The sequence below is a fragment of the Ascaphus truei genome, chromosome 3, assembly GCF_040206685.1.
Source record: "Ascaphus truei isolate aAscTru1 chromosome 3, aAscTru1.hap1, whole genome shotgun sequence".
Taxonomy (NCBI): Eukaryota; Metazoa; Chordata; class Amphibia; order Anura; family Ascaphidae; genus Ascaphus; species Ascaphus truei.
This window is the reverse complement of record NC_134485.1, coordinates 118829566-118901654: the sequence shown is the minus strand read 5'-3', so window position 1 is coordinate 118901654 and position 72089 is coordinate 118829566.

Here is a 72089-nt window from a genome sequence, read left to right as displayed (position 1 = left end):
CTATCTAAAGCCCCAGTCCCAGTCACGTTTTCCTGGGGGTCCTCGTCAAGTTTGGGAATGTCCGGAGGGTCCCAGGGTACCTCCAAAGAACAGACTGGGGAGAGACTGGGGAGTTTCACATCTGATGACGGGTCGGTGGGTGGAGGTTATTCGCGGGAAGTGTCAGTCTCCAGCGATTGCGCTAGTGTGGTAAGTGTAACTCTAGCGAATAGGCCCAAGCGGGTGGGGCGGCCTAATTCCCGATCTACCGGGACATCTGGGGTGTCCTCCTGGGGGGAGCAAGAGGAGGGGGATTCGATAGAATCGGCCCCAGAAGAGGTTAGGGAGACCCGGTGGTGGGCCCCCTTATTCGAGGGTTACATGGGGTGGTTGGACCGTACTCGGTTCCTGCTAGAGTAGGAGGATGTGGTCGACTACTGGTGGGCTCGTGGGGAGTTTACTGCAGAAGAGCGGAAAAGGGAAATGCAGGAGCGGTGATACCAGATCTGTCATAATAACATAGAGCCCATGGGTCCCAGTAGATTGACGGATCCTGTGGAACCAGATGAACCCCTATCATGGGTGCTGCCCGGAAAGCGGGCAACGCAAAGCTGACCCATGTCAGTAGGGCGGAGAGGGCCATTATCACCAAATATAAACATTCCCACGGCCTGGAATATCCTTATGTTCCTGAACCTCTCATGCAGGAGATTGAGGACAATAGGGACAGGTGGCTGAGGGAGACAATCGAACACTATATGGTGAACAAGGGTGGCGCCATTACTGGGCAAAAGGCAGAGGAGAGAATTGCGCAGCTCATGCGGGTATAGAGTATAGGGCGGGTATGGAGTATAGGACGTTATGCACAACGTCGTTTATAGACCAGAAAATGGGCTACCGCGTGAGTACAGCATCATGGTCCTGGATATGGGGGGTCGGGAAGTTAAGAAGCCTGACCCACTTCACTATTATTAGGAGGAAAGGACAGCTGTTGCGCGAGTTAGTGCCTGCTGGTCAGGGCGTGCTTGGTGCGATACTCTTTACTAAGAATGCAATTGTTGTAACCAATTATGTGTGTCATTTTACAGTGTTTCCCGAAGAAGGTACATAAATTTAGGTCCCAGACGGGCCGTTGGGAGTCACCAGGGGGAGAATGTAGCCAAGCTGTAAAATGGACTGCAGTTTCCTCTCCTGCTGGCAGTAAGGCCTGGTAAATTACAGGGATGCCAGCAGTAATCATGGAGATTTGCCCTCACACCCTGGTGAGGTGCCCTATGTGTGGATGGGAGTGGCCACATACTCTGAGTCCACCATTAGTGACATAAGAGATGTGCCTGCCTCCTGAGAGATATAAGGCACAGCACTGCTCAAAGTTAGTGTGTTGGAGTAAGGAGCAGGTCTGCGTTGAGACCTGGGGAAAGTGGGCGCTAGTGCTGTAACTAGTGGCCCTATTCTAAATCAATCAGCATCAAGCTATCAATGCCATACTGTGTCCAGGGACCTGGCACAGGGGTGATCTCTCTGAGGGGAGAGGGGATCCCACTCCATTGGGAGGGTGTACCTTTGAAGGGAGCACGCAACGAGATGTGCGGCTGAGTTCATCACTGCGAGGGGCAGCTAGCCCATACCGCAACTACAATAAAGATGCTCAAGTTCAACAAATCCTTGCTGTGTGGGTGTGAAGTTCTTGCACAAGAGGAGGCACCACAGAGGAGTTCCTCATCAGTCACATCTTCCTGCGGACGCAGAGATCCTGATGAGGTGGCACTGGATACAGGTAGGACTCATGCACACTACCTCAGCTGCCTGTCTGGGTTGGCAATCCCCACACAACATCATGCGGGAGACTCAGGAGTCCTGTTGCCAACAGGTGCACCACCAGACACAACCATGTAACGGGGACTGGTTAGACCACAGGGGCCAATTTGAGATTGGGTGGGTCAGGCCAAGCCAGAAAACCCGTTACATTTTTATATGTATATATATGTAGCCTCCTCCTCCTCCTTACCTCCAGCGAGGGGAAATGGCTCAGGGGGTTAGCCGGCTGTCGAGCTCCACATGATTGAGGTGAAGTGGCAGTGGCAATTTTGGATATGGCGTGCATGCGTAGTTGCGACAGGAGCTGCGGTCATCTTGGAAGGGCTCAAAAAGCAACTAAACACTACAAGTCCCAGAAGGACTTGCAGGAAAGGGCGTGAGCAGCCATTTTGGATGGGAAGATCTCCTCCGCAGGACTGGAGATAGTGAGGCAGTTTGACGGAGGCACAGAGGAGACAGGAAGTGTCCAGGGAGCAGTAGCTCCCTGGATTAGGCCGAGACCTTGCCCTCCAGGGCCCCAGCTTGGCCCTGAGCCATATCAAGACAGTATTGTAGGGGAGGCCCCAGATAGGGTCCCTCCCCACATTAGAGTGATTGCCGCCTTGCTGCGTCGGTGGACGGACGTCCACATGGCAGACTGTGGCCTTGAAACAGAGCTGGACGTGGCAACACAGAGGTGAAACCCTCCGGCTGGAGATTCACCGCACACGCTTCCTGGCTAAGGCGTGAGGGGAGTTGTGTTGGAGGCCCTGCGGTGTGGGGCCTGATCCAGCATCATCTCCATATTCCCTGGTCTGGGCTGAGACCAGGAAGGTACCATAATGCACCATCACATCACAAGGGGGTAGCGCTACCTCACATTTGGGTGTGGGATTGTTCTGTGGACACCAGGTGTTTTTGTTCCCAGGGCACCCTCAGTACTTTGGGGGAACCACACAGGGGTGTTGGGTATTGTACTACTGTATTGGACTATTGCTGATTTGTATTTTAGTGTGGTGTATGTGCTACACTGGCGACACGTTTTATTGAAGCACGGCTAGCACCGCAAGCCGGGGGATGCCCCGGCGTGCTAGCCGCACTCCCTCAGCGTGCCGCGCATCACCGATGCGCGGTCACGCGTCATCGGGTGCCTGCGCCCCCTGCACGCGCGTCCAGGGCTCCCCGAGGGAGCCCTGGTGTCCCGCGATGTGGGGGACGGCGGCAGGGGGTTCCGGGGGACCCGGCGGACCCGGCAGCGGGAGGAAGAAAGCCCCGATCGGAGGGCGCTCCTCCGCTGCTTCGGCGCGTGCCCGGCACCCTCCGGTGCGCGCCAGGTTACTGCTGCGGCCGAGAACGGGCAAATGCTCGAATAAACTCGGCCGCAGCAGTATGCCATTTTAGTAAAGTCCAGTTATAATTATAGTGTGGTATTGTTATTACTGAGAGTATTGAGTCCTATGAGGAATCATCCAGCCTACGCAGGGATCCCTCATAGGGGGAAGCACTGCACTGCAAGGAGAAGGAGCTCACCCCAGGCTCCCAGCGGTGGAGGCTTAGGCTTCCTGTGAGCAACAAGCATAGCAGCACGCATAGTTGCTGCGTAGTTCCCCTAGGCATAGGAAGTGGGCTACTTATGCCCCAAATCCAATTGGTTCCAGTACCATTTGATGGCCGCCATTCTGTTTTGGTGACATCATCTTAAAGGGAAAGGAAGCTGAGCCGTTCTATTTGGCTGGTTTCACTCCCTTTTGATGACGTTACAACCTAAGGAAAAAAAACAGCTGTCACATGGTTATCAGATGGCTGGAACAATTTGTTAGTCAAATGTGACGTCACAGGCCTTATATAAGGCATGTGCAGTCTCATTTCGGGCAAAGAAGATGAAGAAGCAACATCTCCTCCGAATTGGATGTACAGTACAAGTACAGATGAAGATAAAGAAGAACTAAAAATGGATTACAAATTACAGATGAAGAAAAGAAAGAATAGAAAGAAGAAAATAATTAAAGATTTTACCTATGGACCATGGCTGTTGAGGAGCATTGCGTCATGGACCAGGAGTTGCTGCTGCTGTTGCTGTTGTTGCTGTTGGAGTCGGATTCGGTGGGTAAAGACATCAAAAACTATGTTGTATTATTTTAGGTTGGCATTTGCATTGGCAACATTGTAACTTTTGTATTCCAATGTAAATGTCTTTTATTTGATGCTTGTGTTTTTATTTGCAGGCTTTTTTTTAGGTTGGTACTGTATTGGCATTTTTATTAATTCAAATATAGAGTAATGTCTTTTTTATTTGATGCATGAATTAATTGTTTTTGCAGGTTGTCCATTGACTGACAGTTCGTGCCCACGGGACATGGATGTGCCACTGTGCCAATCAATTGGCTTATTGGAATTTTTTGGTTTAAATTAAATGTGTTTTTAATTTTAGACTTGTTGTGGAGATTTGCAGGCAGGCTGCATACAGTATTGACTGGCATATTGGCAGCTTATGCCCATAGGGCATGGGTGTGATACTGTGCCAATAAATGGGTGGGGTAAGTGCCCTGGGGAGGGTGGTTAGGTCTTCAGGGTGGGTAGCGGGAGGGGGTTAACCTATTAATAACCTTGTGGTTGCTAACCGCTAAGCTGATTAAGGTTAAGTGGGCAGTAGTAATTTTTTTTTTGCGGTGCCCACTGAAGAAGAGGAAAATGAGGAGGATGGCCTTCATCCTGGAAGGGGAAGTAGAACTTTAATTTACTACTGTATATGCTGGCTGGTTAATGTTTTGGTTATGTTTTATGTTTTTAATGGGTAAATGAGTTATTATCCAGATATGGATAATAGGGATTTTGCCCATTACTGTACAGTATGGGGGGGGTTAATGAAGGGGTTAATATATATATAAATATATATATATATAGTTAATCTGTTTGGGTTAATTATATTTTTCTAGGCAGCCTCACTTATAAGTTTAAGTTTTAGGTCTCACTATTAGTGTGTAAGATCACACCATATATTTATTTTGTTCATTAGCGCTAGTCACACATTTGTTCTCTTTTTTTCGTTATCCTGCAATAACGTGACATTAAGGCAAAATCAATGGGGTCAAGTGCGGGAAGTAGTTTGTCTTAGGGGCCTATTATTGTAGCCTCAATGAGTTTGCGTCTATCTCGCAAGGTTTGGCATGTTCTAGTCGAATGGTTTGTCAGTTGAGTTATCATGGTATTCAGAAAGAATCTGAACCCCTCTCAAAACATGTGGCGGGAAAATGCCAAAACCTCTCAGGAAAGCAACGGTGAGATCTCAGCCTCACTCAGAGTTCTCCACCGTACGATCTTGCTGCAGAGGTGCACAGAGAGAGCTGCCTCTCCCTGCACATATCTCGCAAGGGATTGCAGTGTTTTTATAAAAAATGTAATACTTGTGTACGTGAGCAAGGGGTCTCCGGAGCAGAACCACGTTGATTTCAGGTCCGGGGACCCCCTGCCTCCCAAGATACAGGCCCATATATGGGATGCCAGTATCTCCTATGCATTTAAATTTCCCGGTCACGTGACGTGGGACATTTGAACATTGCATTGGGATACCGGCACCCCATGATAGGGCCTGTATCTCGGGAAGCAGGGGGTCCCTGGACCTGAAATCAACGCAGTTCTGCTCCGGAGACCCCCTGCTTACGCACACTATTATAAAAATTAAAATAAAAACAGCTTAATTAGCTTAGCGACCAAGGCCACAGACAGAAATCATGGGGCCCTGGACAATTGAAAGGAGCATGGCCCCTCCCCCCCAACCCATAGCGCATCTACCACAATTTATTTTTTTTAGCAACTTTTGCTTAACTGTTTTCTTCTTATTGTAATACGGAAAAAACCTTACAATGGAATCTGTTTATTACACCCCCACCCCCCCATACATATAAAAATATACCCCAACCCCCCCATACATATAAAAATATACCCCAACCCCCCATACATATAGAAATATACCCCAACCCCCCAATACAAATAGAAATATACCCCCACCCCCCAATACATATAAAAATATACCTCAACCCCCCCAATACAGGGATGGGCGGTGGGCCAGTGGCTTAGGGAGGGCCGGTGGGCTGGTGGCTGCAAAGGGGGAACGTGGCTATGGGGAGAGCCGTTGCTGCGGGAGGGCTGGTGGCTGCGAAGTGGGGAAGGGGCATTGCTGTGGGCTGTCAGTGCCTGAGAAGGGGAGGTCAATTGCTGCGGGAGGGTTGTGGCAGTGAAGGGGGGGAGGGCATTGCTGTGGGAGGGCTGGTGGCTGCGAAGGGGGTGCATTGCTATGGGGGGCCAGTGGCTGCTATGGGGGAGCCATTGCTGCTGGAGGGAGGAGGGGAAGGTGATGCCGGTAGGGGTGGGGGGGAGGTGGATGCTGGTAGGGGGGAAGGTGGATGCCGGTAGGGGGGACGGGGAGGTGGATGCCGGATAGGGAGTCGGGGGAACTGCGTGTGCTGGGCCCAGAACTCTAGAGCCGGTAGGACTGGAGATAAAACATGTCGGATGCGTGGAGGATGGTGCTTGAGCTGGGTCCCGGTAGGGGGGAGGGGATGGTGGATGCCGGCCGGGAAGGTGGATGCCGGTAGGGGTGGGGGGGAAGGGGAAGGTGGATGACGGTTAGGGAGGCCGGGGGGCCCGTACGCTGGGCACAGAACTCTAGACTGGAGACTGGAGAACTGTACGACTGGAGACAGCGCATGGCGGGTGCGCGGAGGATGGTGCTGGAAGCCGGTAGGGGGAGGGGAAATTGGATGCCAAAAGGGTTGGGGGAAGGGGAAGGTGGATGCTAGTAGGGGTGGGGGGAAGTGAAAGGTGGATGCCGGTAGGGGTGGGATTGGAGGGGAAGGTTGATGCCGGTAGGGGTGGGGTGGGAGGGGAAGGTGGATGCCGATAGGGGGGTGGGGAGGTGGATGCCGGTAGTGGGGCAGGTCGGCCACATGCACTGGGCTCAGGACTCTACAGCTGGTAGGACTGGAGGCAGCGCACGGCGTGATGGAGGATGGTACTGGTGCTGGATGCTGGTAGGGGGAGGGGAATGTTGATGATGACCAGGAAGGTGGATGCTGGTAGGGGTGGGGGGGAAGGGGAAGGTGGATGCGGGTAGGGGGACGGGGAGGTGGATGCTGGTAAGGGGGTGGAGGAGCCATCAGGCTCAGGCTGGGGAGGGCTGTGTGCACTGGGACCAGAACTCTAGAGCTGGTAGGACTGGAGACAGAGCATGGAGGGCACGTGGAGGATGGTGCTGGATCTCAGAAGGGGGAGGGGAAGATGTATGCAAGTAGGGGTGGGTAAGGGACAGCAGTACAGTTTTCGGTATAGGTGGGGCCGGGGGGCCCAGTAGGGCCTCCTTCTGGGGTGGGGCCCATGGGGGGTCTGAACAGGAGCCTCTTGGGCCCTGACTGGGGAGGGCGCTTGGTGCGTTGAGGTCCGTGCGGAGGATGGATGCCAGTAGGGGGAGGGGAGGTAGGAAGGACGGGGGAAGTTAGGACAAGACGGACAGTCAGAAGGACACGACTCACTACATAGTGACACGACACACTACATAGATTGAGACAAAAAAACACAGAGTATACAGTATACACACACACACACACACACAACAGTGAGGGTGAACCAGACTTAGACAGACAACAATCACAGAACAGATAATAGCATGTACTTAACGTGTGTATTTGAATAAGCAGCTGCACAGCCGGGAACATTCAAACATGCTTCTCCCGCCTGTGCAGTTATATTAGCTACTAGTCCGTCCCACTCCCCGCCCATGAGGAAGGCCATGATTGGATGGATCCCCTTTCCTCATTTGTTTTTTTTTGTTTTGTTTTTTGACACAGGCTTATTTTTTTTCTCTGACACATGGGCCCAGTGGTGGCTGTGGGCAGCCAGGCCTCCTGACTCACCTGGCCCGGGATGCCAACCCCGGCAGACCCACCTTGTTTGTCGGCCCTTGTTAGCAGCTATCCGCTAAGGCAATGAAGGGGTTAAACTTGAATTCCTGTTTATTGGGGCAGAGGGGGTTGATGAAGGGGGCAGTAGCCCCAGGGTGTGTGGTTAGGCCTGCCTGGAAGGTTGCAGGAGGAGTTAACCCTTCACTACCATAGCGGTGTGAACCGCTATGGTAATTAAGTGGTTAACCAGTCCTGCTACCAACCGGTAGGCCAAAACACTCACCGTTGGGGCCCATACCCACTTCACCCAATCCCTCTACCCCCCAAAAACATTAAAAACCGCTAAAGTAATTAAGGGGTTAACCCCCCTCCCCCACGACCAACTCAGGGGGCCTAACCACCTACCGCGGGGCAAATACCCCCACCCTCTACACATTGATGTGCACAGTGGTACAGTACATCAAGCCCATATAATACGCGTATGATAAGCCACTATAGCAGTCAAGTCCCATATCCTGCAAAACTCATCAGTCTTCCGTACATTTGAAGCATTTGAAGCATTCGAGGATGGTTGGCTATTTGGTCAGTCAATGTTATACAAGCTCCACTTATATCTAAATTTCATGTAGAGGTTAATGTTTCATTATGTTTTGCTAATATATAATGTAACCACAAATTGTTTGTTACATTTGCAATTTGTTATTTTACATCTAAAATATATCATCCATGTTATGTAGCTTTAAATCGTCTTCAATTATTAATCACACAACAACAGGGATTTAGTGGCCAATACACAAAGTCATTGCTTCCACATTGCAGGATTAATACTAAAGCCATCAGAGGTGTCATTTTATGTATTTAATGTTCAACGGATGTCATGATTACATAAATGTCTAAGCTAATTATTCAAGAATATTGTATTGTATGGGCATATGTGTGGTATAGTCTTCACTCTGTTTCATGTACTAGGACATGGCAAGAGGCAATATTTGGAATATGTGTTACATATTACCTTAACATTCATGTGTTTTAACTCTCTTATAGGCGGCTCACGATATGGAAGCAGGCCATGGCTTCTGATCCCACTGGGTAACACTCAAGCCTCTGCAGAGGAACGATATAAAGCGTCCCACGTATCCACCCGTTCGGTGATTGAGAGGACATTTGGATTGTTGAAAAGTCACTTCAGATGTCTTGATAGATCTGGTGGGGCCCTACAGTATTCGCCACAGAAAGTTGATGACATAGTGATTTGTTGTTAAATTCTGCACTACATCTCAATATTCAAGGCAAAAAAAGGGAGGATATAGAGGAGGATCCTCCTGTGCATCCTGCATGGCTTAGGGAGCATACAGCCAGTGGGGTGGAGACCCGCTGGACTTTAATCGACAATTATTTCACATGCAAGATTTTCATTTATATACAAGATAATCTAGACTCATCTCAATGTGTCCCATTTCATTGTGTGTATCTAATCATAGGATCTACTCTCTAGAAATTTGAGTGCACATTTTGTACTGAATCAGATCATCTGACCGATATGTGAGTGTTTAACACATTTGTCCTTCTCTAATGCATGTTCCCCCCTCTACAATGTGTGCATCATACAATGCTGAATGTTGTGCATTAAATTAACAGATATTGGTGTAGTGATGAATATTAGGACCCCCTACTTCATGAGATCCAGGCCCCGTTATGGGGTGCCGGTATCCCCCTGCATAATTTAAATCCCCCGGTCACGTGACGCGGGACATTGAAAAGCACATGGGATACCGGAACCCCATAACGGGGCCTTGATCTCATGAAGTAGGGTGTCCCCGAAGCTGAAAACAGCACTGTTCAGCTCAGGAGACCCCCTGCATATGTACACTAGTATTAAAATGTATATTTATACTATATGATCGCCTATAAGAGCTGCATGGAGATGCAGCTTCTCCATGCAGCTTTTACAGGCTGCTTTTTTTTCTATCAGCTATTGCGCTTTAGGTTTTTAAAGGGAAAAAATATAGCTCGCAAGATCGGGCATGTTATTGCTCGCACCTACTCAAATGTGCTTCACTTCTTAGTGAATCCCACATCTGGCTTCATTTTTTGTCGTGGGATTACAAATTTCCCAATCAAGCGCACACTGCTTAGTAAATCAGCCCCTTTGAGAGCTGTCTTTGTAGGACCAGAGATCAACTTACTGGCAGCCGAGTAACCACAGACGCCTCATCCGCCGGGACTGCTGTCATCACAGGAAGTGAAGTTCGCGGAAAGGAAAGGAGGCGGCGGGCAGAGAACGGCAGAGCACCAGAGATCTCCAAGTCCTCACCAAATAACTTTACACATATTTGAAATGTGAGTGTGATTTGTATCTTCTGTATTTATACATTATATCTACTGAGACATACTACACACCATTGTGAGTTTCTCTCTTCCTGAATAACACTGGACTCGTGACAAACAACATAGAGGAGGATTTGCCACAGTGCTCAAATCAGAGAGAGGTGTATCTCTGGTTCGCTCATATTACTACCATAACTTGTGAGTGGGACAAATACATTTTTTATTAGATATATATTTTTCACTATTGGCTTGTAACGTTGCGCTCACCACAAACATGGCGTGACCGCATGGCCGAGGTGGGGATTTTATAAACGCTAACCCACAGCACCGAGGGCGCATCTGGAGTGTAGATTGGTCGAGGTAGGAGGGGTCAGGAAGATCAGTGATACTTGCCGATGTCTGGATTGGAGAGGTACGGATTATTGCAGGTACTTTTGCCAAGGTTGGGATTGGAGTGTTGCGGATTGTCGTGGGTAAGCCGGGGTCAGGAGTTGAGAGGTACGGATCATCGTTGGTAAGCCGGGTCAGGAGTGGAGAAGAGCGGAATCCAAAAAACAAGCAAGATCAGGCAACACAGGATAAGACAGGCAAGGCTCAGACTGGAGGCAGGACTGCAGTGAACACGCACACATAAACAAGGTTATGCTCAGCCAACGTGCCAGAGGGCAGCCTTAGCATATATAGGAAGAACAGACCAATGAGGTGGAAGCATACTCCCTTGTATGCATGGCTGTGGTTGGCTGATGGAGACAAGGCAGGTGAATCCTATTACACAGAGGAGCGAGGAAGCTTTTGCGCACGTGCCTCGCATAGCAGGTGGCGCTGCACTTGATGACGTCACTGCGCGAGTGAAGCCTGGAGACGGGACTAGCGGGAACGGCATTTATTGCAGAGTGCGGTCCGCGTGCACCCCTAGAAGGAACGATGGCAATCGCCTGTCCGCGAGATGCACTGCAGGAGGCAGAAGAGGCAGGAGGCCTGGTCACGGGTCTAGGCAGGTAGAGAGTGCACCAGGGAGGGTGCGAATGACGGATTCTTACATGGCTACACCATCATTTGTATTTTTTATTTTACATATTCACAACGAGATCTGCAAGCGCTTCCCACATCTGGACAACTATACTATTTTGGGACCAGAGGACGGTCTGCAAAAGGGTTTTGAGCTGATGCAGTTACACCTCTAAGCACTTTTTCACTTTATTGGGGTGAAGGTTATATTTAAATTTATATATATAATAAGATGTATAGGTATTTTTTTGTATTCACCTATATATAAGATTTGCACATTTAATTGCACTATACAGTATGTAAAAATTGTTTTTTAGCACATGCAATTAATTATTTCACTTTTATCAATGGAAACCCACTGCATTTTAGAAGCTCCCGGTTACACCCAAGTTCTTCACTTAACCCCCTCAGTGCCTTAGCGGTTAGCCGCTAAGGTAATGAAGCTGCTTGTAAATGCATTTTTCCTCCATCGGATTGATGCCTGGGTCTCCGGTGCTGGTATTAATGTGTATCAGCTCCGGAGACCCCACATGCAGGAAAAATACATTTTTTTTCTAAGACCCTCTCTCACACCCATTCGCTTTTTCTGGAGAGAAGAATCTTTGATAAAATCGCAATTTCAGAACCCGTTGAGATTATCGAGGGTACTAAAATTGCACAAATTTATCAAATTTGCGAGTTGCACGATATGGTTGGCCAGGAGCCAGAAATCATGAGAAAATGCTTTCCTCACCCGATTTAACCAACTGAGAGGCTTTCTGAATAGCAACCTTGCAACATTTTGCGAGAACAGCTCAACATCCTTGAGGAGTTGGTTATCGAAGCTACTAGAATTGGCCCTTTAGAATTATCTTGGTGAATGAGGCAGTAACACAGGGAAAATAATGTCTGTTTCAGGTAACATCACGTTATTTTTCCTGATTTAACAGAGCTTAGTGAATCTGGGCCTTAAATTTATGTTGCAGTCTCTATATCAGATATATCCTTTTTGACAGATTCATCATATAAACGAGATGGTATTTGGCCCTGCAAAGTGTTCACATGTGACTTTATTTATTGAAATTGCATATACTTCTGTATTGGATTTCAAAGAGCAATATATATTTGAAAGAGTCATGGCCTCAAATAACAGCAGGACCATTAGAAGCAAAATGTGGAATTCAATTGTAATATTACAACATAGAAACAACCATAGTCCTCCTCATAATAGTACTGTGTGATGTATACAAGTAATGTATTCCACATGTCCATATGCTAAGCAAACTTTTAAATGTACCAAATTGCCTCAATAATGCATACTGTACTGTATATTTTGAGAAACAGTAATAACTGGGTAAATATTAGAAAAATAATCAGAGCGATTTGAGACAGACATAGCCATATGTGTATTACTAACTGCATATTTTTTAAACTGTTTATTTATTTCATTTTATTTAAGGCATTTTCAGGAGAAAAAGGGTGGGATACAAAAAAGCAAAAGGGAAGGGGGAAGGGTAAGGCGGAAAAAATATATTGGTACAATCATGATATCCAGTTATACAGGCTAAGAAAATACAAGGTACTGTAAAAAAGCATTCCATTTGTATACAACTGTGTTTTTGTCGTTTATATCAAGGGCTACCTCTCAATACTGGTCAAGCATATGTGGACACTGTCTAGCGATTCCAAATGTCACAAAATCCTAAGACCCATTAAGAATACAAGATAGCTTTTAATGAGCATGACCTCGTCATTTATATGCCTAAAAATGCTCTCCAATGAGGGAGGTTGCGCTTGTTTCCGATGGTTGGCTATAGTGAATTTAGTGGGCATATGATTTTGATAAATTAAAATATTAGCATTTTTAGAATTTGTGTAATGAGCATTTTCAATAGAATACAACAGGGCTCTTGAGGAATTTTATTGTCAGTATAACATAGGTCATTTTGAAAATTTGGCCCAGGTCTTCGAAATTATCAGACAGGACCTCCAAATGTGTAGCATAGTGCCTATCTCTCTACAATTTCTCTAACAAAAATTCAACACTGCAGGATACATTATATGTAGTTTTCCAGGGACCATCTGAATAGTGTTTTATATCCATTTTCCTTAATATTTGCACAAGTAGAAGACAGCTGTACTTGCAGAGGTTGATCGCCAATATTCAAGGGAAAGTTGAATACCCAATTCTTGACAAGGGTGGCTGCCAGGCGGTTCCCCTCTCCCTTCGCCCTGTACCCACATGTAACGTACGAATAAAGACAGGAAACGGGAATTGGAGGTAAAATGGCTGCGGCTATTTATTTATACAGAAAACCTAAGAGGGGTAAATGCCACTCCCTGCCAGAGTGTTCCTTTGACAGGAGGGGGAGGGGAAGGTCAGCCAGCCCTCAAACCGCTGACCTCATGTCCCCTACGTGAGCGGGATCTCGAGGTCATGGATAAATGACCTTTCCCACTCGTACTCCCCCCGGGCTCAAACAGCCCAGCTCCCCGTCTGGCAAGAACAAGCACCTACCCCCCAAGAGCCGCCACCGACGGGCCTATTTAACCCCCTTATACTAGGCCCGTACTGCCAAACATGCCAGAACCCTCTCCAAGCCCTCCTGCAAACTGTTAAACAAGTCTATCCCGATATCCGACATGTGGACCCCTTCTGCCCCGAGTAACCCACCTGAGCTAGAATCGAAATCCGGATGTCTGATTTCCCAGCCTCCGCACCGTGCCCCGAACTTGCCTACTGCCCTATTCACGTTCCGTGCCCTGTTTACCACGTGCAGCACCCTAGCGCCCCACCAGGCCTGCCTGTAGACCATGTTCGACCATATAACCTGCACCTCCTGCTAAAGAACAAACAACTGCGCCAAGTCCTTATTAATGGACTCTATTAGGTCAACCGACCGCACCGCTGCCACGTTCCCTCCTGCATGAATGAGCAGGATCTGCGGCGTCCTCCTATCGCTGGCCAGCACCAAAAGCCGCGGGAGCAGCTGGTACTATTGCAGCCCACTCCTCCTCCCACCAGAACACCCTCGCCTGATTTGACGCGCAAACTGAGGTTCGGTCCGTAATGCTGCCACACCGCCGCCTCTCCGCCCAGTGTATCAGGGAGTCGCCGATGATCCACACGTCTGCTGCTGCATATGCGGGGGATGGAGGGGGAGGAGAAAGAAAATCGTAACAGCTCGACCCATCCCACGACTAACGTGGGCCTGATGTAGGACTGGTCCCTGTCCATCCCCCAATGCCCAACCTTCTGGATCACTTCCCCCGACAGCCTCGTGCGTTCTGCCTCTGTAGCGGCTCAAAACCTGAACGAGTGAGTCCTGAATTGTGCCGCTCAAACCCAAAACACCCACTAGAACTGGTACCTGGATAACGTAACACCTTCCGCATGCCCGAGCAATGGCCCTTCCCCATTAGACCGCAAACTTAAATATGCTCTATGCGCCAATACTGGGCAAATCTCGCTCCCTGGCACACCTAGCAGCGGGACCCATGCTCCTCTACCCGTTTAGTCTGTTTTAGGTCGACCGATGTGAAGCTGCAGAGAACCTGAACTGAGCACTGTGTCCCCCACCTGCATGCCTCCAGCCCTTCTCTTAGAGGCGCAGACTAGCTCACCAAGCCCCAATGCCCCAAAGAATGCCAAGGTGACTGCTGCCTTAAAAATCCTCGCTTTGAAAACTGAAAAACAGTTTTGCTTGGTTATCGCTGCTGACGGAGCAGCTTCAGTGCGCCAACGACCCCGACTATGGTTGCAGCTGGGTTGAGAATCACCGGGGTCGGGCCGGTGGCTGCCGGGGCGGGGATCCTCCAAGGGAGGGCTGACAACTGCCTGGGCTATGGTTTGCACTGGTGCTGCTGCTCCAACACCACTAGGGACGCTTTGTATGACTGCCCCCGCCCTGCTCTGGGCGGGGGGAGGAACCCTGTGGCTATGCTGCGTGCCCCCCAAGCTGCCGCTGCGCTATATGCCACTGGATTAAGGGCCTGCGCCGACTCTGGAGCTGCAGGCCGTAAGCACGCTGCACCACCTGGGATTTCTCCCCCTGCCGACTCGTCTGCGCGCTGGGCATTCTGAGATGCGCTGTCCTCCTGTCCTTCTGTGACACTATCCAGATTTTAAACGCACTTATCCTGTCTCGCAACTGACCCCGTGGCAGGTTTCTTACAAGCCTTGGCCTCGAAGGGGGAAGTTACTTGGGTGGCGAACTGGGCCACGCCTTGTCCATTGGTATCTCCACGTCATCAAACCCCGTCGAAGTCTCTGCCGTCCAGAATGTACACCGTTGGGCGGCCATCCTGGTTTCCTTGCACCTGCTGATTTGGTAATCCTATTGCTACACACTTCCTGACCTGCCTGACCTGCGTACCATGGCGCCCTGCCTTGCGGCCGCCCTAGATTCCTTGAACCTGCTAATCTGGTGGGTGGCAATCCTACCGCTACCCCTGCATACCGTGATGCCCAAACTTGCATCACAGCAGCCAGAGGCTGGTGCTCGCCACAGATGACTGACCTGCGGAACGATCTGCCCTGTGCCACAGTGGCCGGAGGCTGCCGCCCCGCAACGGGAAGTCGACCTGTGTACCGTGATGCACTGCCTTGCGGTACAGAAGCTGTAGGCTGCCTCCCTGCAGGCAGTCCCTGATTACCAACCAGACAATAAAATAAAGAACGCTAGATGGCGCTCTACTACACCCAAACAGTGAAGTGCAAAAATATATCAATATAAAATAAACAAACCAAATATTTAATTAACAGTGAACAGTGAATATATACAATAAATAATAAATAAAGAAGGCAAAAACAACTTATCACTCGACCCTGTAGAAAGACTGTTTCAAAAGTCTTGAAGAGGAACGGTTGATGGATTCAAAGGGAGCGTCGCCGAGTGCCCAAAAAAGAAAAAAGTGAATAGTGTAATACTGTCAAACAGTGTGATAAAAATATATGAAGAGCTGCCAAATTCCTACTTACAAACACAGTAGGAAAAGGAGCATACAGTATGTGCCAGTCTGGAAATATAGTATATCCCAGTTTGGAGGTGTGGTATATAGGTCAGCAATCTCAAAGAGAAGAGAGAACAACCATAGTGCAGATAAAAATATCAGGTTTATCAATCAAACAAATGACAAATGGAGGCTTATGGCAGTCAGAGAATAACAGGCATTGGAACAGCTAGGTCTTTGCAGCGTCGCAGCTTCCCTCGCTCGGTACACACTGTAACCCCTGCCGGATACGTCAGTTCTGGATCGCGACGTCACGGTCTCCGGAACACAGGCTACTGGAACACAGTGTGCTGCCCAGGAACTCACTGCTACTCTCCTCATTCCGGAGACCGTGACGTCGCGATCCGGAAGTGACGTATTTGGCCGGGGTTACAGTGTGTACCGAGTGAGGGAAGCTGCGATGCTGCAAAGACCTAGCTGTTCCAATGCCTGTTATTCTCTGTCTGCCGTAAGCCTCCATTTGTCATTTGTTTGATTGATAAACCTGATATTTTTATCTGCACTATGATTGTTCTCTCTTCTCTTTGAGATTGCTGACCTATATACCACACGTCCAGACCGGGATATACTATATTTCCAGACTGGCACATATGCTCCTTTTCCTACTGTGTTTGTAAGTAGGAATTTGGCAGCTCTTCATATATTTTTATCACACTGTTTGACAGTATTACACTATTCACTTTTTTCTTTTTTGGGCACTCGGCGACGCTCCCCTGGAATCCATCAACGGTCCCTGATTACCACCTGGTGCGTTGTGTTGGCGCACCTTTCGCGGCTGGGCCCAGTCATTAGCTCCTGTCACCTGTCTAGCGAGCGACGTTGCAGGGATTCAACGCTTGTTCGCTGCCATGTACCTGCCTGTTAATAAACAATGCGCTCAGCCACTGGTCTAACCACCCCTCGTCATGGTTCACCGCCTCGGTTTGAAGCAGACTAAACTACTCGGCTATTGACGTTAGCGCCATTGCTGGTTTGGGAAGAAGCTCTCTGAACTGTGAATGTGTTTATCTAACTATGCTGCGATGCGCACTTGCAGGAGCAAAGACTGGTCGAAAGGCAGCGCTAAGATAGCGTTACTACGGCTGAGTACTAAGCGGGCCACTTCAGCTGTCACGAATCCAAAAAGGGGAAAATGGAGATCCCAACTGAAATAGACAAGACATGCGACAGCTATCGTCAGAGCGTTGCCAACCTTCTAGCTCTGAGATCACACATTAGAATTCTGCTCGGGCTTTAACCAGCCCCCTGCAAGAAGAGCTCAAGCACACCATTAATGCAGACCACCCCCGCTGCCACAAATCCAAAGAGGGGAAAACGGAGATCCCAACGGGATCACCCTGTGAAGGTATGGGGGGGGGGAGGGACAGCGCTTGCTCTGCCAACCACCGGCTACAGCTTCCACACCGCTAATCTGCAACAAGAGTAAGGAGCGGGAGAGATGGAGGCCGACAGGGTACATGCCTTCCTTGGTGCAGTTTATTAAAAGTGGTTAACAACAAAATGACCCCCCGCAACGCCCCATTTATCATGTTATATACAGTAAAACTCTCGACCACACCTTGACTCCTAGGCCGAGCTCATGTGTGTGCGCTGCGCGACGCCGATGCACATCATAACCTGAGGGCGGAGCCAGACTCCGCGATGTCCACAAAGCTCTTCCGTGAGCGCGCACTGTATAGACAGCGGGGTTGTGCGAGTCAGCAGGTAAGGAGGGAGTGCGCCGCGGGGGACACGCCCCAATTCCTTACACATTGCTTCCCCTGATCCCACCTCCCGTGTCCCCCTCTGCACCCCCCAGCTACCCCTCTAACCCCCGACTCCCACCCGGAACAGGCAACCAAGGGGACCGGGGGAAAGTGACTCCACGTGGGCGGCCAAACGTTGACAGCCAGACTCACCCCCCACACCCAACGTGCACACGTCCCACCCCGGGCAGCAGCCACAGGGATGTGGTTGGCGGGGTATCTCCCGTTTGCCAAAGCATCAGCCTGAAACCCTCCCACCCTGGGCAGCCACATGGAGGACTGGGCATAGTGTGGACCAGAGCCCACCACCCACCCCGGGCAGCAACCACGGGGACCAGGAGGGGATGCCGCCATACCAAAAGGGTGCGAACTGTATCTCAAAACTCAGGTGAGCAGCAAAGGTCTCAATCATCTGGCTGGTAGCAAAGAGGCCGTGCAGGGGAAGGCCACCCCCCCAGGTCATGAGAACCCTCCCCCCCCCGCCTATTGCTAAGGGGGTCGCTTTCTCCCATTGTAACATATAAAGAGTTTGGGAGTCAGAGTTATTTCTTGTAGCAGATTAAATAAAATAGATATTAACCCTTTCCTCTAAGAATAGTTTATTCAAAATTGTTCGAACTTTGATCAATGCTGCAAACTGTCGTCCGAGAGATTTATGGAGGAGATAAAGTTGTTGAACTTGAAGATGTCAATAAATGTCAGCTTTAACTAGATCAAATTCGGTATGAAGTTTTTGAGCTTATTCCCTTACACCACACGTGAAAGCCTGGTGGCACCTACCTTCCCCCAAGATTTGAAATTGTTTGATAAATAACCACCAGGGAAATCTAGATTTCCCAGAAAGGGGATTAATGCTGATGGGTATTGTATTATATATCTTATTTATATAGCGCCAAAAGTGTACTCAGCACTTCACAAAGAATACAGTACAGGGAATTATAATAATACAATAAGTGCAGCAAAAATCAGATAATGGGAAAGGAAATCCCTGCCCCGAAGAGCTTACAATCTAAGAGGTTTGAGGGGAAACTTACAGAGACAGCAGGTGAGGGAATAAGTGCTGTAGATGGGTGTGCTTGGTTACAATGGGTGGTATAGGTGACTGTGGGTTAATAGCCATGAGTGCAATCTATTGGGATGCTTGATTTGTGGGGCAAGTTTTAAGGTTGGTCAGTGTTAAATGAATAGGTTAACACCTTTTACAGGGGAAGAGATGGCAGGGAGCTGTGGGTGAGATCAGGTGTGTAAGTCTGGCTTCAGGCTTAGGGGAGATAGCCAGCAGCAGGAAGGAGTAGATAGAGGGTGTGAATAGAGGATTTGTGGGGGTGGTTTTTATTGAGGGTTGTTGGGAGAGAGGTGTATAAATAATGGTGCAGTGGGGAGTGGGGAAGTTGGAGCGAACAGGGACATTCACCAAGGAGTGAGGAAACAGTAAACAGAAAATGCAATAAGGAGGGCATAGTGACATACAGGAGGAGAGGCTTCCCAATTATTGGAGGATAGGAAAAGTACAAATAATCACAGCTTTTAGAAGGTAAAGTTCTCACGGTTGTTAAATTGTTGTGCAGAGTCCAGATCTTCCTCCAATCTTCACCTCCAATTTAAACTCCAAGATTAACTCCACACACTTAAATGTTACACTATTGATAGTAGAATCCAGCTCACACATACCAATTAATACGTTTTAAAATCTGTAGCTATTGATAGTAGAATCCAGCTCACACATGCCAATTAATACATTTTAAAATCTGTAGCTATCGATAGTAGAATCCAGCTCACACATACCTGTTTGAAGAAATAAGTCAGAATGTTAGTCCAGATATTCAGAATGCATCCATGATTAAAGATATAGAAAGAAAACATCCTGAGAGTATAACTCCAAGATTAACTCCACACACTTAAATGTTACACGTTGATGTTACACATGTAGCCCTGGTAAGAAATAGGGCTATAGTTCTATCCTCCTCCTGGTGTAATACCTGGTAAGGGCAGGTTGCCAGGAGTTATCATGGGGTTTCCCCCCACTATGACACTGTGTTATGTAAGTCAAGGTAGGTCATGTGACCCTGTGTCTAAGCAAGAGATGCAGGGGCGGTGCCTACTGGAGGTTACATAAGGCAGTGTCACTTCCTATTTAGTCTGTCTGTTCTGCTGAGTCTCTGTGTGTATGAGCCTGTCACCTGGCTGGTCCAGGGTGACTGTGAGAGATAGTCAGGAGTTACAGTTGGAGAAGGAGGAGCAGCCTCTGAGTAGAGCTGCTAGGATTATATTTAGTAAGGCGGACCAATGCCTCTCACCCTGTTTAGGGGGTGAGGGAAGAGTTAGCCCCACCCTGGGTGCCCCTGCTCCAGGGTGGAGGCAGGGGAAGAGACCATCCTGAAGGAGAGCAGTCTAAGTGGAGTAGACAAGCTGTACCTGACTGGTGATCCTGCTGCTGTTGTTGCTGCTATCTCTGCTGTGAATAAAGAGCTGCTGCTGCTTTTAAAGATAGACAACCATGTGAGACTGGAATCTCTCATCCCTGTGTGGGAATACTCTCTATAAGGATTCCACCCCGCATTCCTGGGGCTTACTAGAGATTGAGGCGCTGCACCACTAGATGAGAACGAAGGCATCCACCCCAGAAACCTGTTCCTGTCATCCCCCATACCATCGCGGGAGACTCAGGCTCTCCTGTTACCAGCAGGTATGCACCACACTAAGACATGTAGCCAGACCCTAGTACAGTGTAGGGGGGCCGATCTGCGATTGCCCCGGGGTCCATGGGGTTACAGTTGGAGGCGCTGCTGAGATTGCTGAGATAAACAGGACAGGTTTTCAGCGAAGCAGAACTGAAAGTGTTAGGTACACCTTCAGAGCAAGTGCTACAGAAAGTAGGGCATGTTTGCATACTAGGGGTAGTCAGTAGAGAATGTCCTCTCGCACAGAACGCCCTGGGTGTCCTAGCAGGGTGATGTAAATTTGGGTAACATGGCTATAGCTGTCCTAGTCCCTTGAGGCAGATAGTGTAGGATTCCTGTGGGGGTTAGCCTGTTAACTTGTCCAGGGACCATAGCACAGGGTCTGCACCACTATGAGTGGCCAACAGTAGGAGATGCCCAGTACTTAGGAGATGCCAAGTACCCTAGCCAGTACCTAGAAAACACACCACAGAGTACTTGTGATTAACCGTCAGCGAGTGCGGTGTACTAAGAGAGAGTTCTGCTTAGCCTGGGGTATACCATATGTTATATTCGTGGGTTAGAGCACCATTGAGCATAGTGAGGGTCTAGGAACGTGTTGCACTGTAGACACTGAGAGTAGCGCTATCGTGGGCTTAGAGGGCTCATTAAAGATGGCGGCGAGAGATACATGTGCTCTGCGGGGCATGCAAGGAGGTTAAAATGGCGACAGCAGCGTCATTCACTGCAACGCGGGTTGCAGACGATCCAAAATGGCGGTTCCCGCCGAGCCTAGATCGCGCACGTGCTGCGTGCAAGCAGGCTGTGCAAAATATGTGCAGGGGTTTGGTGCCAAACCCAGATCCCCAGCCGAAAGCCGGAGCCACGCTCACCTGTGCAGTGACTGGCAGTCAAACGAAGCCACGTCACGCAGAGCGAGAGAGTGCCCCTCCTCTTGTTTCCACCAGAGGGAGGGGGCACACCAAGAACCAATCAGAGCCGTCCTCCCCAGCGGAAGGAGAGAAAGAAAGTGAGGCCGAGGAGCTTCATTCCTACTTGGTTGGCGAAGGAGAAGGAGCTAAGAGCAAGCTGAATTACTCAACCCCCACGCAAAAGATGGCTGATCTGAGTGTAACCCCTTATCAGTTTCCAGGAGGCTTCCTGGTTATGGAGGTTGATGGCCGAGAGTATCTGCGGTGCCTGTGCGTACAATGCAGGACACCCGGACCGGCCCCGAGCACGACGGCACGATGCCCCCAGTGCGGCATGTTCTACTTATGGCCTGTCGAGCCATGGCCTATGATTAAGACCCCCCGAGGTGCCTCTCCTTCAACCCTGATTGAGGTAGAGGAGGCAGAGGTGGAGGAGAAGGCTGTCCTGGTCCCATATATCACCCCTGATGTAGGGACCCAGGCCCAGCCAACAAGTGATGTCCCGGCGGAGGAGAACATGACCGTAGTGGAGGTACCGGAGCGGGCCCGCTTCGCATCCCTACCCACTGGCGGTACTGTAAGGACTCGAGGTGCTTCCCAAGCGGAGGAGACGTTGCAGTCCTCGTCGGATGAAGGAGACAGCCTGTCATCAGTGGCGATGCGCCTACCGGCGAACCACCCCAGCTGTAAGAAAGAAACAGTTCCACTTACCTCGGAGATGGAACAGACGAGTCTGGAGACCCAGACGGCGAGTGCTGGTGCAGCCTGAGCCGCGTAGAAGTCCCTCGGCCATGGCAACTCGCAGTGTGGCGGAGATGGGATCCGAGACGGCTCCGGAGGAACCAACGAGCAGGGCCCGACAGTGGAGCGGTAAGGAGACACCACCACTCCCTTACTCCTGCCAGGCGAAGACGGAACTTGAGGAGAGAGAAGGGCTTGTGGCCTACCTTCCCATCTGCGATCCTGATGGTGCCACCACCGCCCCTTCCGGTCCTCGACGCACTTCCGGTGCGAGACCAAGGAGCGGATGGAGATTCCGTGCCGACCAGCGATTACGTCACTTCCGGGTCCGACTGGCACAGAGTGTAGAGGAAGAGAGGGTTTGGCCCGGTATTGAAGGGGTTGCACCCCATATGGCCACCCCCTGACCTCACCAGGGAGACAAGCGGTTTACTGGACTGCGGTCCAGGAATGTGGTTTGCACCTTGTTATATCATGAAAATGTATGTTCCCCTGTTCCCATGTTTTATCATTATGTCAGTGTCTGCACCACACACACACTGGGCTCCATCCGGGAGGGCAAGGGTTAATAGTTGTATAGTGATTATAGCCCTTTGCTTAATTTTCCTGCCTTTTCAGGCACCATTTTGCAGGGTCCCATAGGCCGCTATTGAAGCTCCATTGTTTTCAATGGCGGATCTAGCTGTTTTGGACCTGTTTCCCTTGAAGACCAGCAGGTGGCATCCGAGAGGAGGAGCGGCGGTTTCCCATTGTAAGTCAATGGGCTCATTGACTTCAATGGAGATTCCTCGACGGCGCTTTCCAGGACCGAGATGGCAGCCGTCCAAACCGCAAAACCGCAAAGCGGACACAATGTCTGAAAAAGAGCTTTGATCACTGATTAGTCAAGTTCAACGTCAAGTGGCGTGGGAATCTTAGGTTCTAGGGCACCCAGAAATAAAATTATTTTTGCCCCTAGTTCCAAGGCCTCCCCTCACTCGACCACCACCAGGTCCCAGAATCCAGGACCCCCGGAACGGGTTGTGCTGGTAGAGCGGGTCGTGCCATAGGTTCCAATGGCGGCGGCAGAAGCAGCACAAGAAAACGACTAAGTCAGAAATGCTACAAATCATAAGCCCATATCTCCGGTTCTAGAGGGTTCAGAGGGCCAGTGTTTGGGGTACCTGTAGTCACTGCTCCGGCATGGCTGCAGAACCATCCTTGACCCTCTCTGATCAACCCGACGGAGTTTGGACCACCTTAGAGGTTCGGGAGTTTTTCCCTTAGACTTCAATGGCGGCCGGTTCCCATTGACCAGCTATGGCGGAGAAACCCCATAGGCTTCAACGACGACGATGCCCCGTTGAAAGTCTATGGCGGCGAATTCCCATTGCCGCCAATGGCGGCGGTTTACCATTGAAAGTCTATGGCGGCGGAGCCCGTTGTTTTCAATGGGGATTTAGTGAAAACCGTGATTTCATTTACAGCGGAGAATTTTGTATTAAAATAGGAAACGGTTTAAGTAGTATTTGTGTATCTCCGGTTCTGAAGGTCGCAGCGGGATGAAACGTAGACCATATGGTGTCCCAGTTCCGGCATTGAGAACTGGGCAGTTTGGACCCGCTGGACCCAACAGAACCGGATATTTTAATATGTTTATGTTTCACCTTTAATATTGTATTCCAAGACGGGGATCAAAACCCGTGAAGATTCCTTTACTCAAAGGGAAGCAGATGGTCAGAGGGGCGACCCAATGTCTAGAGACTAATTGCTGTTCAAAAGATTTTGCCACCCTCACTATTTACCTGAGTGCGAAGAAGCGTCAAACTGGAGTGGTTTGTGAGTGTCATATCTTACACTTCCAAACAAAGAAGATCCTGCCAGATATTCCTTTTGGTAGACTGGCCGGCGTCCCTGATGTAAATGTGGGGCTACAGAAATTAGACCCTCTGGGTCCCAGTGCTCATGGGCTAACTAGCTGGGGGGCATGGGTTAAACTGTGTTCCCACGTTAAAGATTGGATACAGATAATTGTTATCCAATAGCCTGTACTCAATGTTAGGAATAGGGTTACAAAGATATATAAACTGTGGTCAACCCTATATCCATTGTCTTCAAATACCATCTTGATTGTTACCTGATTGCTGGAGAATTGCTATCTGATATTTCTCATCCCCCAACCCCAAGTAAGTGTTACCTTCTTGCCTGTTACTGTACTATATTGCTGTGTTCACCTATTTAAGGAATAAATATACTTTATTATATCTAAGCCTCAGTCAGTTCAACCCAGTTATTTGGTGTATTATTACAGCCTGTCACAAAGTTACCGTCACACAGATGCCCGGAAGACTTGCTTTCTTCCTTGAGGAGAGCGGGATTGGAGGCAGAATTCAAGAAGTTCAAGGCTCAAGTAGCCAAGAGAGGAGCCGGAAGTGCGGCAGAAAGGGCAATTCATAAGATGCCTACCGGTCGTGGCATTGCCCGACTCAGAGACACTTTACAGGACATTGCTAATCCCCTGGTCACCACCCCTAGCGCCATTGCCCCGGCCACTCCTTCTGCCCCGTCACGTGTCATGCCACCGGGTCTTAGTGTGGGTAAGCTGGAAAAGACGCCCAAGTATTCCACTGATTGGAGGGATTGGGATTTAAGTGAGGAAGGGTCTGATGGGGAGATACCATATTCCAGTGTTATATGTGTGCCTAACCCTGTTCCATTTAATCCTGTGCCTAGAGGTAGGGCCCGAGGGTCTCATACTGCTGCAGAAGCGGGTCCCGTGAGTCCGGGAGTACATAAGATGAACCCCACGACCTATACAAATGTTATTCGAGGTAGACGCAAAGGCTCACACGTCAGGTGTGTCCTCACAGAGTCTGGTACAGGTATGAGTGTAGACTCATCCTACGAGCACCAAGATAAGTGGTGGGCACCGCTGTTCACAGGTTACCATGAGGGTATGGACCGCACCAGGTTTGTGCTTATCAAGAAAGACATAGTAGATTATTGGTGGGATGTAGGCACCTTTTCTCCCCAGGAGGTTGCCGATGAGCTAGACAACCGGTACAGAGAGATTGAACAGAAAATAATTACCCCCAAAGGCTCATCTATTCTTTATGACGATGTTGCCCCTGAGGAGCCACAATTCTGGGTACTGCCAGGCAAGGCTGGGAACTGGAAACTGACGAAGTTAAGTAGGGCAGACAGAGCCATAGTGGCAAGGTATCGGCAATCCCATGGCTATGAGTTCCCGTACGTGCCAGAGCCCATTATGCAGGAAAAAGAGTACCAGAGCGATACCTGGCTCCGAGAAGCAGTCCTTGAATACCTAAGAACCAAGTTTGGTAGGACCGCTTATTTGAGGGAGGAGAAGATTTGTGATGTGATAAGAGCTTGGAGTACAGGCAGGAATATCTACATGCACAGTGTCCTGTACAGATCAGAGAATGGGCCTTTACAACCCTTTTATGTTAAGGTTGTGGATCACAATGGGGTGGGTTGGGAAGTGAGAAAGCCTGATCCCCGCCATTATTATTAAGTTAGGGTTCTCCATGTTGGGAGGTACCCAATGTTATGTATTCGCCATCTGGGTGTGACAGTCTGATGTGTACTCACTAATCAATTGTGTTTGTAATCCACAGATTGTTCGCCTGCAGGATAGTACAGCAAATTAGGTCCAAGTGGGGACCATTGGATTCCACCTGAGGGAGAGAGTAGCCCTAGTAAGAAATAGGGCTATAGTTCTATCCTTCTCCTGGTGTAATACCTGGTAAGGGCAGGTTGCCAGGAGTTATCATGGGGTTTTCCCCCACTATGACACTGTGTTGTGTAAGTGAAGGTATGTCATGGGACCCTGTGTCTAAGCAAGAGATGCAGGGGCGGTGCCTACTGGAGGTTACATAAGGCAGTGTCACTTCCTATTTAGTCTGTCTGTTCTGCTGAGTCTCTGTGTGTATGAGCCTGTCACCTGGCTGGTCCAGGGTGACTGTGAGAGTTAGTCAGGAGTTACAGTTGGAGAAGGAGGAGCAGCCTCTGAGTAGAGCTGCTAGGATTATATTTAGTAAGGTAGACCAATGCCTCTCACCCTGTTTAGGGGGTGAGGGAAGAGTTAGCCCCACCCTGGGGGCCCTTGCTCCAGGGTGGAGGTAGGGGAAGAGACCATCCTGAAGGAGAGCAGTCTAAATGGCGCAGACAAGCTGTACCTGACTGGTGATCCTGCTGCTGTTGTTGCTGCTATCTCTGCTGTGAATAAAGAGCTGCTGCTGCTTTTAAAAAAAGACAACCATGTGAGACTGGAATCTCTCATCCCTGTGTGGGAATACTCTCTATACGGATTTCACCCCGTATTCCTGGGGCTTACTAGAGATGGAGGCGCTGCACCACTAGATGAGAATGAAGGCATCCACCCCAGAAACCTGTTCCTGTCATCCCCCATACCATCGCGGGAGACTCAGGCCCTCCTGTTGCCAGCAGGTATGCACCACACTAAGACATGTAGCCAGACCCTAGTACAGTGTAGGGGGGCCGATCTGCGATTGCCCCGGGGTCCATTGGTTACACACACATTGTGAGAGTTTAGGTTTCTCTCTGCAATTTGTAAATCTCCTGTGTCACCTGACTGGGACATTTAAACATGGCGGATATACCGGCACCCCATACCGGGCCCTGTAACTTGGAAAGCAGGGGTCGCCAGGGCTGAAATTAATGCAGTTCAGCTCTGGAGACCCATAGAATATACCCATAGGGGTTGCATAGAATATAGGGTACACACTCGGTCTTGGAGAGTGGTACCGGTAGCCCACAGGGTTTCATTCATTTTGAATATCCAGCCAGAGCCAGCACTTCCCAAATAGCGATCTCGCGAGAGAGCCTAGCCTTGGACTTCCTCTTCCGGGTTGTAGCAGGGTAACGACTCGCAGTAAGGCACTGCCGAGGGAGGCAGTGTTAGCGAGGACTGGCTTGGGAACCCCACGGGCGATGCAGCTTTACTGATTGTAAGTTTTAGATGTTATTTTACCCAATAAAGTGATTTTGTCTAATACCACCTTTTTCTCTCTGCGCTCCAACCCCCCCTTTTTTTGTTACTTTCTGACTGTTATCCCGGGTGATCGCCGGAGGAATTGGGAGCTGCGGGAGAAGGTGGATAGCAGAGATATCCAGGAGAGAACAGACGAGCGCAGTCTCCATTTTTGCTCAGCTCTGGAGACCCCCTGCTTCAATAATGTGCTATTAAAATAAAAAATTGTGCGATCGCCTGTAAGAGCTGTGCAGGGAGATGCAGCTCTCTCTGTGCAGCTCTTCCAGAATGCTGGAGAGAAATAGAATGTTAAGTTAATTTCACTTTTTACCAAACGCTAAAAAATGTGCGATTTTTGTTAGCGAATAATATTTTTGCACAAATTTCATAGCGTTCGGTAGGAACATGCCAACCTGATCGGTAATGCAATGAACTTATCGAAGTTTATTGAATAAGCCCCTAAGAGTCCATGCTATGACAGCATGGGTGAGAGATGAGGCGCCGAATAGTTGGAAAATGTAGGTAACGCTAGTCCACCTTGCTAACTGTATTTTTTACTTTACTTTTCCAGATTTCTTTTCTAATTTCAAAAACATAAAAAATCTTGTGGATGTCAATGTGCTAATATAAAATTCAATTAAAGCAATGCTGTCTGTTCCTCAAAGGAACACAAATGTTGTAAACTAGGCTACAGGTACTGCAGTTCTTAAGGTTTCAATTGACACAACTGTTAGCAACTTCATGGGAAATATATAAATACAGGTTTTCTTGTTATTTATCAATCAATTTTTTCTATTCACTTTTTGATTTCACTACACTTTTAAGGGCACTAAAGTAACCCTGAAACTCAAACTCTTCAGCACTGAATATGTATACTACAGCCGCGGCCGCTTTTATTTTAACACTTCTTGGTTATTTTTCGGTGACTTTTTCCGAATGCCACGCGCTTCGCCGCGTTCATGCGGCGTTCATGCGACATTCATGCCATATTCATGCCGCATTCATGCCGGCGTCACCCGTGCTTGATCTGTTTAATGATAATGGTTTGGATTTAATTGGTTGCAATTCTTCGCGTATCCGCCAGGTGGCAGATATTCATGAATTGTAATGAATTCTAATGTGTACACTACATATGCTTCAGTAATGTGTCGACTTGCAGGTGTTTAAAAAATACCACAGTGGTCTATTGTGAATTGACCTTGGTACTGAAGAAGTTACAATACTGTATCAATTTAGGCTTTTCATATTAAAAACTCAAAAAGAAACTTTGTCATCAGGCTGAGAACTGCAAATGGAGGGATTTCGATGGATAATATCGCTTTTTGTAACGATGCTTGCACAATGCTGAATCTGAATCAGTGCCATTTTTATTGATTAGGATAGAATAACTGTGAGCTTTATAGAAAACCTGAAACAGTATGCTGTTTTTTTCATAAAGTATACAATACTTTTTTACATACTGTACTGTATAATAAAACCCGAAAATAAAAAGTATGCATTTATTCTGTACATATATTACAGTATGTGTGTCCTAATAATAATATTAATACTAATAATGCGTTTTAATACTGTTTTGATGTAATGCGCATGCATACAGTATACAGTATAGTACTGTACAGTATGCCTCATGGAACCTTGTTGAAATGCAAAATTCTTGTGTTTACTACAGTAACTACTGTAAAGTAATCCTGCACACCCTTCAACAGTACCAGTTAAACACCCCCCCCAAGGAGACACAATGAAACAATTTAATACAATCAACATTTTTTTTTATTGGTGGGTGGAGTAAATAAAAAAACATTTATGGTGTACTGTAAGTATAAACATTTTAGAACACAATTTAAAACAAGCAGCATTTTTTTTATTGAAGTACAGCAAGTGAAAACATTTACAGGTGTATGGTGTAAGTAAAAACATTGACAGTATGAATACAATCTAAAACAATCAACATTTTTTTTTATTGGTGGGTGGAGTAAGTAAAAAACATCTATGGTGTACTGTAAGTAAAAACATTTTAGAATACAATGTAAAACAATCAACAAGTCAAAAATGAATCAACATTTGAACAGACGAGCAATCACGCAGCGAACTCGATCCCCAGCAGATCGTCCTTCCAGGGACGATGCCTTGTATGTCGCAAAATGCCATTTATGGAGTCTCTCACAATTTTCATTAAATGATCACTAATTGTAAAATAGCGCCGCAATTATTCCACAATAGTCTTTCTTAATTTTTCAGGAAGAGCCTTTTTGGTGCGATTCCCTTCGTAGTTTACATTGTGGGCCCACCCACGTAAGGCATGTGGTGCTTGAAAATGTACATGGCATGTATCTGGGCTACACCACCACTTGCAAACCTATTCTTCTCCCTGAGTGGCTGGGACAGCTCGCGCAAGATGATGTTGGGCCCCGCCTCAATGCAAGCGTATGTGAGTGTGCTTCTGGGAGCGGGTGTTCTTCTGGGAGGATGCTTTCCTTCTGTCTTGGTCGCCTTGTCTGTGTTGTCTCCTGGCGTTGTCTTGACGGGGTTGTCATGTCATCCTCGTCAAAGCATACATGAACACATATTCTAATGATGGAGGGGGTGCGCTTGGTGATGGAAGTATGAAGGTCCCATTCATCCCATCCATGACACCCTCCTGCTCCTGCGTCAGAGATACAGGGGCATGAACTCCAAGCAAATTATGTATCCCCGCTATGTCAGTCTCTATCTTCTCCATGCACTTCTCCATCTTCTCCATCCGTTGATCCATCTTCTCCATCCGTTGATCCATATTTAGCATGGTCTCTAAAAGTGGATCTATCTTTACCAGAATAGAGGTCCCAGGGATATCGACACTTATCCCATTCAGCATGCGGTTTAACGAGCTGGATCATGTGCCTGGGGTGCTGTGGGCATCTGGGTGGATGGGTGCTGAAGAGGATGAGATGGGGGTTCCCTGGAGATAAGCGGCAGCATCGGCGAAGAGTGATGGAGGAGATGACCTGTGGATTTCCAGGAGAGAAGCGGCAGCGTCGTCGAAGAGTGATGGAGAAGGTGACCTGTGGATTTTCGGGAGAGAAGCAGCAGTGTCGTCGAAGAGTGATGGAGAAGGTTTACCTGTGGATTTCCGGGAGAGCAGCGACAGCGTCGTCGAGGAGTGATGGAGGAGGTGACCTGTGGGTTCTGTTGGTTCGATGGGTTAGCTTCCATTTGTTTTGCTTTATGTCTACATCAGCGAATTTCTTCTTGACAAAATAAGGCTTCTTAAAAGCCTTAGCCGTTGGAGTCGTCAGAAGGTTTTTTTTATTAGCCTTAGCCTTTCGCTTTGGCCTTGGCTTGGAAACGGCTCCCGCCTTTCGCTTTTCGGCACGACAGGCACGGCAGAAGAGAGATGGCTCTTGTGTCTGAAGAATCAAGGTTGATCCATGGAAGCAGATGGCACAATGCAGTATCTGGACAAGGGCAAGCTCAGATACAGATCATCGAGTGGGAGGCTATGCAATGTGTGCCACCTTTTATGCATGGCAACCAGGTGCTTGTGTTAAAATGGGCGTACTCTAATGTGACTCATTAAAGTATAAATACACCATATATTTTGTGGATTCACTGCACATTGAATACACATCGACTAAACATCGAATATACATTCTTGGGCTTGTATTTCTTTCTACACGCAGAGATGCCTGTTAAAAAGATTTCTAAGGATCTCAGCATGAGAATAAAGGAGATGTACACGAGAGGACAACGAATTGCAGATATTCAGCGCTGGTTAAGTACTTCTGGCCTCGTTGTACCAGCAGCCACTGTGAGTTATCTTGCCCACGGTAAGACCAAAAAAGTCAAGAGGACAGCAACGTTAACTACCGTGTAAGTACTGTAAAGTATTTTGAATACTGTACTGTATGTTTTCTGTACCGTGCAGTACTGCAATAGCACTTTTATTGGTTAGATGGCTTATTGTTTTTAACAGAATCATTTTCCTAGCAATTATTAGATAAACTGTACTGTACAATTTGTTATTGTGTTGCACCTCCTTCCTCAATTATCCTAATTGCATTCCTACATTCTTATAATCAATTCTATTTGAAAGTGAGTTGCTCCTCTTTCCTTAATTATCTCTCACTTCATTATTACTCATTATGACTCACGCACTCACAACCCCCCATTACAGTACACAGTTTGCTCACATTATGACACACAGACACACACATTAAGTACCGTTAATATTATATCTGTTATATATACTGTATGTTATATACATATCTGTTATACTGTATATATATATATTGTTATTATTGTAATTATATATCTATTGTTGTTATTGCTGTATATTTATATAATTCTATTCTATATCTACTGTATCTATTATTATTATCGCTGTATATTTATATAACTCTATTCTATATCTATCTATTATTATTGTTATTGCTGTATATTTATATAACTCTATTCTATATTTTTCCATTATTATTGTTATCGCTGTATATTTATATAACTATTATTTAACAGTATTATATATATTTAGCCATACTTTAGGCCTGAGCATAAATTATGTACTGTACTTGTGGCCTACTGTAACGTATTGTTGTTTCCTGTAGGGAGACAACTCTTCTGGTTGACCAAATAAGTGAAGAGAATGAGGAGAATAGTGCCTTAAGGGTCAAAGACACTGCATAAAAATCACAATCTAAGCGTATCAGAGACCAGCATCAAGAAGATGAGACGCAGAATTGGATGGAAATATGGACGTGTGAGGTTAGTACTGGACAGTACAGGAGGTAAAAGTGTAGTTTAATAAACTGTACTTTACCTATAAAATTATTGTCATTACAGAGCGTACCCTATGATAAGGACGTCAACAAGATCAAGAGAGTGGTACAGGCACAGGCATGGATTGACAGTGGCGAAACGTTTCAGAATTGCATCTTTACTGACGAGTCTACTGTATCGCTGGAGAGATTTGCCACCTTTGCATTCCACAAAAAGGACACATATCTATGAAGCCACGTCCAAAACACCCAGTGGAGATGCATGTGTGGGGTGCCATCTCTAGGCGTGGACCAGGATGCATCGTCATCTTTGATGGTAAAATAATGCACAAAGTCACATGCCTTATGCACTGTACTGTACTACTGTAGTGTGCATTATTTGGTGCACTTTTCTTTTCTTTTTACAGGAATCATGAGTAAAGCTTTTTTCCAAGAGCAAATAGTGCCTGAGATTGTGGAATACATCACACGTGAATTCCCAGATGGTCACCTTTTCTACCAGGACAACGATCCCACGCACACCGCGTCAACTGCGCATATTCTTGGCTGCAGTATCAACTGGGTGAAGACGCCAGCGGAGTAAGTACGGTAAACGTGTCTCATTTTTTCCCACTGTTTACTGTGTATCTCTTTAACTAATTTTTTCCCTTTTTTTCCCCCTCCAATGACAGATCGCCAGACTTCAATCCTATCAAAATGGCCTGGCATCAGCTGAAGGATTATATCCGCAAAGTGTTGAAACCCTCAAAAAAGGATGACTTGTCGAAAGGGATACTGAGTTTTTGGAACGATGTACTCACCATGGAACGATGTAATAAATATATCAACCATATTGCGACTGTGTTGCCCATTGTGATACAGCGTAATGGGTATGCATCAGGAAGGTAGTATGGTACAGTACTGTACTGTAGTACAATCTTGTTACAAAGTATTTTACAGTTGTTATACAGTAGTTCCAATATATAGTAGTTTGACAGTAGTAATTGCATAGTCCAATATGGAGTAGCTATACTGTACACAATGCCATTATACTGTATGCACTTAACTGCACTAATTTTTTCTTTCCTTTTCAGAGAGAGCTGCACTAAAAAAGGACGGGCGGGGGTAGGGGGGTATCATGTGTAAATTGTGTGAACTGTGTGTATAGTGTGTCTACAGTCATGATTTACACAAACTCCCCCCCCTCTCTCAATGAACTACAAAATGCAATGTGGCCATGACGAAGAAGAGAAAGACTAAAATGTTGTATTACTGTTTTTATTATTTTAAATGTGCATTATTCATGATTATTTGTATTTTTCATTCTGCCATGATTATCCACTAGCTCTCAGTTTTCAACTGACAGAAGAACTACAGTACATGTATAAAGAAGATAAAGACTGAATTTTGTATTATTCATGATTATTTGTATTTTTTATTCCTGATAAAATAAAATAAAGATTTCATTACATTCACGATAATCATAATCATTGAACCCCCCTCCCAAAGAAAAAGAAATAATGCCAAAAATTGGTAATTTATCAAAAACATGATTCAGATGATGTTTTTTTTAAAAGGTCTTTTTTTTCCTTTGAACTTTAAATTCACTTTGAATGTGTGTGTGTGGGGGGGCGGGGGGGGGTATTCTTCAAGAAGACTTTGGGTCTGTGTGTGAAGTGCTTAGGTGGGCTACACTACTTACTGTAGTTGCCAAGAAGGGTTTATCAGATTAACATATTAAATTCCGTAAGGTGTGGATACACATTTCTATTCATTACCTTCATCTAAACAGTACAGAATGTTGTAAACCTCACAAGTCTACACTAGTTTCTGTAGTTGCCAAGAAGGGCTAATCAGATTAACATATTAAATTCGAGAAGGGATTATCACACGTGCGCATGCGTTACCCTAAACAAAGCCTCAAAGGGGTGGGGGTGGGGTGGATTGATGAGTCATATAAATTACATGCAGGCGCAGAGATGTGACACCAGGCTCGGGACAATTAAAACCACAAAGCCAACCATTTGAAAATGAATGGTCTGTGAGAGGGGTCAATAAGAAGTTGAAATCCATGAGCCTTGTGTGTGTGTGTGCGGGGGGAGGGGGGTAAATCTGCATGAAGGATTACCTGTACTGTCGTTCAAAGAAATATTTTCAACAGGTCATCAAAATGTTTTGATCCCCACACCCCCAAATAAATAAAAAATCACATTAATAAAGCATGTGCATGACTAGTGTCGCATTAAAAAGCTACAGTACCAATTGAATATCAGAATATCAAGAATTTTTATGCAGGCACATGTCTGGAAACAAAACCAAAAAACAACCAAAATTTTTTTTTTCAGACTTGAACTTCTAAATGAATGTTAAGTTATACACGCATGCGCATTATTAATCAACAAGGTCCCAAAGAGAATTACATGCAGGCGCAGAGATGTGACACTAGGCTCGGGACAATTAACACAACAAAGCCAACCATTTGAAAATGAATGGTCTGTGAGAGGGGTCGATAAGAAGTTGAAATCCTTGAGCCTTGTGTGTGTGTGTGTGCGGGGGGAGGGGGGTAAAGCTGCATGAAGGATTACCTGTACTGTCGTTCAAATAAATATTGTCAACAGGACATCATAATGTTTTGATCCTCACACCCCCAAATAAATAAAAATCACATAAATAAAGCATATGCATGACTAGTGTTGCATTAAAAAGCTACAGTACCGATTGAATATCAGAATATCAAGATTTTTTATGTAGGCAAATGTCTGGAAACGAAACCAAAAAAAAAAATTTCAGACTTGAACTTCTAAATGAATGTGAAGTTACACACGCATGCGCTGAACGTTATATACGCAGGAATGGGATGACAGGTTCGGGAAGATTGAAGCCAGAAAGCCATCCATTCCAAGGAATGGTGTGGGAGAGGTGTACTGTATGAAAATAAGTAAAAGTGTTGATTACTAAATAATACAATACATATAGAAATGTGATCATTTTATATTCGAAGAAGACGAAACGTTATATATATACAGTAGCTCGCGAATGCCTACCTGTGTTTTTAGACGGAGTTGCAGTATAGCAGACAGCGCTAAAAATCCGAGCGCTAACATACCGGAAACCACTCCGGAAAAAAAGAAAACAGACCGCATCTGGCCGCGGTTGTCTGAGCAACACGGCTACGGCCGCATTAGGATAAAGGCGGTCGCAGCTGTAGATATTAAAGCACTGAAAAAATAAACAGAGTAAACTAAATAAAAAATGCAATGTTTGGAGTTGTTGAATGGTGCAATATCAGTTAACAATAATATGTATAATGCTTTTTTCTACTATTAGTATTGTTTTATTTTTATTTAACACGCTTAAAATATTTGTAAATTTTGGCTCAAAAGCTGTCTCTGAACAGTAACTGAAAAGTAACTGTACTATGGATCGACAAAAAAAATTCTCCTTTAACTTGAGGTTACCCAAGGATTCAAAAGGAATGTACGTTACAGTGATTGGGGCTGAATTATTGAGCAGTTTTTAGAAAGTTTACAATTGAAAGCAATAAAAGATCAAGGGATAATGTAGAAACTCTTCTTGCATCCTAATATTCTTAAACCAATGGAAGACTTTCTTATATTTTTAAACAACAAAATATAGGATTGTTAATTAAGTAAATATAATTATTCGTGAAACAAAAGCAGTATATTTATTTCAATCTATTGTTTCTTTAGTCTTTAGCCAAACCCTGTCACTGTCACAGAAATTATTAGAAAGAGGGGAGGTCACACTAACTGCAGAAGGTGGGGCAGGACCTGTTCAACACATACTGGCATCACATAACACAGACTGACTCTATATTTTTGAGTTTTATTCAGTGATATGTAGAGACACAAAAATAAAACATGAAGAAAAAATACAAAAACATTTATATCATCATCATCATCATCATCATCATCATCATCATCATCATCATCATCATCATCATCATCATCATCATCATCATCATCATCATCATCATCATCATCATCATCCCTTATTGATTCAGTGCTCGGTGAAGGCCTCCTCAATGATCTTCCAGGTACTGAGATTGCAAGCCTCTTTTCTCCACATTGCTCCAATACATTTCTTAATTTTATTCTACTATTTTGCTTTTGGTCATCATGTTGAATTTTCGATATCCCTTGGAGTACTATTGACCTCCAACTATGGTTATTTCTTCTTGCAATATGACTGACCTACTGCCATTTTGTTTTCCTTCTAGTAATACCCAGCATACATCTCTCTATACTTATTTAATTTGCTTGAAGCTTCGAAATTCAGGAGACGTGTGCAGAGAATAGAACACGGAGATGTTTTAGAAGAAATAAACGTAGCATTTATTAGACAGCAGCTTAAAAAAAAATCAGAAAGCAGCTTCCTATTAGCAAAACAAAATTAGAGCAAGAAACAACAACCAGGCCTAACCCCGTTTAAGCGACTGACTAACATTCAGCAGTCCCTATCTAAGGGCTGGAAGGCCAAGGCCTCTTACCAACCTTTGACACATTTCAAAGAGAGATACCTGTAAGCAGGGTACTCTCCATGTCAGTCCAGGGTCTGTGGTGGTGTCTGCGGGGATTCCCTCTGGTAGGTTCCAGGGACTGGTGTTCCATGGAACAGAGAGTCTCTCTTCCCCTGGGATCTCTCTGGCAGCACAGACTCTTACTGTGTTAGAGATTCCATGCAGTCTGTGCTAAAGGCTTTAAAGCAGGCTTGATGAGCCAGGTGGAGACTGGTAAATTAACTCCTGCTGAAATTAACAAGCTCCATGCTGGACTCATCAGCCAAAGACAGGCTTTCCATGGAAGCCTTTTAGACAAGGGAAAGGCCTTGTTACATGTACATTTCTATACAATATGTGAGCCCCGGCAGAATACACTGGTCAAATACATTTCTCTTGATTTGAGGTACAGCGGAAGATTCCTTGTCTTTTCGCATACTCCATCCCATCTTCATTCTCTTATAGATTTAATTGAAAATAATTCACATCCTTTGATTCTTGCTAGCCAAGCTTGACATATATGTTAGAAGGTACAGTACTGTATGACCAATTTTACACTATGAAGCATGTGCTTCTTCTTTTTTCTTTTTTTTAGATTTGGATTTTTATCATCTGGGTAAAAGCTGCAGTAGACTCCTGTAACACAGTCCCCCACCCCCCCACTTATCCCCCCCCACCTCTGGAAGATGTCACTACTGGTTACTGCTGTTTGTGGTGCGTGCATATCTCTGAGGGTCTAGGAGAGCTGAGTGGTCCGTGATGGTGTTGGGAACAGGACAGGCTTTTGATGATCTTGATGTTAGACTCAGGGTGTCAGCGCCTCCAGCTCCAGTGAGCTCCAGGATTGCCAGAGTCAGTTCCCCACTAGGGCAGATTCCACCATACCCCAGCCGAATAGACTGAGAGCTCAGGCAAGGGTACATGAAAAGGGATGCTTTATTTGTCACACTGCAGATGTCACACAGCAGATGCAGATACAGTTGGTCACAGATGATTCCAGTCCTCTGGGTGGTGCTGGCTCTCTGTTAGTCTTGAGGCCTCTGATCTCTCTTGGCTCAGTCAGCCCAGGAAGGACTGACTGTCCTGGCTCACTCCCAGCAAGAAGGAGCAGCACACCTCTTCTCTCTAGTAGGGGTGCACAACAACTGTGACTATAATTTAGTACTTCCTCTCTGATGCAACAGAAGGGCACAAGGTCTGTACCACTATTGGCTGTACACAGACCCTTGTGGCACCACCTCCTGTCATCCAGAGAGTCAGCATGAGGGGGGGGGTCAATGCCCACAGAATAGCCTGTCACAGCCTAGAGCTCCTAAGGGCTTACATGACAGGGGGTAGAGAGGCCGTCTGGACCAGCCATCTACACTCTCCCTTGGGTGGAATTTCCATGTCCTCACTGGAACAAATTTGATGCACCATAGATCACTCTGGAGCCTGCAAGATAATAACAGGTTACACGTACGATGGTATACAACAAGAAACAAAGAAGTCCAGAGCAACATCCAATGTGACAAAAATACACAGTGAAATATCTATATATCTCTTGAAAAAGGATCATTTAGTTAACCCTTTGGTCAAAGCGTATAAGCCTGCGAGCCACTTACAAGGCATGACCTGTTTGCAGGTCCTAACACTAACTGATTAAAATCCTTATTTACCTCTATAATAAGAGGCAGGATGGTCCTGGCATTGAACCTGTCACAACCAGCTGTATGAAAAGAAAGCCTGCTTACTTGGAAAGTGATTTACTACTTCTTCCAACATGAAGAATAGGGGTACGACTTTTAATATTTGGGATCAGGCTTTTTGATTACCCATCCCTCAAAATCCTTCACGCACACAAAATATACCTATGGGACACCAGCCTCCTGTCGGATTTCTACCCAGTCCATAAAAATACAGGTCCCTATCATCCATTCCCCCATGATAGTAAATATGAGAGACTCTGTGATTAACTCATTCATACTGGTTTTGGCCCTAAGATAAGCCAGCATGGCTTGCTTAGCCAATCATGCCTATTCTCCTCTATCTCCTGCATGATAGGCTTGGGTACATAAGGGAAGTCGTACCCATGAGACTGACGGTACCTGTTCTTAATTGCCCGGTCAGCTCGGCTAAGCTTTAGTATCTTGCGGCCAGCTCCCTGGCCAGAAAAAGACGAAAAATATAGGATCAATAGAGTCCACCTCCTGGTATAGAATGGAGGGAACCTTGGGTGCCCTAACACCTAGATTAATTTCTCCTAGCCGTTGACGTATGGACTCAGCTGTATCCTCTGTGGAGCAGCGGCCTTCTCTCCACCAGTGATCCACAATGGGACCATCTACCAGCAAGAACCTGGTTCTATCCATGCTGGTGACATAGCCATGGAACATAGGGTCCCACCACTTAAAGAGTTCTCCTGGCATAAGTTCAGGCCTGGGACTACTTGGCCTGGTGCACACCTGGGAAGATTCTCCAGAGGTATTAAAATGCTGAGATAGTGACCTGGAAGATTCCCTTAAAGACCTGAAAGATCCCCTAGACATAGTCCTTTCAATAAAACGTGACACAGCTCAAATTCATCAGAGTTACTATCCCCACTCCCAAAAGACCAACCCCGTATATCAGAAGATACCCAGGGGACATATTATCACTTGGGAACCTGGATAGTACAAATGTGGAGGTGGAAGGGTCAGGGGTGGTGACCTAGACAGGGACAGGAGTGGGCAGGGCTGGTGACTGGGGCCTAGCACTGTCCATGACCTGTCTATGTATTGTGGGATTATTGCTCTCCCATGGAGGTGTATTGGGGTGGTGTAACAGGGGAGTTATCCCTGTTCAGGAAATATGCCTCTAATCCAGCAGTGTGGTGGTTAACTGCTGGTAGTCGATTAACAAACACCACCTGCCTGATTAGGTTGCTTAGAAAAGCCTGCCCTTGAAACAGAAAGGGAGATTGTTCCTGTCTCACACCTTGTGAGACTGACATGGGGACAGACGTCTTGAGTCTACCAGAAGAGGCTGCTTGCAAGACACAAGGGAAACTTCTAAACCTGAATGCTGATGAAACCCAAGGAAAAGGTAGCAACCCAGGAACAGAGAAGACTTTCCCTCCAACCACAAGGAACAGATAAGACTTTCATTTATAGGACTTTTTATATCTGCTCATTTCGTGATATATATTTGGGGGCTGGGAGACATGCTTATCTAAAAGGAGTTGTAGACTGCATAGTTTTCCCTAGAAATAATCCCAAGTGAATAAAAGTTTTGTTTACCCCTTGTTTGGATGGTTTCCTGATGTTAAGGAAACAGGCGCAATAAAAGCCTTATTTAATTTCACCATAACAAGTCTCCCTTGCATACCTCTGTGAGCAAATCGCCTACATATGGTCGTCAGAAGTGGGACGAGAGGTGGGCTTTGAAGTTAGAAGGGACCCGGAGATTTTCTGTGAAATTTTTTTTTTGTGCTTTTTGCCTACAACCAGTCTAAGCAACATAAACAAACATCTCATGCAGCAGATCCAGAATTAAAAGGACACACAAAGGAAGGAAATCTACACTGCACTGAAACTTACAAAACCACAGATGGACTCTTTTCCCCGATTCCAAGAGGAGAGAGAGAGACCGTGCTGAAGCAGGTAAACCTTATTTGCCTTTCACAAATAAAGTGTAATATGGTCATTTAAATAGGGGTTTTTCCTTCCAGCTGTAGTCAGGGTTCAAGAAGTAAGTTAGCCCTTAAAAGGGATAGGCGTTTGTTGTTTTCAAATGTTTAGCTGAAGCAGTGAATACAGATGCTGACCCACGAGCGGTACTGATTCTGCAAGTAAAGGCTGCCACACCGCATAGGACTACCAGCTGTGAATGGAGTATATGCAGAAAAGTGTGAAAATTGATGCAAGACTGTGCTGAAGCAGGGGAATTTTCAGTAAACAAGTGCTGAGGGTAAAATTGCCTACTAGAAAAAAGGAATTGCTGAACTGTGTAAAAGGTATCCCCATGTGTGAATAGTGAATGTCATAATACCCAAAGTTGAGACTGAACTCAAGCAGAAAACCACATTATTTGGCTGAAGCAGAGAGATTGCACCTAGCAAGTAAATGGTGTAAAGCAAACAGAAGTTTTTACCTAGCAACTGCACATCCAGCATACCTAATGAGAGATTAAATCTAGCAAGTAAATGGTGTAAAGCAAATAGACGTTTTTACTGAGCAACTGCACATCCCTTATTCCTAATGAGAGAAAATGCGTGCACAGTACTGCTGATATTTTAAAACTTACCGAAGAACTACCACAATTGGGGGTTCTAGCAAATACAGTGGCAACAGCTGCAATAGTGCCTCCTGAGGTCAGGAAGAAAATTACACCTGATAGCCCCAAAATGGAGGACAAGATGCAGCGTTCCTGTAATGAATCCTACCCCACGGAAGAGTGGCCCTTCCAGTCCAATAAAGAGGAAGACATCTCTTACGGGGAACCCGAACCGAGTCACACCCACAAAACACCCCTAGAATGGTGGGGGTGCCTGAACTCGGCACGAACCGAAAAGACCGCTCCATATGATTACGAATATGATCAGCAGGAGAAATAGCGGGACCAGTGGATCACCAAATATTTCTGTCAGCAATTACAGATGCAAGAAAAGCTGGGTGGATCCAGTGACGCTACTATATTTCAAATGAAGATGGAGACCCCAGTATCCCTGAGGTGACGGTGTCATCCAAAACAAAAAGGCGAAAAGAGAAAAAGAAAAGCGGTTCTTCACTTACCGTGGAAGGAACAGACACGTCCGCAGATCCTGTGGAGAAAAAGGGGGACCGAGATGCCCTGCAGCCTAGAGAAAATGGAGAATTCATCCCACGGATAACCGAATATTCAGAGGGCCCAAGGCAGAAGTCGTGTACCCCAAAGAAGTGTCTGTCCGGTGCCAACAGTGAGGAACCCTCAACCAGTCATCCCAGGGAAGCGGAGCCGGGAAACAGTGAGTGACGATCCCTTGACCAGCCCTGAAGACGCCCTGAAAATTGCCAGGCGTGACTGTGATCTACTTCGGGAACAATTGAAACTTGAGAGAGAAGATAATGCTGAGTTACAGAAGACGGTGCTCGCAATGTACTCTGAATCTGGAACAGAATTGGACGATCTCAAGACTGAGCTAGATACTCCAAACGCTACTATTTCCGCCATGGATGAAAAGCAAAGCCAATCTGATAAAATGATGACTAAGTTGATCGGAAGTATGAGGAGGCACTAAAGCAGATGACAGTCTTTCAGCAAGAGGTTCACACTCTTCGCGTAGAGCTGAACGCCTCACAACAGGAGGTCAACAATGTCTGGACAGAGGTGGACATATCTCAGAAAGAGGTTCAGACACTCCGCAGAGCACTGGATGCCTCACATCATGAGACCAAGATCTGCCACACAGACCTGGAAGTCTCCAGAAAGGAACTACACAGTCTCACTGAGGAGCTGGACATTTCTAAAGAAACGATTGTCAGTCTTAATACAGATCTCAAAGTCTCTCAGAAGGAGCTTCAGACCCTCAACCTAGAGAAGGAAGTCTCATGCCAGGAGACTGTCATTCTCAAAGCAGATGTGCGTAACTGGAAGGAGGACTGCACGGAGGCCCTGAATAGTACAGAGACTGAAAAAGGAGAAAATTTAAGATTAAAAAGGGAAAACTTAAAACTGGAAGAAGAAAATTTTCATTTGACAGACAGAAGTCAAGGAAAAGAATGAAAAGCTGCACGAGCTTAAGGAAATAAATAGACTGTTGGAAGGTGAGAAGTTTGAAGCAGAGCACCGACTGCAAAACCAACTGCAAGGTCTGCGTACGCACCTCCAGATGTCCGAGGAGAAGCAGCGAACTCTGCAGGAAGACAATCTGCAGGCTGTTAAAGAAATACAAGTGCTGCAGGAATGTCTGATGACCCAGTATGTCCCCGCAAAGCAGCATGAGAAACTGAAGGCTACCCTGATCATCACCAAAGCATCGCTAAAGGCCAAGCTTAGAACCCAGGTGACTCGGCACAAAAGGGAGCACAAGAAGGTCCAGTAACTGAAACAAGTAACTGTGGCCCAAGCAAAGAAGTTCATAGTGCTTCACAATGCAGTGAAAATGTGGAAGCAAGCTCAGAAAAAAACAAAGTGTACAGATAAATTCCCAGAGAAGAGACTTGCAAGACGCACTCAAAAAACAGGGATCTCTCGCGAATGAGATTACAGTTCTAAAAGGACAAGTATTGACCCTGACTAAGCGTCAGTATCCCACAGCCACAAAATCCCATGAAGACAAGGGTGCAGTGAGAACTGGGAATACCGCTCATTTGAAAAACAAGGTTGCAAAATTTGTACCTCCTAAACAAGCACTAGCAAAACCTTCAGCCACTCAACAGGCAACAAAAGAAGGTACACATGCTGAATCAAAACCAGAAGAATCCTTAGCTGATGAAGCTGAAAAGATGGGACATTCTCTGGAAGTGGTTATAGATTTGCAAATTAATCCAAAAGAGGCTGAACTAGCAACTCCATTAAGTGGAAAAAGTGCAGAGAGACAGCTTCAAGAGCGGAAAACTCAAAGGGCTGTTTTTAAACACTCTGCAACTGCTGCCATACAGTCTACTGGCAATAAAAGGAGCACCCGACGCGAGGGAAATCTCATGACCACGCACATAGCAAAAAGACTATACTTAGAAAAAGTCCTCCTCGAGCGACTGAGGAGTGCTGATCTCAAGCACCTTCGGGAGGAGACACAAATAAACTGGAGAAAGGGCTCCAATCCCAGCGGGACTGATGGTTCTCTTCCTCCATCCACTCTCATGCAAGTCACAGAGATATCTAGAATAAGAATGGAAGGATGGGCTTTGGCCGTGGCAAGCCTGAGCTTTCCACAAACAGGGGAGGTATGTAACAGGGATGTTATCCCTGTTCAGGAAATATGCCTCTAATCCAGCAGTGTGGTGGTTAACTGCTGGTAGTCAATTAACAAACACCACCTGCCTAATTAGGTTGCTTAGAAAAGCCTGCCCTTGAAACAGAAAGGGAGATTGTTCCTGTCTAACACCTTGTGAGACTGACATGGGGACAGACATCTTGAGTCTACCAGAAGAGGCTGCTTGCAAGTCATAGGGGAAACTTCTAAACCTGAATGCTGACCAAACCTGAGGAAAAGGTAGCAACCCAGGAACAGAGAAGACTTTCCCTCCAACCACAAGGAACAGTTAAGAACACCTTGTGAGACTGACATGGGGACAGACATCTTGAGTCTACCAGAAGAGGCTGCTTGCAAGTCATAGGGGAAACTTCTAAACCTGAATGCTGACCAAACCTGAGGAAAAGGTAGCAACCCAGGAACAGAGAAGACTTTCCCTCCAACCACAAGGAACAGATAAGACTTTCATTTATAGGACTTTTTATATCTGCTCATTTCGTGATATATATTTGGGGGCTGGGAGACATGCTTATCTAAAGGGAGTTGTGGACTGCATAGTTTTCTCCCAAGTGAATAGAAGCTTTGTTTACCCCCTGTTTGGATGGTTTCCTGATGTTTAGGAAACAGGCGCAATAAAAGCCTTATTTAATTTCACCATAACAAGTCTCCTACAAGTCGCCTACAGGCGGCAACGGGGGTCCGGTGACCTCTTACCTTGCATTGGACAGCATAGTAGGGGACATCGGCAGGGAGTAGTCCAGCAATCACCGCTGATGGGGCTAGCGGTGGTTCCATGGGTGCTGGCGACGCCATCTTACTGACGTCATCACTCAGCGACAGTCTCACGAGACCACCAGGCAGGCTCAAGTTCGACGGCGGTGATGACGTCACTATCGGCTGAACCGGATGTTCGTCACCCTGCGGCGCACCAAACAAGGCCCCGCCCGGTGCCTCTTTGACTCGCTTCAAAATTCTTGGAAGGCGGTCCTCAAACAGAAAACTCAGGCAGAACGCCATCAACGTAAGGCACTCAAGTTTAGGCCAGAAGACAAAGTGTGGCTTTCATCCAAAAACATAAGACTGAAGACACCTACAATGAAATTGACTCCAAGGTTTCTGGGTCCATTCACCATTCTCAAACAAGTCAACCACGTGTCTTACCGTCTGCAACTGCCTCAGTCTATGAGAATCCAGGCAGTCTTCCACGTCTCATTGTTGAAACATGTGTTTCAAAGTTCTCAGTTTCCTGACATCTCTCCTAGACCCCCACCTGTCATTGTACAGGTTGAAAAAGAATTTGAGATTCAATCTATAATCGATTCTAGATACTCCAGGGGAGTTCTTCAATTTCTGGTACACTGGAAAGGCTTCGGACCGGAAGAACGCTCTTGGATACCTCACCACCAGATCCACTCTACTGGCTTGTTAAGGCGGTTCCACGCCAGATTTCCGCACAAGCCATATGTGAATCGTCCTGAGGCCGTTCCTCAAGTGTGGGGGGTAATTTAAGGAATCGGGGAACACGTCCTTTGCGAGGTGTTACCTCCTTACCTGTGTCTGCACAGCCTCTGGCACCGGCGCATGCGTACATCCCCGCTGTGGTTACAGAGCTCGCGCGCACGCGTAGCTCTTCTAGGACTGCCACGGAGCTTGGCTCCGTCCCCCTTGATGCCACACTTCTCTTGGGTGCGGCGCACTCACGTGTCGTCGTGCACGGCTCCCCAGCTGCACGGCAACTAATTCCTTGCCACTTGTCTCCTGCAGCCTATCCTGTCCTATTGGTTCCTCTTCCTATTTATACCCTGCTCGTGCTCAGAGTCATTCTGAGCATAACTCTTGTGACCTTGTGTTCCTGCGTTCTGTTTTGCCTTGCTACTGCCTTGCTACTACCTTGCTAGTGCTTTGCTGCTGTTTCTCTGTTGCTTTCTTGTGTACCGACCTGGCTTGATCATAGGACCCCCTCTGGATAAAGACCCCGGCTTGACTATTGGACTCCCTCTGAATAAAGACCTTGGCTTGCCTCTGACTACCCGCACCTCTCCAGACCTCGGCTTTCGGACAATCTACCACTCTCCTGTCTCCAACCCTAGACTATGGCACATGGACACCAACCATCCCACTGGCTCCGCCCCCTGGATCTCGGCAAGTACGCACACTGACCGAATCTCTCCCACCCAAACCTGGCTACGCTGACTATCCATCCTCCAGGTGTGGTCCCGCTGCTGTGCGTGCGTGGTCTTGTACTTTCCCACCTCAGTACCGGGGTCCCACCTTGTTCGTGGTGAGCGCAAGCATTACAGGAAGCCAGTGAGGGACACTCTGGTATGATGGGTCCACCCTTGCTTAGGGGCTATTGCTTGGGAAGCTCCCTCTGGGCATAGTCTGTCTCTCTGGATAGAAGGGGGTAAGATGGTCCGTGGTTCACAGCAACTTCAGCAGCCAACGCATGGATGTCTAAAAAAACTTTATTGATCGCTAGCAGCAAACATCAGGCAACCACTCTAACATGTTTCGTCCAGGCTATGGACTTTTTCAAAGAGTCTTTGAAAAAGTCCATAGCCTGGACGAAACATGTTAGAGTGGTTGCCTGATGTTTGCTGCTAGCGATCAATAAAGTTTTTTTAGACATCCATGCGTTGGCTGCTGAAGTTGCTGTGAACCACGGACCATCTTACCCCCTTCTTCCTGTGTCATCATTTCCGGCGGAGCACGCTGACGCCAGCTACACCAGAGGAGGAAGCCGCTGCAGAATTCCCTGCACCAACAGGGACGGCTTTTTCGTGAGTACTCCTAACCTCCACGCGGTATTTCAGGGAGATTATTGAGGCGGTTAGTGCCGGGCTGTGATTTACTTGGGGGCGCCCCTTAGGGAGGTGTCCCCCTGTACCTCTATCCGGCTTACTATTACCCAACTCCCTGTTTTCAATACCGGAGGCTTATTGTTTCATTAATCATTGCTGGGTCTCTCTTCAATCAAGTTGCCATAAAGTGTGTGCACTACCTGTTAGCAGCCTCGGTATACTGGGTAATTCCATATTCTCTAGCTGTCTCTCTGGATATCTTGGAAATAATGCCAGACCATCCTAATGGGACTCTAGATAAACAGTGTACTGTTCCAAACTGAAAAAAAAATAAAAGGGATGGTGAACCTATATTATACATAAAGGATTACATAACTATTCACATTGACATAACACTTCTCTTCAGCCCCTCCTGGGATCTGCCTTCTAGAAGCTTCACCCGTCTCTTTATAGCCTAGCATGATGTCACTGTATCAGGCAGAAGGGGGAAGGGCTTAACTTCTGCTGAATCACTTCAGTATCATATTATAGGGAAGGACAGTTACTCCGTATGAGCTCACAAAGTTAACCCCTTAAACCCCTAGTTATCCTAAAGGGGTGTTATATAAAGTCTATTTAAGTACTATGTACCATACAGTATGTGCTCTCTAATAAGAACTGTAAGCATGATGATATGGTGATCAACAATAGTCATGCACAGATGTACCATGTTACTTAACAATTGTGGGCCTTACTGCAATCATTTTTACTGTGATGATCTATCAACAAATAATTACAGATATATCAACACAAGGAGGCGTTAAAAAGCAAATAATTGGGAAACAGATGTGTTATTGTTACTTTTATTTCTATGTTTACATTTTATCAAAAATGTTTACATTAACTTCTCATTGTTCATGAGAAGCCACATGTTTATCATACAGTATCTACTACCTTTCAGTGAATATTATATTAACATTACATTAACCCCAGGCGTTAAAGAATAGACTCAAAGTGAAGAAACAAAGCATTTGATGTTGAATGTATGAGTTGGCGACTGAGTAATAACCACAAGCAAACTAATATTGTAGTCAAATCCTTTACAATTAGCTTTTTTCTAAATGTATTTTCTATAATGCCATCTGTTTTTTTTTTAGAGTTATAGTTTCCAACTTCTTAAAAGTTGTAATTCCCTCTGCTCCTCTACCCTGACTTACACATGCATAACATATTTTCAACTCCTTAAAATGTTAGGGCTGGGCCCTTTTCAATTTTACTAAATTGTTTGTGTCAATCCCAGTCATACAAAATACTTTTTACTACTAAAGAAATTACCTTTTCTTATACTTTGTTTTCCTTGTGCAATTTGTATTCTATACATTGTAACTAAACTCAGTTCTCAGTACAAAATCAATTATGCCGTCGCTATATACTCAAATAAATGATGGTTGTATTGTACATTTATTCTTAAAAACATCATTTTGGGGGGCGTATGCGTGGCTGAACTGCATGGACGTGTGAGCCATTAGCTCCGTTCACAGCCGGCGGCAAAATCAATAAAAAAAGCGTTAAAGTGCATACAGACACACGATCGAGACATACCCAAAGTTGCCTTATTAACCCAGGATGTCGAAGGCAACACGTTCAAAGAGAACCTCCACGGTCATAACAGACTACTTCGCTAAGGGAGATTCAACACGAGACAAAAGCCAGGAGGGAATGGCGCGAAGCGGCTCCGAATCGGAGGAGGAGGACGACAGGGAGGACAATAGCAGAGACAACCAGATAATGAGAGAAGAGATATGAGGGATTTCTGCCTGGACATAAAAAGATGTTTTCAATCAGAATTGCTGCATTAAAAGCGGACATCTGTGGGATAGGAGAGAGAACTGACTCCTTAGAAAAAAAGATGGACGCCACAGTAAAGCCCTCCATAGAACTGATAAACAAGTGGCACAGGTGAAGGAATCGGTCAGAGACCTCATGGATAGGCAGGAGGATGCCGACAATCGGGACCGCAGAAATAACGTGAGGGTTAGGGGGGTCCCAGAGACCGAGACAGACCCTGAGGACTTTATGGGAAGATGGCTCCAAAACTTAATGCCAGACCGTTCAGAGCAAGATCTTCATCTAGATCGGTGCCACAGAGCCCTGAGGTCGCGGCCACAGCAAGGGGACCCCCCCTGGGACATTATTGCAAGATTCCACTTTTTTAAAGTGAAAGAGGCATTCTGCCAAATGACCAGGAGTAATGTGGAATTTGAGGGGTACGAGCTTCAAATTTACCAGGACATATCTCCCACCACCTTGCTAAAAAGGAAGCAGTTAGCCCACATCACCAAAGTCTTACGTGAAGAAGGGACCCGATACCGGTGGCTTTATCCATTCAGATTAATGGTGATCCAAAATGGAGTGGCCAACACGCTGCAACGGATGGAAGACGGAGGGAACTTTCTCATCAAATTGGGACTCCAGGACAAGATACCAGACGAAGCAACCACAGGGGGTTCGGCGCCGGATCCGTTGTGGAAGGAAGCCAGGAAAGCGGACAAGAAAAAACAACCCCGCAGCCCTAAATGAGGTCAAGAGCCGAGCTACAGAACACTACTATTACTTACCCGTTCCAGTTGTTGCTCTACAGTTACGAGCCCAGTTTGAGACCCGCTAAGGTCAGTTGACTCTCCACCCCTCAACCCCAGCAGCGCTCCTCCAAGAATGGCGGCCATCTTGGATCGGCTCCCACTCCACAATGAGAAGGAGGCGGAGACGGATGATGATGGAGGAGGAGTTGCCACATCTCGCGAGAGGTCCTGATAGAGGGAGATCAGCCACCTTCAAGATGGCGCCGGAACCGGATGGAAAAGGAGGAGCTACAGCGGACGCCAGGAAAGACCTCACATGGTCAATGGTTGCTCTCCGAGGCTGAAGTAGAGATCCAGGGGAGAAATAAAAGACCATAAAGAGAATGGACGGGCTGGCAGTGACTCATGATGGGGAGGGGGGGCTCCAAACAAGATGCAGGGGGTATTGCTAGATGAAGCTTCAATAATAAAAATATAAGGAAAAACATAGAAGGGATATATAAATAATAAAAGGGAGGGGGAAACAAGGGGGGGGGAAAGGGGAAAAAAAAGAGTGGCCCCTATCTAAGAGAAGCATTCAGACATAGCCCATTTGCTGCGGAACCAAGACGTACATGTATAAGCACAAGTCCATCTCAACAATGTGTCTGTGTGCTATAGGTGCATGTCAATTATTACTGGTATGGAGACTGTGTCTGAACAGAATGTGGGAACACAAGTACAGTTATATACGCACCCACACATGCACACATGCACGCACATACACAGAGCATAACACTCCCTCCGCTAGGGGATTGGACCCGCATATCAAAGTGGGAACCCTCGTGATCTCCAAATAAAAGCCTCACATATAATTAGCTCCCACAGAATTGCCTAAAACTAGGAACTAAACAGGATAAGGGAATAATACAGGGAAGGGAATTGCAGTAATCAGAATAACGAATAGGTTAACAAAGTTAAAAACAAGGTATAAATACGTTAGGGTCTAAATAAATAGAATTATATTAGAGTTAATAAGTTAATAAGTTAATTAAATAATTAATCCGTTAATTGAGTCAATAAGTTAATAAGTTAATAGGTTAATAAGTAAATAAGTAAAGTGCATAAGAGTACCTAAGAGTTGAATAGAGTTAATAAATACAATAGAGTTCAAATTGGGCTCATTAAGCAAAGTATTGGCTTGGAATCGAACAAGAACTGATTGAGTGTCAAAATAACCCGGGAGATGGGGTCCATCTAAGACTTAGTCAGAAAAGGTCAGGAAATATCTTAAGGTAGCAAGGGGGGGTGGGTTAGGCAGTAAGGTATAGATGATGTAAGCTACACTCACAAGGCCTAAAGATATAAATACACTAGCAGAGATGATGCTATAAGACAGGATATCAGACGCAGTCGCCGGCTGGGAATGCGGTCTGGTCGTAGCCATGTGCCTACATACTCGGCCCGGGATCTACACCTCCGGGGCCGAGAAAGTCATTAGGAGAAGTGGGATTGGAGCCACCAGGTTGGAGAGAGGAGGCCTGGAGGAGGCTCCAAGGGATCCCCATGTCCTGAAGGCAAGGGAAGGACAATGGTCATGGGCCTTTGATTTCTTTCCCATTTTGTGTATCTTCCCTTTTGTATCTTGTGTTCCTTCTGTATCTCTCCCCTCCCATCCTTCCTTCTGCCTAGGTGGTGCAACACTGGGGCTTGACGAGCTGCAGGACATCGCAGAGCAGCGGAGGCTCCCCGGTGACACCCCGACACCCAGCATGATGAAGCGACTGACAATAGGTGAGGACAGGCCCACACCATGACGTTGACAGTTATATCTCATAATGCCAAAGGCTGAACTGCCACCGTAAAAGAAAAGTGGCCCTCACTGATTATAGGAGAAAAGTGACTGATATCGTTTTAATCCAAGAGACTCATTTTAGCACCACCAGTTTCCCGAAATATTTTGACAAACATTTCAAACAGGTGTTTCTGTCCTCCGCAAAGGAGAAGAAATGCGGAGTAGCAATACTTATACACAATAGAGTGGGACTGGTGGTGGACACAGTAAAAAAAAGATAGAGAAGGAAGGTTCCTTCTGCTGGCAGGGTCCATAAATCAACAGCCCATCACGATTGCGGCAATATATGCACCAAATGGACACGATTCAGCTTTTTATACAGCAACATTCACAACCATCCAAAAGCATGCCAAAGGTGCCCTAATAGTGGGAGGCGACTTCAACACAGTGTTGAACGCAGATCTGGACAGATCAGGGCCCCCCAGGCTTGGAGCAACGGCAAGACCCAAGGCCCTAGAAAATGGGCTAAGAGACTTGGGGTTGGTCGATGTTTGGAGGGAGTCACACCCTTTCGACAAAAATTACACGTTCTTCTCACACCCACATAACTCCATTAGCAGAATCGATTACTTCTTTGTCACTAGCAGACTGGTCCCACAGATCTCCCATACTGGGATCCACGATATTTCGTGGTCAGATCATGCACCCATAGAGCTGAGGTGCGCACAAATAGGGATGGACAGACCAGGAGCAAATTGGAAACTAAACGAGTCCTTACTCAAAATTCCCGAATTACAAGAGACAATTGGAGGGAATATAACACATTTCTTTAGAGAAGATGAGGGAAGCGTCCGCTCCCATATCACCCTCTGGGAGGCACATAAAGCTGTCTGGCGGCCAAGAGAAAGAGAGAGAGAAATGTAAAAATCATAGAAGGGCAGAATGAATTGAAAAACTATTGGGATCAGTATAAGAGGTCTCCTGACCCAGGTACTCTTCAAAAGATTAGAGATACACAGATTAAGTTGAATCTGCTTCTTACCTCCCAGGCCGAGAAATCACTGTCTTGGTCAAAGAGGATTTTTTTTGAAAAAGCAAACAAGCCAGATACCTTATTGGCCAAGAGGATTAATCCCAATGATAAGAATTACAACATCCAAGCCATACGAACACAATCGGGAATACTCTCTGCCAACCCTAAGAATATTGTGGGTGAATTTAAGAACTTTTCCGAGAAATTATATGATGGAGGGAAGGTGACCCGCTCCTCTGGTATGGAGAAAGCCCTGAAGGATTTCCTGAAGGGCTCGAATCTACAAAGTATGAGTGAGGTAGACAGAGAGGTAATGGGCAGGGACTTCACAGCGGAAGAGGTAGCTGAAGTCATCACAAAACTGAAACCTTCTAAAGCCCCGGGTCCTGACGGATTCTCGAATCTGTATTACAAAAAATACAAGAAACAATTGATCCCTTATCTTATCCATATGTTTAATCAAGTGTTAGGAGGCACCCCTTTCCCCCAACACATGCTTCAAGCGTCAATCTTTGTAATACATAAACAGGGTAAAGACCCGTAGGACTGTAGAAGTTACAGGCCAATATCCCTGATTAATTCGGACATTAAAATCTATGCTAAATTATTGGCCAACAGATTGAGTCTCATCCTGCCCAGACTGGTGCACACAGATCAAGTCGGTTTATAGCGGGTCGGCAAGCGGCAGATAATACCCGACGAATCACTGATCTGTTAGAAATAGCCAACACAAGATCAATACCAGTTATGGCACTCAGTCTGGATGCAGAAAAGGTGTTCGACAGGATAGACTGGCCATACTTAGTGGCCACGCTTGGAGCATTTGGGTTGGGGGAAAAACTAACAAAAGCTATATTCTCACTATATTCGGCACCGTCAGCCAGGGTGACCCACCAGGGATTCGCCTCGGACCCCTTCCAAATTAGGAACGGAACGCGACAGGGTTGCCCGCTCTCCCCCCTCCTCTTTGCACTATGCATGCAACCCCTGACTGCTCAGATACGAGACAGCAAAGATATCTAGGGTATTGACATCGGAAGCCAGTCGCATAAGGTGGCACTATATGCGGATGATTTTTTCCTGACAATATCTAGACCCCTTACCTCTCTGCCTAACTTGTTCGACTTATTGGGGAGTTTCAATAGAATCTCCGGATTCAAAACCAACCTAAATCAGACGCCATGAATATAAACTTACCTAAACAGCTGGAGAAGCTGCTCACTCTAAACTTCAATTTTAACTGGCAGCAGAAGCAAATTAAATATCTAGGGGTTAATGTAACCAAGACAACCAACCTGTTGTACCAGGCAAATTACCCCAAACTGATACACGCCCTGAGAGGGGACATAAGGAGATGGGCCAATTACAACATTTCTTGGATAGGGAAGATCCACTGCATCAAAATGAATCTGCTACCTCGCCTTCTATATCTCTACCAGACCCTCCCGGTGCCACTACAATTGAAGGATACCCTCTCGCTTCAATCTGAGATAGATACATTTATCTGGGGAGGGGGGAGAGCGAGAGTGGGTAAGCGGATAATGCGCAAACAAAAAGGGGCGGGTGGGCTAGCGGTACTTTGCTTGTTATCCTATTACAAAGCGGCTCAATTATGCCAAATTGTACAATGGCACACCAACCCGGACTCAAAAAGATGGGCCGCGTTAGAAAAAGAGATATGCTCTCCGGTTGAACTGGGACATCTAATTTGGCTCCCCAAAAAGGTGAGATTAAGCACCAAATTGCCGCTTTCCTCAATGATCAACTCACTCTCGGTGTGGGAGAACACGAGGCTCAAATGTAAATTGACCCATAAAACGTCAGGAATGACCCCACTATGGGACAATCCATTATTTGCTCCAGGACTGTCCAGGGGGGACTTCGCAATTTGGAAAACCAAACACATAAACAGATCAGTGGACCTGGAGGGTAGAAGAGGCATACAAACATTCGACATCCTCAAATCCATCAAAAACATCCCCAATGCCGAAATCTTTCGATACCTCCAAGGCAGAGCATTCTACCAAGCTCAACAACCTCTAAACCAATTAACGAACTTTGAAAAGCTCTGTCGCTCAGGGACTACCACAAAGGGACTTACATCGCAGTTGTACAAGGAAGTAACGGGTTCTGGCTCGACTATGACAGAAAAGTTAGGATATAGGACCAAATGGGAGACGGACTTAGGGGAGGTCTTAGATCTAGAGGAGTGGTCGAAGATTGTTCAGGCCATTTCCAAAAGTTCCATGTGCACGACCCTACGGGAGAATGCATATAAAGTTATGATGAGATGGTACCACACACCCACAAAATTGGCTAAATCTCTGCCTAGTTACTCCCCATTGTGTCCTAGACAATGTGGACAGCAAGCAGACTTGTTACACATGCTGTGGTCTTGCCCCAAAATTGTCTCAGTCTGGGATTCAATCAAAGAATGGCTGAACAGGATCCTGGGCATACACATCCCGCCAGACCTGTGGATGTTTCTCTTAAATAGGCCGCACCCGGGCATCTCCAAAAAAGCAAATAAATTGATAACGGACTTCGCAGCGGCGGTACGGGGGGAGATCGCAGCACGCTGGAAACAAAATGAGATTCCACTGATCGCTACAATTCGGAACAGAATTTGGACAGTCTGCCAGATGGAGAAATTGACGAGTTTGGTCAACGATACTGGCACAATTTATCTAAAAGTCTGGATACCATGGTTGGCCCAGACAGACATACCGGGGGTAGAAAGGTCCACGATATGGCAATGATAGAAAGAAATGCGTTCTCCTCTGGGGAAGTAGCAAGGAAATAGGTGTACAAGACAAACTAGAAATATCGGAGTTGTACTAAACTAAGTCCCATGGAGGAGAAAAGGGTGTCGCAGGGGATACATCTGGCCCCTCAGGAAGCGATGGGCCAGAAGACGCAGAGATCCCAGCGGAGCCATGGTGGAAGGTCACCCCCCCCCCTGGTCCCCCTACCCTCTCCCGCCCCTCAAGTTTGTGATGTGTGTCTGTTGGTTTGTCTTCCTAGTATGTCTTGTTGTCATCTGTTGAAAGTAATAATGCATGGAAGACGGACACTGTTTTGCATATGTTTTTTAATGATAAGGTATGAAATGTCTGTATAACATGTCAAATTTCAATAAAATACAAGTGAAAAAAAAAACCATAATTTTGATCTCTTCTGTATAGTTTGAACACACATATGGGCATATTCTAGGAGCTGTGAGTTGTGCATATCAGTGCAGAAATGGTCCTTTCCGATTGGATATGCAGGTTTCGTATTCTGGAAGCCTTTTTTGATAGAGATGGGCAATTTTTTGGAGTGAATTTGGATCCGCAGCGGATCGACTGGTTCTTTTAGTCCACGGATTTCAGCGGATCAATCTCAAAAAGGGAGATTTGCGTTTTGCGGATTTCTATTTATTATTACCAATACATTCCACAGATTACGCAATCCATTGACGGATTTGAAGAATCCAATTTGCGGACTCAAGAATCCGCTGGCGAATTCTTAAGAATCAACGGATTGTATTCAATGGCGGTTTTTGATGAATCTGCGCGGATTAAAACCGACCAAATCCGTTTGCATATTTTACACCGTGAAACAGATTTCGGGGGGGGGAAATGCGAGAAAATTGTGGAAACGGATTTGGACGGATTATCCCACCTCTACTTCTCGCATGTCCAAATCATGTTAGAGGCTAAATTTGTTGCAGTTTCATTGTAGCTCTGCAAATCCGAACAGCATGTCCAAAAAGGCTCAAACTCACATTTTATCTCAACTAACTGGATTTCTAGTAACTCGAATACCAAAACTAAATCCGCTTCTAAAATCTCACAAGCAACACGTGTGTTCAATTAAAATAGATTTCTGTGATTCAGAATCGATTTTTTCCATATGGACTATATTTGATTTATGTAATTCAAAATCCGTCTTGCCTGCTATAATCCATTTTGTTTCTCCAGATTCTATTTTGCAATGTTAGTTTCACAATGTAAGAAATATTTTATGTTTGTAGAAAAGTGAAAACAATTTTTTTTTGTAAATATTTGAGTAGGAACAAATCCAAGGTCAAGCTTAAAATATGGGATATTAGCCCAGATTTCTAGGAAGTCAATTAAGGACACTAAGTTTATGACTTTTCTCGTATTATTTGTTTTATTATTGTTTAATTTCTAACAAGCTATTCATAGGTAAAATTGATATGTATTAGAGTAGATGTGTCTCCGTTCATAGTATGCTTTCATTTATCCTGTACCTGTAGATTAAGTGTTACTGTTATTTTGCCTTATAATAAAAAAAATTAACTGGTTAACATACACATTCCCAGCTAGCTCAAACTCCTACACCCACCACATCATGAATATATATTTATGTCAAAAAGACTGCTACTGAGCGTGGCAAATGTATACAACAAAAGACAGGGGTGAACAATGCTACATCCATCTGACAAAACATATATGGTAATAAGTGTAAAGTTTAAATACTTCAATATTAATAATAATAATTACTTGGTTATTTAGTTAAACCCTTTGGCCAAAGCTTCATAAGCCTGCATACCAACGTCAAGGTATAACCAAATTAATGCAGGTCCTACACTACACTGTGAACCCTTCCTTTGAGGGGAAAGAACCATAGTAGATCCTGTTCCTGCCGCAATGTGAAAAGACCTCCCAAGTTCAAACGTTAAGGAGGAGTGAGCTCTGGGGGGAGGTGCCACCTACCTCCATACAACTGTTGCCAGTCAGAAATGCTGGCAATTGCCAATGTTGCTATCTGTGCCCCCATTGAGAGCATAATAAAACACAGTGACAATCAAAGGATTTATTGGCTAGTGTTTATTTAATTAATGGGAACCCTATAGCCAAATAATGTGTATCTTACCCTTACCGGGATGAAGGCTCATCATCCTCAAACTGGGGCACCAATCAACTCTTGACCAATAAACAATGATCCTTAGCTTGAAGTCCAGCTTGATGCGCAGAAGTCAGGATCCTCCGTTGCTTGAAGAGGAGTCACAGGTGAGCAGATCTTCTTTTCTTCTTTCCTTTCTTCTTTCTTCAACAGGTCCCACAGATGTTGCCTTGCCATCTCCTACCTGTGAAATGAGATATTACAAGCCTTAAATAAGGCCTGTGATGTGACAGATACGTCGCATTTGACAGACACAGACAATTGGATTGGTGGATGTACCATGTGTCTGTCAAATGTGATATCACAAACCTTATATATGGCTGGTCACGTCTCATTTGACAGTAACAAGATGATGAGGCAACATCTACTGGACCTGTAGAGGAAATAAGGAAAAAAGAAAAGAAGATGTACTGTACTCACCAGTGAATGCTCTTAAAGCAACGAAGGATCCTGGACGTCTACGCATGAAGCAGGACTTCAAGCTAAGGAGCATTACTTTGTGGGTAAAGAATTGATTGGTGCAGCAATTGGATGAGTAGGAGGAACCTTCATTCCGACAAAAGTAAAATACACATTTATAGACTGTAGGGTGCCCATTTATTTCCAATGTTATTATCTGTGACCCTATTGAGGGCATAGGTAAGCACAGTGACAATTAATGGATTTATTGGCTTGTGTTTGTTTTATTGTACTGTATTGTAATGTGTATTTTAGTTATTGTTTTCTTTTTTATGCAACACAAATGGGCAGTAGCGCTATTAGCCATATTTGGCTAAAAGGTCTATTACCCATTTGTGTGTGTCGTGCTGGTGGTGGGGGGAGGTTGTTGGGGGTAGAGGGTGTGATGGGAGTAGTAGGGTGCCCATTGGTTGCAAATGTGGCTGTCAGTGCCCCCGTTGAGGGCATAGATAACCATAGTGACAATGAATGGATTTATTGATTAGTATTTGTTTTCATTGTATTGTACTATAATGTGTATTTTATTTAATTGTGTTTTTTTTTAGCCATCACAATAGGGCAAAAGTGCTATTAGCCATATTTCGATTATAGGGCTATTGCCCATTTGTGTGTGTGGTGATGGGGGTAGATGGGGTGGGTCATGGGCGTAGTAGTCCTCAGGAGGGTGGTTAAGCCTCCCAGTGGGTAGTGGGATGGGTTAACCCCTTAATTACCATAGCGTTACTACCTGCTAAGGTAATGTAGGGGTTACTGGCCAGTAGCTAGTGTTTTAAATGTTTTTGCCACTGAAGAGGAGTATGAGGACGGCCTTCATAATTAATATTTAGGCTCGAAATCATCCTGCCTTCAGTTGGGTGCCCATTGATTGCCAATGTTGGTATATGTGCCCCCGTTGAGGGCATAGATAATTACAGTCACAATCAAAGAATGAAATGGCTAGTGTTTCTTTTGATTGAATTGTAATTTGTATTTTATTTTATTGTAATGTGTAGTACTGTATATTTGAATGGGCAAAAGCGCTTTTAGCAATATTTGGTTAATGAGATTTTTTTCCATTCCTCTATAGTGGGGGAAAGGGGGGTGAAGGCTGTTGTTGCCCCACGGTGGGTGGTTAGGCCTCCCGGGTGGGTAGCGGGAGGGGTTAACACCTTAATTACCTTAGCGGTAGTAACCGCTTGGGTTATTAAAGGAATAACTCCTCCAGCTACCACATGTGAGGCCAAGCTACCACCCTGAGGCAACTACACCCTTCACCCACCCCTCTACCACCAACAAACCATGTTAATATGTCCTTGGTAATAGTCAATAAATTAGGAGAATGTTGAGCACCGCATTTGTTCTAGCAAAATTATCATCATGCAAATGCAGGGATTAACAGTGGCAAATATTATTTTAAATGAGCTTCCTCTTAGAGGAAAGACCTGGGCTGTTGTGCTTAGGGGATACCCCCTATCAGATACTGTAAAAAGACCCTATATCATGGATTTACTAACCTCCAACATGGTTATCGCATCACAATCACGCATTCACTGCCTTTGACGTCAATGCCCATTATTGTGGGATCAGGATGCACTAAGCCATATAGGGGGTTAGTAAATCTTACCCTATATGTCATATGATATAGAATAAATGATAAGAAAGATGATTATCCATTGACCACTAAATCTGTCTTTATTGGATATCATATCATGCAACATGATGCTGCTGGTTTTTATTAATTAATTAGAGGAGCCAACCACCGATACTTATCTCTGTTTATTTTTCATCATTGGAATTGGTGGTCCTCCAGTGAGGAACCACACTATTTTCAGCTCTTGGGACCCCCTGGTTTCTGAGATACTAATTGGTGAAATTACCAGTATTACTTCCTGTTTTTTAAAGGGAATTTAAATGACCGTCCAATAGAAAGCCGTAACTGGTGATGTTTCCGCTTCTTATTGGCCCGAGTTTAGGAAGTCTGATGGATATTTAAACAATGGGGTCGATGGAGAAGTAAATAGTGGCGTCAAAGGTCAGGATGACCCCAGTTCCAATCCTGTAAAAAAAATGGGGTCTGAAAAAAAAAACAAGTAGGAAGCATGCTCCTTTGATGGATTTCAATATACGCATTGGAAACCCTCTCTAGATTTCTGATATGGGGTCAATTATTCTTTCTTTGTTAACATCTTCAATTCTTTCAATGTTTTGTAATAGTATATTACTTCCATGCAATTTCTTTAGTTACTCTTGGCAACAGCACGGAATTTAATAAAACTGGTAATGCTACAGAGATTTCTGTAATGTTTACCTTATGCACATTCTACCCAATGTTAGACTTTTTATTTTTTTTTTAGGAATTCGATTTTAAACATGTTTATATTTCTAATCTGGCTAGATTCACCTATAGGTAATCGTTTCTAAATGGATAATTTCTCTAAATCCTGCTGCTCTGAAATCTCACAGCGCTCAGAACTTGTGAGTTCTGTTTATTAATTTCACAGACATGGACTCCCATGTGATGTTACATGAGTAACCAACTCATGCATTACATATGTACCTTTGCCTGCAGCAGAAAACTTTAACCTTGGATAATCACATTATTTATGAGGTTTGTCTTACATCTGTAAAGAGCCAAAGAATTTAAGGGCCTCTATATTAACCTCTACTCTTCTAAATTTACATGTCATCTCATTCACCTGCTGTGTTTTTGAGCATACAGAAAGTTACACTGGCGTCCGCCTTTATTCTAAAGCGGCCGCCACCGCAAAGTGCGGCTGTCTCGCGGCTGTTTCCTGGCACGTGCCGCGCGTCACTGTGGCGCCGGTCAGACCGTGGCAGGGTTCCCCGGGATCCCCGAAGGCCCCGAATGTTGATAGGGTAAGGGGAAGATGCGGAACAGCCAGGGGGAGCAAGGGGGAGCAGCTGGGGATCGCGAAGTGAGCAGATGCGATGCGCACGCGGGGAGGGGAAGGCGGCTGGCGCGCGGCTGGCGCGCGGCTAAGTTCGCAAACTGCCGAAAACAATTCCGGGCAAACGTTAGAATAAAGCTGGTCGCAGCAGTAGTCTCTTAACGTATGAAATTGTGCATTGTATTGTCTCTTTAACACTGTAGGGGCCATGTACTAAGCCAGGGGGGCACAAACCTTTTTCCCTGCGCCCCCCTGACGGCTGTCCCCTCGCTCCCGCGCCCCCCCCCCAACCCCAACTTACCCGCGCTCCGGCGTAATGACGTCATGTTGCCATAGCAACGTGACGTCACATGACCTCGCAGCGTCATTTTGACGCCGCGTTGCCATGGCGGCGCAGGGAGGAAGCCGCCGGAGCCACGGTAAGTTAGGTTTACAGAGGCCCTGCAGCTCCCCCGGCACTTAATTTAAGTGCCTTCGGGAAGCGCGCGGGGCCTCTGTAAACCCCGCGCCCCCCGTCGGCAGTGTCGCGCCCCCCCTGGGGGTCGCGCCCCACAGTTTGCGCACCGCTGTACTAAGCAATGAGCTTTTGAGCCTGATTGGGAAATTTTGACTCGCCAGTTACAAAGTGAAGCCAAACACGGGATTCACTAAGAAGTGAAGCGCATTTGGTTTGGTGCAGCAAAAACACGCCCGATCGTGCAAGCTGGTTTTTTTCCCCCCTGCTATCGTGCTTAAAATTCTAAAGCGCGAAAGCTGATTTGAAAAAAAAAACCAGCCTGTAAGAGCTGCATGGAGACAGTGCGTCTCCATGCACGGCTCTTACAGGCGATCGAACAGAATACATATACATTTTAATACTACTGTACATATGTAGGGCGTCTCCTGAGCTGAACCGCATCGGTTTCAGCCTCGGGGACCCCCTATGGGATACAGGCCCCGGTATAGGTTGCCGGTATCCCCTGTGCTTTTAAAGCTCCCGCGTCACGTGACTGGAGGATTTAAATAATGCAGGGGATACTGGCACCCCATAACGGGGCCGGTATCTCATGAAGTAGGGGATCCCTGAGGCTGAAATGAATGCGGTTCAGCTCAGGAGCACCCCTGGTCATGTTCACTAGTATGAAAACACACATATCAATGAAAAATAATTAATTTTTAAAAATAAAAAACGGCTAGCCGTTATGGTAAGGAAGCTGAATGAATGTAATTTTTATTAATAGTGTGCGTGAGCAGGGGGTTTCCCGAGATGAACCACATTGATTTCAGCCTCGGGGACCCCCTGCTTCCCGAGTTACAGGCCCAGATATGGGGTGCCGGTATCTCCTCCATTATTTAAATGTCCCGTGTCATGTGACGCGGACGCTTTAAAAATGACGGCGACACTGGCACCCGATGCCCCATACCTGGGCCTGTAACTCGAGAAGCAGGGGGTCACTGAGCCAGAAATCAAAGCGGTTCAGCTCAGGAGACACCCTACTCCCGCACACTGTTAAAAAAAATACATTAAAGCAGCTTCAGTACCTTAGCAGCTAGCCGCTATGGCAATGAAGGGGTTAAGGCCCAAAAGTAGCTTTATTGGTGGCAATTTCCCCCTATAAACCTTGCAATATGTGCTACCCACCTCTGTGCCACCAACAACCCCTATACCCCCCTAACATACATTACATTGGCTGTTTTCTTTTTTTTCTTAAAGAATAGGACTGTTACTATAGGCCAGCGGGGGCCCTCGGGTGGTCCCCGCGGGTGTCAATCCTGTGCTTTAAAAAAAAAAAAAAAAAAAAAAAAAGGAAAAATATACATCTTCCTCCCCCATAACAGATACAGTACAGTAATGGGCAAAATTACTATTATCCAGATTTGGATAATAGTGCATTTGCCCATTTAAAATAAAACATTAGGAAGCAAAAATAAAGTAGATAAACCTGCACTCACCCCTGCTAGGCTGCCATGATGAAGGCCATCCTTATCCTCATCACTGTCTATGTCCTCCATTGCCACAAACAATACAGTACAATCAAAAATACAATCTAATGTCCCCTAACCCCTTAATCACCTTAGTGGTTAGTAACCGCTATAATAATTAAGGGGTTAACCCACCATATCCCACTACCCACCCAGGAGGCCTAACCACCCTCCCCAGGTAACTACCCCCATCTTCACCCATTCATTGGTACAGTGGGTACATCATGCTCATATAATATGGGCATGATTTACCACTATAGCAAGAAATGTTGAAGGAATAAAAAAACAGGCCCATATAAAAACAACATTACATTGCAAAATCAACACATTACTAATGCCAATAAAACAATTGAATGCACAGTGGGTACATCATGCCCATATAATATGGGCATGATTTAACACTATGCCAGTCAATAGTCAACCTAAAAAAAAAACAATCACAAACAAGATTCAATGCATTGAAAACAATCTCAAAATAAAAACAAATAAAAAAATAAACAGAACAAAATTACCACCAATCAATTAATCAAATCCAAAATAAAGACCGGAATAAACAATTAAAACACCAAAACAAATCCATGAATAAATAAAATAAATATCGAAATCAACTGCATCATTCAAAATCAAAAGTAAAATATAATCCAACATTAAAAAGCAAACACCAATCAAAAGCCAGAAATAAACATTTTAAAACACCAACAAAAATTCCAGAACACTACATCAATATTCCATATAAATAGCATACAAATATAAAAACAAAGAACCAATATACATTTAAAATACATACACGCAAACATTTGCCAAAACAACCATTGCTTCTTACTGGATGTATGTATAGCACTAAAGGGCCATACATAAATACATTTGCAATAAATGTGTGAAAAAAATGCAATCATAATAAAAATAAAATTAAAAAAACCTGTAAATGAAAAATAACATACAAAAAAAAAATTCCTTACCTTTAGATGTCTTCACCCTCCGATTTCTGTGGTTAGCGCAAGCTCTTGAACCAATCCACGATCCCAAACAGTAATAGGCCAAAGGTAAAAAAAAATCCAAAGTCCTTTTCTTCTTTCTTTTTCTTCATCTGTAAATTGTAATCCAATTTTAGCTCTTCCATGGTCTTTTATCTTCTTCTGTATCTTCTTCTTCATCTGTAACGCCCTTGTAATCCTATTGGACGAGGAGGTACACAGGATACTCACACTTTGGGGCCTATGCAGTAAGTTGCGAGAAGGCTGAATTCGCCTTTTTTATTGCGAGATTTCCATATGGTATGCAGTTGATGGCGGCATGTGTGCGAGATAACTGAAACACGGCACATGCTATTGTTGCCGGAAATAAAGCGCCGTGCGGGTGGCGAGAATGGCTATTTCGCCATATTAAGCACTACGCTGAATGCAGTAGATGCCGAGTAAGATCTCGGCGGTGCGCTCCAGAACCTCTTAGCGAGAAAAGCGCCAAAAAGCTGCGCCAATCCAAGAAGGCACCAACAACCAGCCGAGAGCCGAACATTTCAGCTGCTAGTGAAATTGCTGTGGCATTCTAGTGTTACTGTTGCCAGCGCAGCTTGACTTGTATTACATGTCATTCTGAACTTCTTACTGTACATGTGTTGTTTAGTGGTTCTGCACAGGGATCAACTAAAGTGTTTGTACTGATTGGGCACTTTGCATGGAAACTTCAATCTACTTTAAGGGAACTTTCTGCGCATAAGTGGCTATTGATCACAACTACAGGTAAATTATTTTAGGTCAAACTTTTGATGTGTGATTAAAAATAATTATATTATTCTTAACCCCATATTGCAGTGGAGGGCATACCGATACATTACGTCATCCGCCACTTGCTGCATGAACGCGAAGAGCTGCGCCGTGTTCGCGCAACATGTGGAACTCACCATTTTACTCACAATCGCCATTTACAGCATTTAGCGGCAAATACCCGGCAAAAAAAGGAGATCTAATTGCGCTGGCGACAGACACATCTCGCAACTTACTGCATAGGCCCCTTTGTATCAAGTTCACAGGCACAAATTAATGAAGTAATGGTAAACTAAGAGTCCACGGCGCTGCTCAGGGGCACTCAGATGTAGTGTTGCTGTAGTCCTGCAGCTCCCCAGGTAAGACTGAATCTTACCAGGGATACCCCTCTGTGCCGCCTCACTCGTTCGTCTCCGTGACCTCTCGAGCACCTGACGTCACTGCCTAGTGCGTTCCCCACCTCCGGTGTCAATGGGCATAAAGTGTTCAGATTCAGTGTTCAGACTCGCTCTCACAATCCCTTCACCTATTCCATCTCTACGCGTTTCACGGGCAAACTGCTTCAACAGGAGATGTCCCTCCCCTTACCCACAAGCTATTTAAATGGCTAAATTAATTAGTATATACGAGGCAGATGGACACAGGTTGCCATAAAGTGCTAAACATTTAAACAACACAAATAACATCTTCTTTAATCAATTTGAAACACAATATACCGTATAGTTAAAAAGCCTGTCAGAAAGATATCTTCTAAATGAAAAAATATAAAGTGTGGTGCAGTGGATTAATAACCTCAATACATAATGACAAAATTAATCACTCATTGGTTAATACCCCAATGAGGCAAATTTGAGGAGAAATGGGAAAGAAATGAATAAAAACAGTGGATTAATGAACAAGCAATTAAAATCACTACTGTAACACAATTAAAATTTGAATAAAATCAAAGAGTGGACAAAGTTGGTGAAAGGAACAGAGTTGGTGCAGCACTGGGGAGAAAACAAATACAAAGGCATATTTATATTGGATATAAGCGATAAATACCATATGTAAATATATAAAAATATAAATATATTAATTTAAGATAAAATGTTTATAAAAACCTATATAAACCTATATAAATATACAGCTATATTGTTACGCTTGGCCTGTCCACAAGCCAGACGAGACCCCGGTACTGAGGTGGAAAGGAGTAATACCACACACCTAACAGCAAACGGGGGCACGGCCGGAGTGTGGTAGTAGCGTAGCTGGTCCTGATAACAAAAATAGACAAAGTTCAGTACTTGCCAACTACGGTGTTGAATGGTAAAGTCCGTAAGCCAATGGTCTAGGTGTAGAGAGGGCAGCGTGGTAGAGTGTCCGTAAGCCTGGGTCGTGGAGTGGAGAGAGCAGCGTAGTAGGGGTCCGTAAGCCGTGTCCAAAGGATATAGAGGTCCGCAAGGTAGAGAGTCCAAAGACAAGTCCAAGGGGTACCAGAGAGCAGCGTGGTCGAAGTCCAAAGCCAAGGGTCAAATTCCAGGGAGGTCAGCAGAATATCCAGGGACAGGAACAGGGAACTGAAAGACAAGAGAGCCAGGCCCAAGCAGACAGCACCAAGGTACAGAAGCTATGCAGAGCAAGGAGGTAATAGTGAGGGGAGACTAAAAAGTGGGCTGCGGCCTATCATAGGAAGGGGAGGAGCGGAGGAGCGGACCGGGGGAGATCCTGATAGGAGAGAAGGGCCTGGGGGGCGGACCTGGTGAAGCAGGGGCAGGGAAGAGTGTGATGCGCTCGCTGCACCTGAGGAGGTGGGGTCAGGCGCACAGCGCCGGTAAATGGAAGCCTGGGTCAGCGCGCCCGTAAGGGTGACGCGCGCGACCCGGAAGTGCGGGAGCAGCCGTGGGAGAGACCGCGAGGACTGAGGCATGTCGCCGGGGAGCCAGAGCAGCAGGGAGAAAAGGCAAGGAGGCACTGGAAGTGGGGGTACCCGCAACGCGGATCCTTACATATATAAATATACTGTAACATTATAATATAATATTACATGTACTTTATGTGTGTGTGTGTCATACTGTTTATAGTAAACAGTATACTGTATACTGCATTGGGGGTGGTAAGTGAGTGAATCATAATGAGTAATAATGAAATGAGTGATAATTAAGGAAAGAGGTGCCACTCACTTTGAAATACAATGGGTATCAGGGTGTCTTAAAATTAATTGATTATAAGAATGTAAATCTTGATCAAATATTAAAAACATGCATTTAATCTGTACTTTACAATAAAGAAAACATGCTGTAAATACTTACTCGGTAGTGACTGTTGGTGTCCGCTTGACACTTCTGGCCTTACCATGGACATGATAGCTCACAGTGGTTGCTGGAACAACGAGGCCCGAAGTATTTAACCAGCATTGTATCTGTGAAATTCGTTGTCCTCTCTTGTACATATCCTGTATTCTCATGCTGAGATCCTTTGAAATCTTTTTAATCGGCATCGCGTTTAGAAAGAAATACAAGCACAAGAATGTATATTCGATGTGTAGTCGATGTGTATACAATGTGCAGTGAATCAACAAAATGGATGGTGTATTTATACTTAAATGTGTCTAAACCTCAAAAAAATTCAAATAGGGACACAGTGTATAAAAGGTGACACAAATTGCATAGCCTACCACACGCTGATCTGCATCTAAACTTGCCCTTGTCCAGATACTGCATTGTGCATTATGCTATCTGTTTCCATGGATCAACAACGATTCTACGGACGCAGGAATCTGCTTTCTTCTGCCGTGCCGGCCACGAAAAAGCGAATGGTGGAAGCCTTTTCCAAGCCAAAGCCAAAGCGAAAGAATAATAAAGAAAACGTTCAAACTCCAAAGGCTAAGAAGCCTGGGCCTTATTATGTCAAGAAGAAATTCGCTGGCGTACAAAGAAAGCAACAGGCTTCGAATCCACCGTCACCCATCCACGACGCTGCTCTCCTGGAAACACCCATGTCACCTGCTCCTGCACCCATCTATGACGCTGCTCTACCGGGAACCCCCAGGTCATCTGCTCCTGCACCCATCCACGATGCTGCTCTGCTGCTCGGAACCCCCTGGTCACCTGTTCCAGCACCCACCCGCGCAGATGTCAATAGCACTCCTCGCTTCAGATCCAGCTCGTTTGCCCGCATGCTGAATGGGTTAAGTTGTGTCGATATCCCTGACAACTCTATGGGGCAAAAGATTGATCTTCTTTTGTAGACATGCTAAATATGGATAGGCTATGGATAGGCATTTGGTGAAGATTGAGAAGAAGATGGAGAGCATGGAGAGTAACATAGCGGGGATAAATTCTTTGCTTAGAGCTCCTGCCCCTGTATGTCGGATGCAGGAGCAGGAGGGTGGCATGGATGTGACCTTCTCGATTCCATCACCAAGCGTACCCCCTCCATCTGCAGAATACGTGTGCCTGTATGCCATTGATGAGGATGACATGACAAGAAGAGGTAAGACCATGACAGAAGATGACAACCCTGATAAGTCCACAACTACAGGAGGAAAGCATCCTCCCAGACCACCTACTCTCGCCCGCTGCCAGAAGCACACCTGCTCCCAGAAGCACACCCGCTCCCAGCAAACATGCTTGCATTGAGATGGTGCCAGACATCACCTTGCGTGACCTGCCCCAGCAAGTCAGGGAGAAATACAAGGTTGCAAGTGCTGGTGATTCCCATAAATATGCCCTGTACATCTACAAACACCACGTCAGTTATGAGATGTACAGTGGGTGGACCCACAACGATAATTACAAAGGGAATCGAATCAAAATGGCTCTGCCAGAAAATTTAAGGAAAACTATTTTGGCGGAAGTGCAGCGTTTTTTTTATTGTTACCGATCATTTAATGAGAACCGTGAAAGACACAATCAATGGCCTTTTCAGGCATGTAAGGGCTCATCCCTGGAAGGACAGACGGATGGGGATGGACTTTGCTGCTTGATTGTTCAGTCATGCAAAAGTTATAAAATATTGTTTTACTAAAAAAATTTTTTTAAATTTGCTTGTTTAAAATTGTTTCATTGTGTCACTTTTTACAGTGGCGGCCGCCTTTAGCCTTGTGCGGCCTTAGTGGCGCAACTCTGATAACTGCGGACAGATGCATATTTTTTTTGTCCGGAGTGTATTGCAGTATTTTAGCGCTCGTAATATTAGCATTTTATTATCGCTGTCTGCAATACTGCAATACCATCTAAAAACTCAGGGGGGCGTTCGCGAGCTGTTGTCTTGGAAGTATAATACTTTAGCAGTTCAACCTACGTCAGTACATAGTCTGCGTGTGTGCACGCGCAGTAATTGTAAATTTGCATATTTATACATGCATTTGCAGTGCTGTATGTCTCATTTGAAAATTGTTGAAACACATAGGCGTGTACAGTACTGTAACAGTATCACATTTCGGCATATACAGCACTCTCCTCTCGCTCGCCCCCGCACACACACAGGATAATTTACTGCACTGCAGTATTTCAACATCTTATCTTCTCTACAGTGCAGTACACCTCTCCCACACAATTCTTTTGAATGTGTCTTTCTGGTTTCAATCGCATTCCTGCTTGATAGCTGATGATTACTGCGCATGCGTCTGTAAATTCACCACTGCTTGCTTGCGGAATTCAAGAGTGAGTGACCAAAAAAAACCCATATTTTTTTTTCCTACTCATTTTTTATTTTTATTTTCTCCACAAGCCTGCCTAAACCATCTTGATATTATGATATTCAATCTGTGCTGTAGCTTTTGACTACGGCACTGTGCGTTTGACTGCACATGGTTGATTTGTGTGCTTTTTATGTACTGTATTTGGGGGTGTAGGGATCAAATTATTATGATGACCTGCCTTTTGAAAATATGCCATTTCTTTGAACTGCAGTACAGCTAATCCTTCATGCAGCTGTACCCTGTATCCCCCTCCCCCACGCACACACACAAGGCTCGCTCAATGATTTGAACCTCTTATCGACAGACACCTCTCCAGAGCCATTCCGTTTCTAAAGCTTGGCGATAGAGTCTCCGGGAAGCGCAATATATGTAATAAAGAATAAAACAGTGATGGTGCAATATTGTTAAAACAAGGTTAGTGAATTCAAATAGTGATGACACGGCTTTCTATATATATACTCACAAACGTGTGAGGTTTTGCAGGCACATAAAGGTATCTTTTAAGGCATTCATTCAATCACCAGGAGATGCAGAGATCAGTGTTTCCCCGTGTGTATGGACTCCCAGGAACCTTATTTAAAAGATACAACTGGACATAGTGCAGACTGTATATATAGTTTATCAAAGGTAAGTAAAATCAATTACACTCACATATTTTCAGATACAGGTAAGCATTTTAGATCGCAATGGATCTCTCTGGCTGGGTCGATGGTGTCTCAGCTTCCCCTCTCTCGTGGCGTGCGTTCCACCAGTGCGTTCCAGACACCGGAAGTGATGTCATCCGCCTCGTCCACTTCCTGGGGTTCCAGCCGTCTCAGGGATAGAGCGTCACTCTACGCGTTTCACCACATAGGTTTCATCAGGAGTGACATCCTATTGCTTAATGTGGATATATATACCCTCAATTCTATTCTTATTGGTTGTTAATCCACCTGATTTTGTTCAAGTTAATCAAGCATGTTTAAGACTATAGTGGAAATGGAACGAGACTATCTCTGTACCGCATATGTTATTTACTCATCAATTGGCAATAATAAAGTGCAAGTGACATACATTTTATACAATAGATCATGAAATATACATTTTATACACTTGGTTTAAAATACATTTATTGTGTCCTCATGATCTATTGTATAAAATGTATGTCACTTGCACTTTATTATTGCCAATTGATGAGTAAATAACATATGCGGTACAGAGATAGTCTCGTTCCATTTCCACTATAGTCTTAAACATGCTTGATTAACTTGAACAAAATCAGGTGGATTAACAACCAATAAGAATAGAATTGAGGGTATATATATCCACATTAAGCAATAGGATGTCACTCCTGATGAAACCTATGTGGTGAAACGCGTAGAGTGACGCTCTATCCCTGAGACGGCTGGAACCCCAGGAAGTGGACGCGGCGGATGACATCACTTCCGGTGTCTGGAACGCACTGGTGGAACGCACGCCACGAGAGAGGGGAAGCTGAGACACCATCGACCCAGCCAGAGAGATCCATTGCGATCTAAAATGCTTACCTGTATCTGAAAATATGTGAGTGTAATTGATTTTACTTACCTTTGATAAACTATATATACAGTCTGCACTATGTCCAGTTGTATCTTTTAAATAAGGTTCCTGGGAGTCCATACACACGGGGAAACACTGATCTCTGCATCTCCTGGTGATTGAATGAATGCCTTAAAAGATACCTTTATGTGCCTGCAAAACCTCACACGTTTGTGAGTATATATATAGAAAGCCGTGTCATCACTATTTGAATTCACTAACCTTGTTTTAACAATATTGCACCATCACTGTTTTATTCTTTATTACATATATTGCGCTTCCCGGAGACTCCATCGCCATTTCGTACCAAGAGGATTGACCGAGCAAACCTCAGCCGGGTCACAGCTGCATCTTCCTATATGTTTATATAAGTATCACTGTTATATTAATTTATACTCTTTATGATTGACATCTGAATATTTAGAGCGCCACATTTTGATAAGTTTCCTTTTGTACGTTTCTAAAGCTTGCCATTGTGTTTTTAATCTGTCCTTAGCCGAGCATTACCTCTCTGCACCTGCGTGCCTAATTTTCCTATTGTTGGTTTAGAGTCACCTCTCTGTAATCCTCTTTGGGAAGGGAGCTAGCTGATGATTACTGCGCATGACTCACCCATCCACCCCCCCCAACCCTTTGAAGCTTTGTTTACGGTAACGCTTTTGAAAATCCTTTCTCAAATTTGATATGTAAATCTGATTTGCACAGCACTGTCAAATTGAGAGTTAAAAAAAACATTATCTGATTCATGTTGTTGATGCAGTAAATTACCACTTTTTGTCATTCTTTATTTTTCTTTGGTGTAGGTGTGGGTGGGTGGGGTTGTCAATGATTATGATTATCATGAATGTAAAGAAATATTTATTTTATTTTATCAGGAACAAAAAAAACAAATATAAAAATAATCTTGAATAATACAAAATGCAGTCTTCTGTCAGTTCTTCTGTCAGATGAAAATTGAGGGCCGGTGGATAATCATGAATAATGCACATTGATAATAATATTAATTAATAATATATAATATATAATAATATATATATACAGTGTTCGACAATTAATTATAACTACACGCCTGTGGCGAGTGGATTTAGGCCGTTAGCGAGCCGTTGCTGCGGCTCTATGAATTCCCCTGCTCGCGCCAAATTATTATTATTTTTTTTTACAATAAATAATCCCCCTCCCTGATTGGGTTAATGCGGGGAAGAGGGCCGGTAGGCAGCGCTGGGTTAGCTCCTCCCCCTCCTGATCTCCTCCCCCTCCTGCCCCTGATCTCCTCCCCCCCTGCCACCAATCCCCGCTTGCTGCCCTGTGGTGTCTGCTACCTTTTCTGCACAGAGGTACCGGTAAGTACTCTCTCATGCCTCCCCCCATGTCTCTCATACCCTCATGCCTCGCCCCTTGTCTCCGGTGTGTTACTTTATATTTAGTCCCTGTGGTGGCTGCTAGCATCTCTCACCATGGCTGCATCCACAGCGAGGAGGAGGGGGGGAGAGAGACTGTTCCCTAGCCGCTCCCTTGCCTCCCACCGCTCCCTTGCCTCCTGCTGCTTGGCTTCCCCCCTTACTCCACTGTGTGTGGAGGGGACTTCCCCCTCCCCCTTCCCCCTCCCTCCTTCCTTTTCCACACTCTCTCTCTCTCTCTGTCACCCACACTCTCTCACACTCTTGATCTGGATATCTTATTTACCCTATATATCTTAACTGCCCTATACTACACCGAAATAACCTATACTGCTTTCTTCCAGATCTGACTCAAGCTTCACACGGTAGACATCGGAACCCCCCCCCCCAACCCAGAAGACAGGTAGGGAACACATCCCCTCCAATGTATAACATTTCGGGAATGCGGGTACCTGGACATTGAGGGACTGCGGATAAGGTAAGATCCCAGGCGGGATTGCTGCTTTAGATATTGTGAAGCGGGGACGGCCAGACACTGGTTAAAGGGTTCAGGAAACTGGTCATTCAAACCTGGCTTTTATTTCTAGATCCGACATTTACACACACACACGCGCGCACGCACGCACGCACGCACACACACACACACACACACACACACACACACACACACACACACACACACACACGTAACAAGGACTAATTGTAGTATAATGTAATACAATAAATCCATTTATGTCAAAAATGAATGTTGTTCTGACTAGGAATTTATTAAATGTATTTTATTTATATATTTTATTTTAAAGCGGGGTTTGGGGCGGGACTAGGTTTGGGGGCGGGACTAGGGGCGGGTTGGGGGCGGGACTAGGTGGGAGTAGATTTTTTGGTTCGGCGAGTAGATTTTTGGGTGATTTTTCGAACACTGTATATATATATAATAATATAATTTTTTCCGTCTTTATCTCCTTCCTCATTCTGTGTACAGTACAGTAGTTCATTGAGAGAGGAGAGGTTTTGTGTACATCATGACTGCAGTTTAGATACTGTACACTTAATGTACAAATAGTT